Source organism: Castanea sativa, chromosome 3 (assembly GCF_040712315.1).
Source record: "Castanea sativa cultivar Marrone di Chiusa Pesio chromosome 3, ASM4071231v1".
Lineage (NCBI taxonomy): Eukaryota > Viridiplantae > Streptophyta > Magnoliopsida > Fagales > Fagaceae > Castanea > Castanea sativa.
The window spans coordinates 56,605,445-56,677,533 of record NC_134015.1 but is presented as its reverse complement, the minus strand read 5'-3'; the positions used below and the strand labels follow the sequence as shown (position 1 = coordinate 56,677,533).

At 34.1% G+C, this 72,089-nt stretch overlaps 6 protein-coding genes and 1 non-coding gene across 8 annotated transcripts; 5 read left to right on the top strand and 2 right to left on the bottom strand.

The window, feature by feature from the left end:
* Window positions 1–18,148: 18,148 nt before the first annotated feature.
* On the bottom strand, window positions 18,149–21,676 carry LOC142628049 (putative inactive purple acid phosphatase 2). The gene is made up of 2 exons (XM_075801992.1): window positions 20,888–21,676; window positions 18,149–19,777 (listed from the first exon to the last, which is right to left on the bottom strand). The coding sequence occupies exons 1-2, from the start codon at window positions 21,587–21,589 to the stop codon at window positions 18,503–18,505; spliced, it is 1,977 nt and encodes a 658-aa protein (XP_075658107.1). The 5' UTR covers window positions 21,590–21,676; the 3' UTR covers window positions 18,149–18,502.
* Window positions 21,677–39,076: 17,400 nt separating this feature from the next.
* LOC142629905 (uncharacterized) lies at window positions 39,077–43,277 on the top strand. The gene is made up of 11 exons (XM_075803954.1): window positions 39,077–39,364; window positions 39,452–39,599; window positions 39,737–39,808; window positions 40,564–40,635; window positions 40,999–41,070; window positions 41,182–41,325; window positions 41,412–41,492; window positions 41,603–41,674; window positions 41,824–41,895; window positions 42,859–42,930; window positions 43,028–43,277. The coding sequence occupies exons 1-11, from the start codon at window positions 39,265–39,267 to the stop codon at window positions 43,116–43,118; spliced, it is 996 nt and encodes a 331-aa protein (XP_075660069.1). The 5' UTR covers window positions 39,077–39,264; the 3' UTR covers window positions 43,119–43,277.
* A 1,434-nt stretch (window positions 43,278–44,711) lies between these two features.
* On the top strand, window positions 44,712–44,785 carry TRNAT-AGU (transfer RNA threonine (anticodon AGU)). Its single transcript has one exon. It is a non-coding gene; the product is annotated as a tRNA-Thr (tRNA).
* A 1,346-nt stretch (window positions 44,786–46,131) lies between these two features.
* Window positions 46,132–48,941, top strand: LOC142629459 (uncharacterized). 2 transcript variants are annotated; one of them, XM_075803453.1, is made up of 7 exons: window positions 46,168–46,314; window positions 47,229–47,323; window positions 47,404–47,664; window positions 47,755–47,886; window positions 47,968–48,163; window positions 48,386–48,467; window positions 48,543–48,941. In XM_075803453.1, exons 1-7 carry the CDS (start codon window positions 46,289–46,291, stop codon window positions 48,732–48,734), a joined length of 984 nt encoding a protein of 327 aa, XP_075659568.1. In that variant the 5' UTR covers window positions 46,168–46,288; the 3' UTR covers window positions 48,735–48,941. The 2 variants fall into 2 exon arrangements, with proteins under 2 accessions (XP_075659567.1, XP_075659568.1); XM_075803452.1 differs by having other exon boundaries at window positions 46,132–46,314; window positions 47,755–48,163.
* Window positions 48,942–49,652: 711 nt separating this feature from the next.
* Window positions 49,653–50,959, bottom strand: LOC142629458 (uncharacterized). The gene has a single exon (XM_075803451.1). It carries the CDS (start codon window positions 50,807–50,809, stop codon window positions 50,009–50,011), a length of 801 nt encoding a protein of 266 aa, XP_075659566.1. The 5' UTR covers window positions 50,810–50,959; the 3' UTR covers window positions 49,653–50,008.
* Window positions 50,960–56,475: 5,516 nt separating this feature from the next.
* LOC142627840 (nodulin-related protein 1-like) lies at window positions 56,476–57,327 on the top strand. Its single transcript, XM_075801735.1, has one exon. It carries the CDS (start codon window positions 56,600–56,602, stop codon window positions 57,104–57,106), a length of 507 nt encoding a protein of 168 aa, XP_075657850.1. The 5' UTR covers window positions 56,476–56,599; the 3' UTR covers window positions 57,107–57,327.
* Window positions 57,328–61,087: 3,760 nt separating this feature from the next.
* On the top strand, window positions 61,088–62,100 carry LOC142627839 (nodulin-related protein 2-like). The gene has a single exon (XM_075801734.1). The coding sequence runs from the start codon at window positions 61,372–61,374 to the stop codon at window positions 61,846–61,848; it is 477 nt and encodes a 158-aa protein (XP_075657849.1). The 5' UTR covers window positions 61,088–61,371; the 3' UTR covers window positions 61,849–62,100.
* The last annotated feature ends 9,989 nt before the right edge of the window (window positions 62,101–72,089 follow it).

Sequence of the window (72,089 nt, the reverse complement as noted above, 5' to 3'; positions counted from 1 at the left end):
ATTTGGTCTGTGACTTTTTAATTAATTGCATATTTCTTCTATTATATACAGTATCTATTTATTGTGTTTGTCTATCACATCTATTTGTGTTATTGCTTATATTTAGATCTATATGTTTTTCCTTTTGCTTTATCACAAAAGTAAATTGTTAAAATATATCCAATAATCTTAAAGCAAATTTATATATTTTAATTTATTTTTGTGATTTATTGTGAAAGGAATTTTGTGGTCGTTGAAAAACACTAAATCGGTAGTTGCATATACTTTACGCAAAACTTGGAAAAACCGGAGTTGTGTTTACCGCTGCATAAATATCCATTTGTTTATATTATAAATTAATTCATGATCTTGAAAAGTTGATTTCGTGTTTGACTATGCTAGTGATATTTATTTTTCAAGGCTATTCATCTTCTTTTAATATTATAAAATTAAGGTGATCTTGCTTTTTGATAAAATTGATTTGTGTCTGACATTTGGGGTTTGACTATTCAATATCTATACATCTTCTTTATTTATATTATATAATATTAGGATATTTGTCTCTTTGAATTTTTGATTGACTAGGCATAGTGTAGAGTCATGTGTGTAGATTGTATGATTGATGTTTGCTTTGTATCTGCAATCTCTTGTCTCTTTTTCTGTGTTAGCATCATTGTATTCAATTTCTTGTGTATTATATAAAAGCTGGAAAAAACTGGTTTGAGTTTATTGGTTATTGCAAAAGGGATTCCGTGTTTGTTCGTACTGTGTGCTCTGTTCTGCAATTTGGTATTTTAAATATTAGTTGGATACAATATTATATATGCTTATCACCTTATAGTGATTCATGTGGCTCTATAACCTCCTTTCTTGTGCTGGCTATGTATTATCTATTCTACAAAGTGATTGTCAAACTTTAATTTGTCTTTAGTGCAGTTTTTTTTTTTTTTTTTTCTTTTGACTTTTGATTGTGTTTCTTTGATACGGTGTAGAATACTTTTATCTTTATATATCTTTCGTATATTCTGACATTACACAGTGACTAGTTGGTTTCTTATATAATATATGTTTATTTTGCTTTATGCTGTATTTGTTTGGAGGTGAAATAGGGTGGATGAAAAATTATGGAGAGAAAATGAAAAGGAAAACTTTTTGTGGGTGTTTGGTTCAAGGGAGTGAAGGGAAACAAATTGGTGGGGCTCAGGTATTTTCTCCCCTAGCCCACCAAAATGTTCTCTCCAAAATGAAGAGAAAACAGAGTGGAAGGAATTTAACAAGTAAATGACAAAAATGCTCATGTGCAAGTGTACATGGGCTTGTCCAATGACTCCAATCCGTTGCTCTTTTTTTCTTTTTCTTTTTTTTTTTTCTTTTTTTGGTTTGGACGTTGCCTCTTACTTCTTCTTCTTTTTCCTTTTTTCTTTTGATTCCTTGAGCAGGCTTCATCCAGTTTCTCTTCTTCCTCTTCTTTTTCTTTTTTTCTTTTTTTCTTTTTTTCTTTCTTTTGTGATTTTTTTTTAGATGTGATTTTTTTTCCTAATAAATTTGGGTGATTTCTTTTTTTTTTTTTTGTCACTTTTTTGCTTTAATAGAGCATCATTTTTTAACAAGAGTACATGAATAAATTTACACAAACATATTTTTTCCATCCTTCCACTGTTCCACTCCCAGCCAAACAAAAAAGAGGGAAATTAAAATATTTTTTATTCTCTCACTTTTCCACCCTCCCACCATTTTTTATCCTCCAATATTTCCACTCCTCTAACCAAATGGACCCTTAAAGTAATACTTGAACACAGTGTAGTGTCAATTTTTTCTAGATTGTTGTGTAATATAAAACAATGCTTCAGTTGGATTTTGAGAATTCAATCTGTTTGAGTTTTATTTTGAGAGAAATGTCAAATGAAATTGTGCCTGTTGCTGCCCCTATTACTCTTCTTGTTAATCATGGAGAAAAGCTAGAAAAATTCAATGGTACTGAGTTTAAGAGTGTTGGAAAAATTAGTTTTGTATCTCATACAAAACACATAGCGGAAGCAACAAACAATGATCTATTTCATTGATGATTGATAAGGTGCATTATGTAAATTTCAGAATTTAAGAACAAGATAGCGTACCTTGATGTGATGAAATACAAAACCAAAGATTGAAGTACTCGTGAATACTTTCAATCTTCACTCCAATTCCACTTTACGCCTAAGATGTGTGGTCTCTTAATCAGTTTTCAAAGGGAAAACGAAAGTGTGTCTCACTTTCACATACACACCATTTCTTATTTCACTAATAAAAATTTTGTATTTTTCTCCTTTTATAACTAACTGATTATCTAATTAGGCTGGCCTATTGGGTCTTTCTAATTGGGCTTTAGTGTGTGGCTTGGAGTGGGACCAAAAGAGACCAATAAGACACTAGCTCTAATGGGCTTTGGGCTTTTCCGTCAACTCTTGACAAGTCCAACGTTACCATTAATTATATTTAATACCACTATATAAATATAATTGCACTCTAGGCCTTATTAATAAATTATATCCTAAGACTTTATTATACATGCAACCCCTTCATAAAATATTCGTAGTAACACAAAGTCATGAATGTAGACTGCCACTTTGTAAATTACTACATCTTATCCTCGAGTACCCAGTTTAATCCATCAAAGTTATTCATTATATATTTATGAAATTCAATTTCTAAAATATATACTTTTGTAATTTGTTACCAAAGTGGTTAGGCCTAACTCTCTGAATAACTGAACCTATTAAACTTATCTCAAGGGAATATTTTATATCTCCATCAAGAGACTATGAATTCCATCTTGAGAATATATGTTCCATTAACACTAAATGTGGTTGCCCAACATACTGAGGTTTTGACCGTTACTTTAGATCTCATTCCTAATATATCAAAGTAACCTACACCTCATGATCAGGTCCATTATTCTCACAGGATTAAGAGTTCATGCAAATAGAAGTCGTGAGATTTATTATTCATTTGACAATCGTTAAGAGAATAATAAATCTCACAACGGTCCAGTTCAATATGTCTTAACTCTTAAAACATATCAACATATCAACTAGAAGTTTCCACTTCCATGATCAAGACAAATCATCTTAGTTGATACGTTATAGTCTTCGCAGATAAAATGCCCAATCTCATCACTGACTACGAACTAAAATTCTGAGTTTACAAAGAACTTGTGACTTATATCTTCTGTAACTAAATCACATAAATCACATACTATGCATCTCATGGACTATATGATAATGTCCCAATATCCATGTTACCATTATTTTAGATAACAATAAAACAACTTTATTAATCACAATATTAAGTCATACATCATGTCATACATAATATCATACATAGTATCGTACAATAGGATTTAAAGGCACTAATCCTAACAAAGAGATGGCAATAAAAAATGTTGTTCTATCTCACAACATTGGATTTGGCAAAATTCTTGTATTAATGCTCCAAAACTCAAGGAAAATGAGACAGATAAGTAAGTGTTGCTGTTGTAGAAGCATGGAAACATGCTAACTTCCTCTGCAAAAACTATATTCTGAATGGATTGGACAACACATTGTATAATGTGTATAGTTCAATCAAGACAGCAAAAGAATTATGAGATTCCTTGGATAAGAAATACAAAACAGAAGATGCTGGAACTAAAAAGTTCATTGTAGGCAAACTTCTGGATTATAAAATGGTGGATTCCAAAACTGTGCTTAGTCAAGTGCAAGTGCTACAGTTAATCTTACATGAAATACATGCTAAGGGTATGTCTGTATGATAAGCCAAGAATATATTGATCCCTTGTGATAAATTAACCGATTAATTAGCCAAATTAATTAATTAATTCAATTAACGTGCAAAACGCATGGTGGCATAAATAAATCACCAACTAAGTTAATATGCAGTGGAAAATAAAGTTGACACAGTGATTTGTTTACGAATGGGGAAAATCTCCAAGGCAAAAACTTCACTAGGTGATTTTAAGGTCACCACTCCTGAGAATACACTATTATCACAACAAGTAGTTACAAGTAAAGAAATCTCAATACCTTATACCAACTTACAGTTGAATCCTTACTCCAATACACAATTGAACTTGTTTTGTAGTAATAATCTCTCATTCTCAATGCATGGCTCCCAATACATAACTAACCAATCGATGCGCGGATCCCAGTACGCGGCTTACTCACCAAGGAACTTGAGAAAGATGTTGGTTGCAAAGTTCTTTAGTCCATCAACACGATGAAGATTACGAAGCTCCTTGGTCACAAAACCCAACGGCGTACAAACGCAGTAGCTTCTTCAATAGAAAGATGAACTATGACAAATTTTGTCTTCGGTCACAATTTGCATGAACAAAACTTTACTCTACACTCGCGCAACCTTTGACGGCCCTTAAAATAATCCTTATATATGTTTAAGGTTGTGAGAAAAGAAAGCCTAAATATGTACACACAGATTGAAGTGAAATTAGATCTGAAAAATTGATTTTTATAAATCTCGATAGATAGGGTATCTATTGAGAAGCTGTTGAGCATTGGGCTAAAGCAGCCTTTTAAACCTTGCTAGATGCTATCTATTGAGCTAGCTATCAAGTTTTAAAATCCAACACTTATTCACTTGTTTCTTGGACAGATTTGCATGGCTTCGATTCTTGGACTTGAACTCCTATTCATTGAAGTATTAAACACATCCTAGATCTACTCAATTACAAGTAAAATGCGTTTGGTCAAAGGATTAGTCAATTCTAAATGACATATGTTCCTAACATCATTCACATATGTCCTAACACTGTAAGTGAATCATTTCAAGTGGCTACTATCATTGAGAAACTGCCTCCATCTTGGAAAGATTTCAAAAATTATCTGAAGCATAAGTGCAAGGAAATGCGGCTAGAAGACTTGATCGTAAGATTGGGAATTGAGGAAGACAATCATTCTTCAGAAAAAGCCGTAGGGAATCACTACATGGAATCTAAAGCAAACATTGTGGAGCATGATAAGAATAAGAGGAATTACTCTAGTGAAAGTTCGAATTAAGGTACTAGTGGGGGTAACTTTACAAAGTTCAATGGAAAATGTTATGTGTGTGGCAAGATGGGGCATCGTGCTAAGGACTGTCATAAGCGTAAAGATCAAGGGACCAAGAAAGGCTTTGAAGCCAACATTACTGAAGTGGGAAATCTTTCTAAAGATGTGAATGATATAGACCTTTCTGAAGTGAACTTGGTAGGAGGAGATACTAAGGAATGGTGGATGGACACTGGGTCTACTCGCTATGTATGTTTAGCCTGGAATTTGTTTTCTTCATACTATCCTATGGATAATGGAGAAGAAATATTCATGGGGAATTGATAGGCCAAAAATGTATTAACCTTTTGTGATAAATTAACCAATTAATTAGCCAAGTGAATTAATTAGGTTCAATTACATGCAATGAGCATGGTAGCACAAACAAATCACCAAATAACTAAATATGCAACGAAAATTAAATGACATGGTGATTTGTTTACGAATGGAGAAAATTTACATGGCAAAAATCTCACCAGGTGATTTTAAGGTCACCATTCCCGAGATTCCACTATTATCAAAACAAGTGGTTACAAGTAAATGAATCTCAGTACCTTATACCAACCTACAGTTGAACCCTTACCCCAATACCCAATTAGACTTGTTCTGTAGTGACAATCTCTCCTTGTACTGAACAGCTCCTAGTACGTGACTAACCAAAAGATACGTGGATCCCAGTATGCGACTTTATCACCAACTTGAGAAGGATGTTGGTTGCAAAATTCTTCAATTCATCACACGACGAAAATCATGAAGTTGCTTGGTCGCAAAACCCTATGGTGTACATACACAGCAACTTCTTCAAGAACTAGGGCAAACTAGGTTTCTGGTCACACTTGTGGAATTATGCTCTTGACTCTGCAACCTGATACGACCCTTAAAATAATCATTATATATGTTTAGGATTGTGAGAAAAGAAAGCTCAAACACATACTCACAAATTGGATGAAAAACAGCCCTGAAAAACTGAGTTTCATAAACCTCGATAGATAGCCATCTATCAAGCTAACTGTTGAGCTACGGGCTTCAGCAGCTTTTAAACCTCGATATATACTAGCTGTCGAGATTTAAAATCTAGCACTTCTTCACTTGATTCTTGGACAAACTTGCATGGCTTTAACACTTGAACTTGAATCCTAGTTTCTTAAAGTATTAAACACATCCTAGATCTACCCAAATACAAGTAAAGTGTGTTTTATCAAAGGATTAGCCAATACATAAAATGTTGACATATGTTCCTAATATCAAATCACATATGTCCTTAACGGGAATTCCTCATCCTCTAAGGTTGTAGGAAAAGGAAAGGTAATATTAAAGATGACTTCAGGCAAGAAACTTACTTTGAATGATGTGCTGCATGTGCCAGATATTCGTAAGAATCTTGTTTCTTGCTCACTGTTGAGTAAGAATGGTTTCAAATTGGTCATTGAATCTGACAAGTTTGTACTCACAAAGAATGGTATGTAGGTGGGAAAGGGTTATATGAGTGATGGGCTATTCAAAATTAATATAAAGTGAATCTAGAATATTGCAAGTGTGGATTTGGTTTGTAATATATATATAGCTTGTAGTTTATGTACTTTTGTATTGTAAAAGTTTATATATATAAAGCTTCAGGAGGCTTATATGTGTTTAATGTTAGACATCTAGAATTACTTTATTATTATTTTGACTTCTCTTTAACTGTGTATATGATTTTTTACACTTTTCTTTTTGAGTACTTTTTGAAAAAGTTGTTTGGCCTATTACCAAAGGAAAAGAAAACTAAATGGCCTAGATATATAAAGTGACAGGCTAGACTAGTCAGATCTTTTAATATGCTTAAGTTAGCCATGTAAACTTGTAATATAAATCAAAGCTAGTAATTTACATATATTACTTTAACCTTTTATGGATGTGATGAACTGGATTGGCCATTATTTATTCACTGTTTTGTGAAATAGTTTCTTTGCAATAACTATTTGTTGACTTAATGTTATATTATGCTTTTAATGAACGTATGTGATTATGATCATTGATAACATTGAGTGGAATTGAAATGGTTCTACAAAATGGTGATGTGTAGAGTGAATGGTGCAATCCATTTGGACAAAACAAAGGAGGAATGAAAGAAATATGTAACTAGTTGCCTCAAAGAAAATATGTAAGACACTATGAATTATGGAAAGGTAAAATAACTTTTTTATAATTCTTTAAATGTGGGGGTGTCTTCTTAAAAAGGTGGTAGGATCAAAACTTATGTGAAGGCTGATTTAAAGAGGTTTTGTTTGAGATACAAAACAATGACATAAAATATGCTACCTATTTCTAAATGTGTAATTACCAACTAAGTGTCTTGGTAGTACACATAGTTATGGTAGGTCTTGACATATTCGTTAGAGACATATTACCATGAGGCAGTTGCTCTCAAATGAAAGTTGTTCCAAATTATAAAAACGGATCCGTAATCAATTTTTTGAGTAGAGAGCAAGTAAATTGCTCATCGAGGGGAATGAGGTTAAAGCCTATGACATAAAAGTCTCCGGGATGGCAACCCAACTTAGTTGACTAGAGATCCTAAGATCTAGGTTCAAAGGGACAACTGAATCATGGAGACTAGTTTTTATCACTACGGAGATTACATCTCCCACCCGTTCCTATGATGAAATAGTAATGCTTGTAAGCGATGTTCAGGGTAAACTTTGCTTTTAATGATTTTTATATCTTGGAATTCCAAGTGAGGTATAACAGGATACTCTTAATAAGAATCACCTATATAAGTGTGAAGTGGGCCGCTTCCATGAGAGTTTCAAGGCTAAATTCTCTAAAGCACTTCATGAATCTGTTTAGGGCCGAAATGAACACAACTATATGAACGAAATATGTTTGAAAATGAGCTGTGTGAATTCTATTGTCTTGGTATACACAAACGACTGATAGTTCAAAAACATAGTGTTCACTGATTAGCTAGTATATCTGATAGTATTTCACAAAGGAAGGTTCAAAGCCAAAAGCCACTTCTCCCGATACAGTAACTTTTCTTCTACTCTCTCTGTGTCTGCATCATCATTTTCATTGTATTTATCAATTTCTATTCATGTGGGGGATTGTTGGAAAAATAGCATGGAGTAAATAAGAAATTGATATTGTCTATGTTCACTTGAAGATGTTATTAAAAGTGGCAAAAATCCTAAGTCCCACATAGGAAAGGAAAGAGATAATATATGAGTTTATATGCTCATGTGTTGGACATTGGGTTGGCCTTTTGGCATATGTGGACTGGGCCTACTTGTCCAAATAATAATATTTTATTATTTTAATTTTTGAGTCAGTTAGTCTGTGCACAGCAGTTATTACTGAAACAAAGTGTCTGTTTAGTAACATATAAATTTTCATAGTCCCTCATTCATAAAAACCACTTTTTTCAGAAAACTCTTCCAGTGAGAATATTTTTGTGCATTTCATTTTGTGTCAAAGAGAGAGAAAGAGACATTGAGTAGTTCGTAGAGCAAGACCTTGGGAGGCAGATGTTCGTGAGTCTCAAAGCACCACAGTGATTATGTGAGGGGAAAAATCTGCTTTAAGGAAATTGTGTCAAACACAAGACTTGATCTGAATCGTTCATCCTTCACGCATTTGGTTTGTGAGTTTTTAATTATTTGCAGATTTCTTCTTATATATACAATATCTATTTATTGTGTTTGTCTATCATATCTATTTGTGTTATTGCTTATATTTAGATCTGTATATTGTTCCTTTTGCATTATCACAAAAAAAAATTGTTGAAATATATCCAACATATCAATCATTCCATTTCCAAATATATGTGGGCTAACAAATGAGTTAACAGGAAAAATCATGTTAGAAACCCAGGAATGGTGGAGGATAGGAAGGCTAGGTAGAGAGAGGGATATGTGGGTGGTATTAGGATCATTCTAAGTTCATCTTATAGGTTGTCTCTGGGTGGGTCAAGTCCGTGAAGGAGTGTGTGTCTATGGGTGTCATTTTTTGGGAGTAGAGAGTCTAGGTTTGGGATTTAAGAGAAGTGGTGAAAAGTCTATACTGGAGAAGAGTTCGAGAAATGAGCATTGACAGTATTTGATTCTTGGTTGCTGTTGGGATGCCAAGAAAATGAAATTTTTTTTATTGGTGGATGAGTTAATCTTTGGTTTAATTTTTTTTTTTTTTTTTTGGATGTGTTTTTTTCAAAGGAAAATTTGCAAGAAAGATGAGAAAGTGTGAAAGAAAAAGTAGATTGAAGCATGTGTTTACATGTTCACTAGGTTTTTTTGTTTGATTTTTTTAATATTAAATTTAGGCCACATGGGAATCCAAGTGTTAATCTATGTGTTAAGAAAATTATATTTTATTTTGACTGTTATTGAGGTCTAAAATATCACAAGTTTTATGTTGAGGCCTAAAACATTACAAATATTGAAATCTAAAACCCAAGGGGGGCCTCAAAGAAAGGCAAGGTCCAATCCGCCAATCAAGGCCCACTTAAAATAAGCAAGAGGAGACCCAATGTGCCTTGGGCCAAGCACCGTGGCACGAGGCTTGGGCCTACAGCTTTGTGGGCCTGAGGCCTTACCCCATACAAGAGGTTGAGCCAGGGACCGCACCATAGGGTCGAAGACAAAGGCCCAAAGGGCTCGGGGATCCTGTACCATACATTAGCCCCCCCTTGATTCGTGTCCAGCTACCGAGAACGAATCAAGGATGCCAAGAGTCGGAAACTCCTCGGGGAGTTTAATAGTCAATTGCTGAACGGATGGGACATTCCTTAATGCGCTCTTAAAAGGCGAGTTGTGCCAGACTGTCAGATCCAGCCATCATCATAACCTGACGGTTCATGAACCAAGGCGACGTGCATGGCAGTTACGAAAAGAATTCGTAAAGTTTTCCAGCCCTTCATTTTTATTAATTGCTTTTAACCCCTTCTGGACCCTATAAATAGTTTCCTCTAATTTTGCCCATCACATTTTACATCCTCTCTTCCTTAAATTCCTTCTCTACCGAGCATACCTCTCCAGTGCGCATATTCTCCAGCCTAGATCATCGTCTTCTAGAGCCCCCAATAAGTTTTCTTTACTCTTGCCTATTCTTTTAGTTTTTCCTCACTCCATAGTTTAGGAATAGGTTATTCTCATCTTCTTGCACCTACGGCTACCTTGGCTAACTTTAGAGAAGCCTATGGCGTCCTTGGGGATGTCAATATCGCCTATTGTCACGAGGGCGATATCGCTCTGGCGAGGGGCTCTGGCCCAAATGTAGTGTTTTTCCCCTTGATGGCTATACTAGAGGGTGGGGTTAGGTTTCTCGTAGACCCTCTCATTGTAGGTACCCTTAGGTTCTATGGCCTATGTCCCGGCCAACTCCCCCCCAATTTTTACCGAGTGGTGAGTTGTGTCAGTAGATTGAATCAAATATTTGGTCTACAACTAAATCATCATAATATCAATTTTATGTATAGTTTGTGCGGCAACATTAAGACCGATTACTATTTAAAAATTAGGGATGTATAGGTATAGTTTATTTCATGCCTTCCTGACTCCAACAGAAACTCAGCGGGAGAATTCGTCCAGGTGAGCGGCAATTGGCTTGCCGATAAGCTCCCTTGTCCACTTTCACCGCGTGATGTTGGTCGGTACCGAGTACTTTTACTTGTTTTAAAATTTGATACTTTTGCTCGGTTCACTTATGTAGGTACTAACCAGCCCTTTTATTAATTCATTGCAGAAGGGAAAATATTTAAACCGGACCTTAGAGTCGTGCACATGAGGGACCTCAGCTTTGTACTAAGGTTAGAGATCTTTGTGCACACGGACAGACAGCTCCAAGCATCCCATCTAATACTCGGTTGCAACCCCATGTACTCTACCTGGCAGCCATTCAGCCAAGCTTTGCTAGTGGACAGCCCACTTTTGTCATATATCGAGGTTCAACACGCCAATTTTCTTCCGCCCTCCTTGATAATTGGTGAACCTCGGGACCTCGGCCCCCAATATACTACAGCAAAGGATCTTGCACCCATGAGGGACGAATCGGTTGAACATATGTCTCAAAGCCATAAAGTCCATGTTCCGGTTGAAAAGCCCGAGGCTCAAGCCCGAGCAGCCGAGCCTAATCAAGACACAAATATGGTGACCAAGCGAAAAATGATCGTTGACCAATTCTTGCCCGGCACTCATCCTACAGCTCAGCCTCAACAGCCTCAAGGCAAAGTCCGGACTCCTCCTCCTCCCCTTACTGGTTGTGCCAAAAAGAAGCAGCGGGTTGCCGATCAACTGACCAGGATTCCAAGTGGTGCTCCTTCGAAGACCCCTCCCCCAAATATCGAGCTAGATCACTATATGGGAGCCAGCAGGTGATTTTTGGTCAACTCCCCAGATTGGCACTGACGTGGCATCCTCGTCTCAGCCCGAGGTGAGTTGGCAGCCCACCTTTAAACTTGGGGACGAGCCTTTGTCAGCATCCGCCAGCCTACGGACCTGGGCCCAAGGCCAAGGGGGATGGGTGGCCCAAAGCTTGGTGCACGGCCTCCAATTGCCCGAAGACGTTCACTTCTTCTCGGAAGGGACCGAGGAATCGCTTGCTAGGTGGTTATAGTGGCACACCATAGCGGTAATTTTATATCTCACTTTCACATTTATTTTAATGCATGCGTATTCTTTTGATCTTCATACTGACCACTAGTGCAATATTAGGCCGTGCAACTGACCTATGTCCTCGATGAGAGGCTGAAGGAGCTCGCTGAGGATGCTGAACGAGAGCAGGCCCTGAAGGATGTCACTGCTGCCACTGCAAAGGAAAAGGGCAAAGTTGTTGAGGCCACTGAAGAGAAGGCTTAGTCTTCGGAGAAAGCCCGGTTAGTAGCGGAGAGAAAATTGCCCCAGGCGGAGGACAAGCTGGGGAAGGTAGAGCTTAAATTGGTGGAGGCTGCTAGCTTAAACCTGGCCTAAGCTGGCGCAATAGCTGATTTGAAGGCGGCCGTTGAAGAATTCTGCGAGGATAAGTGGTACGACGAGGGCTTCACAGATGCTAAGAATTCTATGAAGCCTATTTTCCACCGAGCCCGGGTCTCATGGGTTTGGGGAGGGGTGGCTGGCAGCCCTTCAGGCAATGGGAGTGCCCAAAGATTCCCCTCTGAGGAATCCAAAGCAGATCCCATACCCGGCTCCCACTCCGCCCGTTAGAGTCACGCTGGTGCTGTTGACGAAGAAGATACCCCCAATATGAGGGAGCTGGTCCAAGCGATTCACACCCATGTGGAGACCGTTGATCTCAAGGTCACTAGCAACCTTAACGCGGCTAAAGACGCATAAGTGCAGCAACCACCAACCAAGGACGTTCCAAATCGGCAAGCCGGTGATGCAGTCCATCTTCCGCCCACCGATCCATTTGTTTGATAGTTACGCTTCTAGCCTGCTTCTATTTTTTATCCGTGTTTATTTTTCTCTTTTATTTTGCTCGGTTTGCCTAAAGTCATCGGGCTGTGGTGACAGAAAAATTATTTGACTGTTATTTTCCTAAGTTTTATTTTCCTACAGTCACTGAGTTGTGGTGACAAAACATTGGTTTAATTTTTATTCGTTTGCTTTATTTGATCCGAATACGGTGACCGAACATTTGTTTTAGTTAGATTTATGAATGACTGCCTCATTGCTATTAAGTTGTTCGTTTGCCTCTGATCGATGATTAAAACTACTCATCTGTTTCTAATAGGCTATATCTTTACATGCATAATGACCGGGACCAGTCTGGAAGAGGTTGTTTATACCTTAGGAGTTGACTCTCTAATAATGAGAATTGAATTTGATGTATGCTGACTTAGTGAAGATGAACGTTCGGTGATTGAGCTTAGTCGAGGATAGAGTTTTCCTTCGTTAGGAGAATTTAGTGTAAGTTTCTTACCTCCCCAATGATCAAGGCTTGACCTAGGAGATTAGCTTTTGTTCTTATAACGATTAAGTGTAAGGTTTTCTCTCATCCAGTAATGAGGTTTATGTCTTTAGATAAAATCTGAAATTAGGTTTCCACCTGTCCGGTGATGGAGATTGAATCGAGAACAGGTTTCCTTCCTTAAATAAGATTTAAAATTAGGTTTCCACCTGGCCGGTGATGGAGATCGAACTGGGAATAGGTTTCTGTCCTTAAATAAAATTTGAGATTAGGTTTCCATCTGTCCAGTGATGGAGATTGAACCGGGAACAAATTTCTGTCCTTAGATAAAATTTGAATATATGGTTTCCACCTATCCGGTGATGGAGATTGAAACGGGAACAGGTTTTTGTCCTTAGATAAAATTTGAAATTAGGTTTCCATCTGTCTAGTGATGGAGATCGAACCAGGAACAAGTTTTTGTCCTTAGATAAAATTTGAAATTAGGTTTCCACCTGTCTGGTGATAGAGATCGAACCGGGAATAGGTTTCTGTTCTTAGATAAAAATTGAAATTAGGTTTCCATCTATCTAGTGATGGAGATCGAACCAGGAACAGGTTTTGAAATTAGGTTTCCATCTATCTAGTGATGGAGATCGAACCAGGAACAAGTTTCTGTCCTTAGATAAAATTTGAAATTAGGTTTCCACCTGTCTGGTGATGGAGATTGAACCGGGAACAGGTTTCTGTCCTTAGATAAAATTTGAATATTAGGTTTTCACCTGTCTTGTGATGGAGATTGAACTGAGAACAGGTTTCTGTCATTATGATAATTAGCCTCAGTTCCCCTTGCGTTCGTTGACCGGGGCTAATGAATTAACAAACAATGGAATTATAGGTATAGATACACCTGCATGGATAAACATCACCTTCGTATTAATTAATAATATGCACATACAACATTATCTAAATCGATGCCCCCACGTACTGATAATCAGTGGTAAAATTTCTTTAGATTGTGGGCATTCCATGGCCGAAGAAGTGGTCTTTCGTCCAAATCTTCTAGATAATACGCCCCTGCGCCCGTAATGGCGATGACTCTATATAGTCCCTCCCAAGTCAGCGCTAACTTCCCTGCGTTGACATCTTGCATATTCCCTACTACCTTCTGAAGTACCAGATCTCCTGCTCCAAATTCCCTTTTCCTCACATCCTTGTTGTATCTTCGAGCAAGTTTTTGTTAATATTTTGCCAGCCGTATAGTCACCAATTCTCAACGCTCTTCCAACAAGTTCAACTGCTTCAGCATTAATCCCAAATTCTTGATGGGGTCAAATTCCGAAACCCAGGCACTACACAAGTTTATCTCTGCCGGTATAACTGCTTCCGCTCCGTATGCTTGAGAGAACGGAGTTTCCCCCGTGGACCTCCTCGGAGTTGTTCGGTATGCCCGTAGAACATTAGGTAACTCCTCCACCCACCTGCCCTTAGCACCTTCTAATCTCTTCTTCAACCCGCCCACGATGGCCTTGTTAGTAGTCTCGGCTTGGCCATTGCTCTATGGATATGCCGGAGTGGAATACTGGTTTGTGATGCCGAGACTGCCACAGAACTCGCGGAAAGCTCTGCAATCAAATTACAACTTGTTGTCTGACACTAGGGATTTTGGTACACCGAATCTCGTCACTATGTTTCTCCATACAAACTTCTTAACATCTACATCCCGGATATTCGCCAACGCCTCTGTCTTCGCCCACTTGGTGAAATAATCTACAGCTACTAAAACAAATCTTCGGTTCCCTATAGCTCGAGGGAATGGACCAACGATATCTAGCTCCCACTACGCAAAGGGCCAAGGGCTACTAATGGGATTTAAGCTCCTTGCCAGTTGGTGGATCAACGGGGCGTGCTTCTGACACCGCTCACATCTCCGTGCATACTCGGTAGCATCCTTTTGCATTCGAGGCCACCAAAACTCCTGAGTCATTGCTCGATGTGCTAACAAACATCCCCCCACATGACTGCCGCACACTCCTTCATGAAGCTCGGCAAGGAGTTCTTCAATCTTGTTGGGGTGCAAACATTGTAGGTAGGGTCCGTCAAACGATCTTCGATACAGCTTACGATCAACTAACATTGCATTCATTGTCTTAGTTAGTCATTGGCCAACTTATTGTGTCACTATCATTTCGATCACTCTAATCTAAAGTATCATTACTTGCAATTAACAATACAACTTTTGACTTATAATCATGGTTTTAAAAACCGAAATGAACTAATTGATTTGATAGTGAACTAGCTAGTAGTTTAGTTTGATCATGTAGAAAAATAAAAAATGTTAATAGAAAAAAAAAGTAAGAACAACCAGGAACTGCCGGTTCAACCAGAAAAATCCGGAACTGTAACAGTTAAACTAGTTCAGAAGTAAATAAAGAATAATGCTTGCCATGGGTGTTGGAATTTTGCCATTGTTGTTTGATCTTATCGTTTGGATGCGTGCGATGCTTCTGCGACCTGAAGCTTCTGTAAAGGCATAGTGGGAATGTCGTGTAGATGGGTGGTTTGATCTCGTTATGTGGAGCGTGTGTGCTTGTGTAGTTCTGCGTTTACCACTCTACTGCCATGTACTTCTTTTTCCCTTTATTTTTTTAAGAGAAAGAACTAAGAAAGACTGAAAGAAACGTGAGTTGAGAGAAGGAAAAGAAAGTTGAATTTTGTTAAAATGTGCCCTAAGGGCATTTTAAGAGTGTGGTTTGCATTTTAGCCTTATTTTTATATATTCAAAAAAAAAAAAAAACACTTTGCATTTTAAGTAATTTTGCATCTAATTAGAATCACTTTAAATTTGAATAAATTTCTACAAGAAAAGCCTATCAATCCTTAATAATAATTATTTTTTGAATTTTATAATTTTAAAATTATTAATTAAATGAATAATGACATCACCAGCTTGACCATTAGTTGGACCCTAATCGGATTAAAACACTGACAACCAATTCTCTTTCTAGTTGTTCGTCCAGTCTGGTTTTTAAAACCATGCTTATAATTGATAGAAATGTGTATAATTACAAATTACAAATGTCATTAACTAGAAAATAGAAACCCAATTAACCCTTTTTAAATTAGCAATTAAGAACTTAAAAAAAATTACCTGATAATAATACCTGGTTCCTTTCTTCAAATTCTTCATAATCCCATCATGAATCCAACCTGGGTCTCTCCACCCAACACTCATATTTGCCGGAGCCTCACACAGGTTCTCCCTCTCATACCTCTCCACATGTGTCACCGCCATATCATCAAGCATATCCTCCCTCTCCCCGTACCTCACTTGCCTCTCCTCACGATCCTTAGTCACAAACATCACTCTCATCTCATCCTCATTCTCTGAAAACCCCAAATGGTTGGGGTTATTGAGAGAGAGACTTTTGATTGGGTTGATGGGTTAAAGAGAGAAATGATTGTTGTTATGAAGAGAACAGAATATGTGATTTTGTTTGTGAGAGAATTCTTCATATTAGGACATTCAAGACGGTGAAAGAATGAAGATGGAGAAGGTGGAATTATTGTTTTGTTTGTAGAGAATTGGATTTGAGGTTTACTTTGGAATGAATGAATAATTAGGCATATTCTTTTCAACATTCTAATGTCATGTTGACATTGGTTTATTAATATGTTAAATTTTAATCCCGGATTTTTTTAGCTTAATGATGATTATGACTTCAACTGGAGTTTTCCTCTTATCTCTTCCTGTCATTATGCAAGTCATCAAGTGATATATGAATTTAATTTATTGATAGGTAATTTGCACCTGTATCCCGAATGTTAGGTTCGGATTTAAGTCCATCTATCAGTGTTCTATGATAAGGCGTTTGTTAAGTGCGAACTAAATTCAAAATAAACATCATTTTCTCATTCAAAACTAGATTTTATTATTATTATTTTTTTTTTTATAGACAAAGGTATCCAAATCTCTTTGAATATCTGACTATTCTCTCGTTTTGAACCTTAATTATTAAAGGCATGTCATATACTATTTTGACTAGCTCTACAATTTACACTCTTAAAAGATTGGGATAATTTTGACTTTACTCCATGAGGTTTCAAATTTGGATTCATAAAACTACGTTATTTTGAGTTATGGCACTTAATCTACATTGTTTTAGTAAAAAATCAATTTTTAATTAACCTTGGTCTCTTAATTATTTTTTGTCACTTGAGGTGAATCTAAAGATAATGTTACTAGCTCAAAGTGAATGTCTAACTTCAACGACTAGGGAATGAATTCTGAAAACTCCTAACGTAATAAGACTTTTTGAGAAATACACTAGTTAGCAATGAGAATGAGAAATCCTAAATGACTAAGTTATGAACCTAGGTTACCAAAGCCTAAGTTAATAGAACTAAATCGAAGTGAATTACCTCAAAGTACAGTATTCCAGAGCAAATCATCTAAAATTAAAGTAAATGGCAAAAAATGTAAAGGATTTTAGGTCTACTTAACTAAAACTAATACTAAATTGCTTCAAAATAAACAGGAAATTAGATAACTTAAATTAACTACTAATCATTGCATCAAGCTTGAATACTTGATTGAAATAAGAACACAAGTACAAGGAAATAAAGTTACAAGCAGATGATGTTCTACAAGCCTAAATGACTACTTGAATGCCTACAAACTACTTATCTCCAAAGAAATTAATACATATTATCTCAAATGTGCTCAGGTTTGTGCTGTGGTTGTGCTCGGTGTTTTTTTCTTGTAGCATAAACCCCCTATTGAAGAAGCAAGAATTGCATCCAAAATTCTCCTACCATTCAATTTACAATGATAGGGAAAAATAATTGGAAGGCACTACAAGAAGAATAACTGGATTTTGGGTGAGAGGAGGATGATGTTCAAAGAGTAATCCTACATTATCTTAGCAAAAGAAAAGGAAAAGGTATAAAAAAAAAAATAATAACAAAAATAAACAATATAAAAGAAGGATTTGAACACACAGATTCTGGGATTTTCTCCATTAAGGATACTGCAGTTTGCTCATGTGAGTTATCCTGAAAATGAGGGTAATCAACCTTTTATCTCACAGTATAAGATCTTGAATTCAGGGGAGTTACCACAGTTGCTCAACTAGAGATGCTCATCTCCAAAATTAAAATAGTAAGTCTTTTCTAAACAGTAGAGTACTCAAAAGAACTAAGCAACAGAAATGTGACAGTACCTCCAATGGCACAAAATGGTAAGATCAGATCATATTCATGCATCAATAATACATGCCGTGACAATTGCAAATTTATTTGACTAGTACATGACTTTCAACTATATGAAGCCCTTTAGGGCTTTATACAAAGTGTTAAATAACACAAATTACATAAGGAAAATTGCATATTTACAACGACAAAAGTTATAGAAGCATTTATGTGGTAGATATTATCCCACCCTCCTAGCTTCGGTGTCCATCCAAACAGTAGGGAGAACATCAATTCACAACACAACTTTGATGCCTAATTGCAGTTACATTTTAAATACAGATGAACCAGATTTTGGAAACTAACCAATATGCTTCAACGCAATTTCAAGTTCAAACATCGTCTGTCTTCACGGGAGTCCAGCTATTTTTTGGAGTAGCCTCTTTTCGGGAACGGGAAATGAAACCAAGAACATAGCCTATAAAAGCCCCAAGTAATAATACACTCGCTCCCTTAACCAACAATGAAAATTCGGACTCTTCCGCCTCACCCCTGGCTCCAGCACCATCAACAGCACTATCCCCACCGCCACTGAGAACTTGTCCAGATGCTAGAATCTCCACCATATCATGCACTTCTCCATCATGGTTCCCTACATAAGAAAGCTGAAGCTTCTCCTTTGTAGCAACCAATCTAGTGTACCCAAACTCACCCCCACGGTACAAAGAGCGTTTAGCTTGTGGGAAGATCGGATCATTTGGGTGGTCAGGTCTAGGCTCCCAGATGGGTTGCCAGTCTTGTCCTGCCATCCCAATAACAATATGGACTGGAAATGCCTCCCAATCCTCCCCCTCCAGGCCCATGCTTCCACAAGTAAAGTTATTTACTGGACAAAACCTCTCATATCTATGAACATGACCCCACAATGCAAGGGTGACCTTGTTTTTCACAAACAAAGGTTCCAAGTGCTCAAGCATCCTCTCCCTCAATGGGGCATCCCTATTTTCATTGCTTGTCGTATACATCGGCCGGTGCCCTTGGACTACCACAAAAGGAGTGTTGTTCCTGTTAACCGACTCCAAATCATGCTTTAAAAAGTTATATTGGTTGCTCCCTTTAAGGAAATTGGTCTCAGTTGACATGTATACAAAATGTACTGCCCCCATATCAAATGAATAGTAAAGGTTCCTAGTGGCTGGGGCTCGGGTTCCAGTTGCCTCTGAAGAGTTTCCAGGCATTTTGAACTTAAGGCTGTAGGGTACGCCACATTCACCACCCCCATCCTTTCCATAACTTCCCACAGACCAATCAGGTCTCCAAGGCTGTGAAGGCCAGTTGTACTCATGATTACCAATGCATACGTGGTATGCTACTTTGGATGCAACAGGTTCAATCTGAGTAAAAAAATGATCCCACAACCATGAATATCCTCTTGCATAGCTGATGTCCCCAATATGTGAGATAAACGCTGGCTTGTCACCCAAAGCCTCAATATCACGGAGTATCCACTTCATGGTTGCTATGCTTTCGTCTTGTGTACGGAGAAAGGTAGAGTATGGTGTTGCAGTTCCCATGTCACCAAACAGGAAAGCTATTGTTTCATCAGAGTCCTCATTCCTTGACACAAAGCTGCGAGTTGAACTCCAACCTCCAGCATCACTTCCAACCTGTCATTGATAACATTATTGTTTTCTCAGACCATACAATGAAAACAACAACCAAGCCTTAGTCACACAATTTTGGGGTCGACTAATTTATGATAAAGTGACTCAAGTTTAAATAATTTTTAAACTTACTCTAGATGTCTTATTTTTTTGGGCTCAGGGCCAGCTATGTACAAAATATATGGCATTAAGAACAAACACAGCCATTGTTATATTCAAACCATGCAATGTAGTGCAAAATATTTTTCTCATATGAGTTCACTTTATCAAGTTTATCATACAACTAATTAGATATTATATACACAAAAACAAATAATCGAGCCAGTAGTTTATAAAAACACTTTTTGTAACAATGAATCACCATGAAATCTATATACACTCTAACTAATACATTCATCAGATGCTTTTCTTAGACATGATCATGCAAATGAGATTCAATGATTACAAGGTCACATGGAAGAAAATGTTATAATAAAATCCAAATTATTATGAAATATGAATTGAATAATAGTACAATTGCAACAAAACAAGCCTTACAAACTAATGTGTCTAAGTCTAACTTTTCAACACAAAACAAAAAAGAGTGATTCTACACCTACTGCATAATTTACTGCATAATTTTTTTTTCCTGCATAATATTAGAAACAATTACTCCTTTTTAAATACAAAACAAAAAAGTAATTCATAAATGGGCGGAACTTTGGTACAAATTAGGATTTCCAATTGAATTCAACCACATAGCCGTATTAACCCCTACAACAAAAGTAATGTTATCTTTCCCAAAGACAATTAAATTCGACTCAATGAACAATCGATCAGCATTTTCTATTTGTTTATTAGCTCTTGCTACTTCCACCTATTAAAACAAAAGCCATTTATTCATTATGTTGTTGGTAACTTGATGTGACACCAATCACATTCATTGTCACATCAGTCTGTAAGTCAATTTTGTTTCGTTTATAACAAAATTGATACTAGCTTTTGGTCAAGTTATCGAGTCCCTACCATTTCGATCAATCTAAAGTATCAAATTTTGCAATTAACAATGCTCCAAAATTACAAATTACAAATATCAAATTACTAAACTAAAAACCCAATTAAACAAAAAATTACCTGATAATAATACCTGACTCCTTTCTTCAAATTCTTCATAACCCCATCATGAATCCAACCCGGGTCTCTCCACCCGACACTCGAATTCGCCGGCTCCTCGCACATGTGCTCTCTCTCATACCTCTCCACACGTGCCACCGCCACGCGGTCCAGCTTACCCTCTCTCACCCCATACCTCACTAGCCTCTCCTCGCGATCCCCCGTCAAGAACATCACTCTCATCTCATCCGCATTCTCCGTGAACACCAGATGGATCTGCTCCGGCACCCGACCCGACCCGAACCCGACTTCCGCAGACTTGGCCAACAGATGGGCCGTGCCCGGCAGCGGATTGTTATCGTGGTCGTGTTTTTTCGGGTTGATTTCGGACTCGACCCATCGGAAGATCCGGAGGGAGTAGTTGGATCGGAGGTTGATGAGAGGGAGGGAAATGGAGCCCGACCCGGATTGCCACGTGGCGGAGGAGTTGAGGAACACGTAGCCGATGAAGTTCTCGTGATCGGAGTCCGGGGGAGAGTAGATGCCGAGCCAGTCGAGCTTGGACGGTTCGGCGATTCCGGACCATTGGATTCGGATCGGGTCGCCCGATTTAGCTAAAACGGTTGGGGTTATAGAGAGAGAGACTTTGGATTGGGTTGATGGGTTAAAGAGAGAAATGATTGTTGTGATGAAGAGAATGAAAGGTGTGAGAGAATTCTTCATTTTTTTTTTTTGGGGATTTTTTCAAGTTGGTGAAGAATGAAAAGAAAGAGAAGGTGAGGGTTTTTGTTCCTCTGTTTATTTATGTAGAATTGGATTTTGGGGTTTGCTTTGAATTGAATAAATAATTAGGCATATTCTTTTTTCAATATTCTAATGTCACATTGACGTTTGTTTCTTAATTTTTTAAAATTTAATCCCAGATTTTTTTTTTAGCTTAATGATGATTAAGATTTTTATATTGAAATAGTCTCTTACCACGCACAAGGCTTATATTTTTTTTTGAGGTAAGAGTTAATAATTTGCATTTATTACAATTTAGAATTATTTTTTAAAAAAACAAATAAAAATGATAAATTTTAGAAATAAATAGTAGATATAATTTTTTTTATGGTATGTAATTTCTTTTTTTAATATAAACGGAAAAAAATCATAAATTTTAAGAGTTTTCTTTTTGAATTCAAAATTAAACTTGTTATATTACATTTATAACCTTATTTCTAAATGAAATTTGTTATTTAACATTTATAATCCTATTTCATTAATGAGGGTATTTTTGAATTATATAAAAATCCAGTTCAAAGAAGATAATCATTCTATATATATAATATAGAAGTATAGATAGTGAAGTGTTAATTAAGCTCAAAACAACCTTATTTTCTCATTCAAAATAATGTCATTTTGACCTCCTATTAAAGGCATGACATATATGGTATTATTTTGACTAAATCTACCGTTTGTACTTTAAGGATTAGGATAATTTTCATTTTATCTCATAAAGTTTCAAATTTTAAATCTATAAATTTGTTGTTTTAAGTCAATGTGGCATCTAACTTACATCTATTATATTTTTTAACTACATAAAAGTCCAATTCAAAGAAGAAAATCATCTTATATATAGTACAAAAGTATAGATGATGAGGTGTTTGTTAAGCCTTAATTAAGCTCAAAACAAATTTATTTTCTCATTCAAAATAATGCCATTTTGACCCCTATTAAAGGCATGTCATACTGTATTATTTTGACTAAATCTACCGTTTGTACTTTTTAAAGTTTAGGACAATTTTCACCTTATCTTATAAAGTTTCAAATTTTAGATCTATAAAATTATGTTGTTTTTAAGTTTAGGCAACATTTGTTTCTCAAAAAAAAAAAAAAAGTTTAGGCAACATATAACTTACATCTTATTATGGTGCATGGGTGGAAGGGTTTAAATCCAAACAATACGTAAATTTGGGGGTGTAATATGGACCCAAACTTTGAAACTTTAAGGAATAAAAAAGCAAAATTATCCTAAACTTTAAAGATGAAAATTCACTTTACTCTAATTTATTTGATTACTTAAAAAAAATGACATGATCATCTATGTGGGGAGAAAATAGACCCTGATGGGGATGTGGGCCTTTGGGCCATGCTAAGGAAGGCCGACCTGCTCTTGGGTTTAGAACTTGTTAATACTACGGGTTGGCCCATACGCCGAGGATCCGGGGGTCCAGCCGAGGATGAATTTCCCTTCGGACGGACACTGGAGAACCCGGGACTTCATGGTAAAGGTTAGGGAACGACACGGTTAAGACCAATGGTTAAAGGGGGTGAACCCTTGAATGTCCTAGAAGCATCGATGTTAGAGAAATACCGAAGATAAATGCTGCCACCTCCACATTAAAGACCCTGCACCTACCACCCTGGCCGCATTAATGGGGAGGTGACACCTGAATAGTGGAAGGGAAACTTCTGGGTACTATTCAAAGGCACTGAGAAAAGAAATATCTGGGTTAAGGGGGAGTTGGGGCAACACGTGTACAAAGGATCAAAAAGGGGAGTATTTAAGGAAAAACCTAGAACAGGAATGGGGGGTCCCTTTTTTGTAACCAAAAAAAAAGAAAAAAAGAAAAAAGAGAAAGAGATAATATAAACAGCTCTCGACTTATGTCCGAGGAGGTTGATTTATAATATTCCTTGTTGTTTTCAAGTGTTTGCAATCTTTGGCTTGTCATTTAATCCTCAAACACTTCTAACCTGGGTTTCAAGCCCACACTTTACAAATTCATATTGTTTAAGGCTCATTGGGCCTGAGCTCGTAACTGTTTTTGGGGCCAGGTGCAATTGTGCACTTACAATCTAGTTTTTCTAAAAATAAAAACATGATTATCTAGTTAAAGTTAAAATATATTTGTATAAAATTTAAAATATTAGATTTGGAATCACCTATTTTATACTATATATAAGAGATTTCTTCTCTTTCAATTGGACTTTTATCTGGTTCAAAAATGCTCTTATTAAGAAGGGTAACTTCATTTAGAAATAAAGTCATAAATGTCAAATAACAAATTTCATTTTGAATTCAAAAAGAGAATTCCTAAAATTTAGGGTTTTTTGTCCCTTTACGTTGAGAAATTATTAGGTCCACTAGAATGACTGTTGATGTGGTCCACCTAGACCTCCCAACCAATAAAATGTTGTTATGTATGCAAATGTGAATTCATCTGGTAATTTTTATTTTTTATTCCTTGTGTAGATTAGGAAACTCACACATATATTTGCATAGGTGACATTATCTTATTGGTCAGGAAGAACCACATCAGCAGTCCTCCCGATGTGCATAATAATTTATCCTTTGCATCTAAAAAAGAAATTACAATTACTACTTTTCTAAAGTTTATCATTTTTATTTGTTTGAAATTTTTTTAAAAAAAATTAAATTATAATAGATGCAAATTATTAACCTTTACTAAAAAAAATCTATTTATTAATTAAAATAGTTTAATAAGAATGTTAATTTCCTTCTATCTCTTCCTAAAAATGATGTCATTATTCAAGTCATCAAGCTATGTATATGAATATTTTAAAAAAAAAAAATTTATTGACTAGTAACTTGCACCCTTAAAGTTTGAGATAATTTTGATTTTATTAGCTAAAATTTCAAATGTTGGATCTACATTCTAAATATTATGTATCTATTTGTTAGTCCATTGTGATGAGGTGTATGTTAGTCCATGAACCCCAGATGGATCTGCTCCAACACCCGGCCCGACCCGAACCCAACTTCCACCGACTTCGCCAACAAATGGGTCGTGCCTGACAATGGATTGTGATCATTGTCGTGTTTTTTCAAGTTGACTTCGGATTTGACCCATCGAAAGAGCCAGAGGGAGTAGTTGGATCGAAGGTTGATGAAAGGAAGGGAAATGGAGCCCAACTTGGATTGCCACACGGCAGAGGAGTTGAGGAACACGTAGCCGATGAAGTTCTCGTGATCGAAGTCTAGGGGAGAGTAGATGCTGAGCCAATTGAGCTTGGACGGTGAGGCAATTCCAAACCATTGGATTCGAACCGGGTCACCCGATTTGGCTAAAACGGTTGGGGTTATTGAGAGAGAGATTTTGGATTGGGTTGATGGGTTAAAGAAAGAAATGATTGTTGTGATGAAGAGAATGAAAGGTGTAAGAGAATTCTTCATTTTTTTTTTTTTGGGATTTTTCAAGTCAGTGAAGAATGAAGAGAAAGAGAAGTTGAAGTTTTTTTTTGCTCTATTTATTTATGCAGAATTGGATTTTTGTGTTTGCTTTGAATTGAATAAATAATTAGGCATATTCTTTTTTCATTATTCTAATGTCACATTGACGTTTGTTTCTTAATTATTTAAAATTTAATCCCAAATTTTTATTTTATTTTTGCTTAACGATGATTAAGGCCTTGTTTGGGTGGAAAAATGCCATCACTTATCATCTTATAACTCATTTCCTATCACTTAAAAATCCCCAAAAATCACCTAAACCCAATTTGGCACCTAAATCGGGTAATGTTTTAAAATCCAAAAACTCAAAAATATGGGACCCACACTCTAACCTAGGCTACCGGTGCTCTGAGAACCCCTTTACTACCCCGCTTACCCAAAACCCAACTTTAGCAAACCTTCCTCTTCACTTCCCTTCTGTGCCTCAACACAAAATGTCCTATACTCAATCTTCACCCAACTATAATGACACCAATGATGATGGATGGGCTTTCTTCCTCCCTCCTCGTCCTTGAAACCAAGGGTTTTCAGCTTATCTTGCCATCATCCTTTGCCGGTCTGAGCTGCGGCCGCCACGGGTTGGATAAGGTTAGATGGCTCGCTAGACATGGCTGGGCTGTGGGGATTTATGTGAAGATGGGGCTATGCTGAGGAAGTGAAGAAAGATGGGAGTGCAATGATGTGGCTATGCAGATGGGGCTGTAGTCATGGAAGCAAATGCTCATTAGAGTCGTTGGTGGGGAGTACAAAAAGGAGCAATGGATTTGACTCTTCTTTGATAGTGGGGCCCGCTAATGTAAGGGTATTAACAAAATTGTCACTCATTACTCTGTTTTTGTAACTCAAAAATACCTAAAACTCATTTTTGTTTTCAATAACTCATTACCCAATTTGGTGAGAATTGAATGATGGAAACAAAACTCCAAAACCCATCCAAACAAGCACATTCTCTGTGGGACCCACTTATTTTGGGTGATGAGTGATGGAAACCCACAAATCCAAACAACCCCTAAGATTTTAATATTTGAAACTAGGCAATGAGGTTTTTTTTTTTTTGGTCTAATGTAAGTAACATTATGAATTAAGGAAACCGAAAATTCAAAAAAAATAAAAATAAAACAAACCAATGAGTCATAATAAAGTAAAAAAAAAAAAAAGTTGGAACGTGGTTTTGAGGAAAATATAAAGTGGATTGAGATTTTTTTTTTTTTTTAAATTTTTGGATAAGTTTGTTTTGAAGACATGGATTAATAAGAAAGTATCTTATTTTTTAGACATTTTACGTGGAGTTGGAGATATATTTTTACCAGGTTGTCCTCAAGTGTTATCCTTAATAAACTTATGGTTTATAAGTATTTTTGAACCATATAAAAGTTCAATCCAAAAACGAGAATCCTCTTATAGATAGTATAGATGATAAGGTGTTTGTTAAGTGTTAATTAAGCTCAAAACAACTTTATTTTCTCATTCAAAATAATGTCATTTTGACCCCCTATTAAAGGCATGTCATATATCTAGTATTATTTTGACTAAATCTACCATTTGTACTTTTTAAAGTTTAGGAAAATTTTCATCTTATCTCGTTTCAAATTCTAGATCTATAAAATTATGTTATTTTAAGTTGAGGTGACATTTAACTTGCATCTTAACATTGTGCATGGGCGAAAGGGTTTAAATCCAAACAATACATAAATTTTGGGGTGTAATAACAAAATCAAAATTACCCATACTTTAAAGGTGAAAATTCACTTTACTCTAATTTATTCAATTACTTAAACAAATCACATGATCACCTGGTTAAAGTTAAAGAATATTTGTATAAAATTTAAAATATTAAATTTGGAATCATATTTAATATAATCATATAGGAGACAATGATCTATTTCTTAATTAAAATAATTTGATAAGAACATTTATTTCCTTTTATCTCTTCCTGACTATGATGTCATTATTCAAGTCATCAAGCTATGTATATGAATATTTTTTAAAAATTAATTTATTGACTAGTAATTTGCACCCTTAAAGTTTGAGATAATTTTGATTTTATCTTCTAAAGTTTCAAATTTTAGATTTGCATTCTTCATGTTATGTATCTATTTGTTAGACCATTGTGATGAGGTGTTTGTTAAGAGCTAACTAAGCTTAAAACAATGTAATTTTCTCATTCAAAACAACCTCATTTTGGTTTCTATTAAATGCATGCCATATATTATTGTGACTAAATTTATAATTTACACCCTTCAAGTTTTGAGTAATTTTGATTTCACCTTATAAAATTTCAAATTTTGGATTCATACAACTATGTTGTTTTGGGTCAAGGTGGCACTTATAAACACCTCATCACAATGCATGGACAAAGGGGCTTAAGTCCAAATAATATATAATGTTATGGACATAATATAAGAGTTCAAATTCAGTAAGGACAGGGTGTAAGACTCATATTTTACACCATCTAATAAGAAATTGCCACATCAGCATTTTATTTAGAATTCAATACATCCTACCACATCTAATAACATCTCAATAAACTCCTACTTTGGTTGGATTTATATATGAGTATTAGAATTGATTGGGTGAGGTTATGCTTATTCTTAAATATGTGATAAAATGATATAAATTTAAGGGATTAAAGGGGTAAAATATGAGTTTTATACCACGTCCTTACAGAATTTAATCTTATAATATAAATTCATAATTTAAAACTTCAGAGAATAAAATCAAAATTATCCTAAACCTTAAAAGGTGAAAATTCACTTTACTCTCGTTTATTCAATTACAGAATTACTTAAACAAATCACACGATCGTCTAGTTAAAGTTAAAGAATATTTGTTTAAAATTTAAAATATTAGATTTGGAGTCATATTTAATATAATTACATAGGAATTAGGAAACAAAAGATCTATTTCTTAATTAAAATAAATTAATAAGAACATTAATTTTGGACCGATGGTTAAGGATTGCAAACCATAATTTGCGGAAAAAAATAATAATTTATTTTTAAATTTCAGAAGGCATGCCTTATCCCCAAAAATAATTAAGAGGTTGTGTAACACTTTGGAAGTCGTGATCTAATCAAATTTTACAAATGTCAATCCCTTAAATTGCCAATTTAGTCCCCTAATTAAGAGGTTGTGTAACACTTTGAATCATTAATCCTTTTTTTTTATCTTCCTGAAAAAAATTATTAATATTTAATTCTTTAAACATTATGTTTTGTGTGTTAGTTTAGTTCATGTATCTTAAATATAAATGCCAATTTAGTCCACTGAACAGTTCTAATTTGAATCATTAATCCTTTTTCCTTTTTGAAAGAATCATTAATACTTTAGACATTATGTTTTGTGTGATAGTTTAGTTCATGTATCTTATATATAAATGCCAATTTAGTCCACTGAACATTTCTAATTTGAAACATTAATCCTTTTTCCTTTTGCCTTTTTGAAAGAATTATTAATACTTTAATTAGACATTATGTTTTGTGTGTTAGTTGTGTTTTGTGTGTTAGTTGTGTTCATGTTTCTTATATATATAATATAAATGCAATTTAGTCCACTAAACATTTCTAATTTGAATCATTAATCCTTTTCTTCTGGTAGAAAGAATTGTTAATACTTTAGACATTATGTATTGCATGTGAGTTTAGTTCATGTACATTATCATAAGTATTATTTTTCTAAGTTAATTTCCTTAACATTATGGCTGGTTTTGGATAGCAACGCGTTTGCGTTGAAGTTGGCATCTGCGTTTTTTCTGTAGATCTCGTACACTATTCACGAGACCCACAAGTACAGAATTCAGCAAATATAACTTTAAAACTGGGTCCCACGGCACTATTCACACATTTGAAAATTATTTTGCTATAGTATTTTCAGTAATAAGTTTTCAATTTTCAACAATAAGTGATATCCAAACAGACCCTATGTTTTGGAGTTGAAAAAAAAAAAACTTAATGGATTCACCATTAAAGAATAGAATAAAATGGAATATGTTATTCTTTTTCTTAGAATGTTTAAGAGTTTATAAAAAAATTAATAAATATATATATACACACACACTAGCCTCTGAGCACACACTCATGCGTGTACTCAGAGGTTTTTCTATTTTTTTAGGTAAAAATTAATAATTTATATCCATTATAACTTAAAAATATATTTTTTTATTTTTCAAACAAATAAAAATGATAAACTTTAGAAATAAGCAGTAAATGTAATTTCTTTTTTGAATATGAAGGAAAAAAATCCTAAATTTTAGGAATATATTTTAGGAAAAAATGATAAACTTTAGAGACCAATAACTATAATTTCTTTTTTGCATCCATTATAACTTATAAATGTATTTATTTTTTGAATTTAAAATGAAATTTGTTATTTGATATTTATGACCATATATTTAAATGAAGTTACTCTTTATTAATAATGGTATTTTTAAACAACATAAAAGTCCAGTTGAGTAAAGATACATACATACATACATACATACATATATATATTCAATTTTATTATTATACTTTATACCCTTCATTTTCCCGCCCTCAAAATATAGGATAAATTGACCTTTCACCTCATTTCGTAACAGGAGGGAACAACAAGCTGTCGATAGCTCTATCCCCTTGCATCCGTACCAACGAATTGATGAAACTCAAACTTGCATCCATAGCAATGAATTGAGCAAAGGCGAAGCAAACTTGGATAAGTTAAAAAATGCAGCAACCGTTAATATGTTTATATAAACATTAATAGAAAAGAATAACATAATATATATCTTATGCATAAATAAATAAATATTCAATGAAATTCTTGTCCTCTTACATTAGAGATTTAAAAAAAAAAAAAAATTGATACTAACCTCTCTAAGGGAAATGTCAATTACTCCTCCGAATTTCACAGTTCACTCCCTCGATGTTTTGATTTATGTGTCAAATATCCTCTTATGACCATTTATGCGTCATTACAAAATTGCATCAAAACACATAATTTTCAAATTATATTATCATCAATAATAATCTCAAAATAATACTCGATAACTATACGGGTTATATGATTAGGAAAATCAAGAAAAATAAAAATCATACAAAAATAAGAATAAGTTTTTGATAATTTTTTTCCAAATCTTAAGAAAAGTTTGGGTAATTTATATATAACCCCAAATATAAACTTTCTTGTGGGCCCAAAAATTCTAACCAAAATTTTCTTAGTTACAAAATTTCTTTAGAGAGGGTAGGTATTGGAGGGTAATGCATTCTATCAATCCATTTCATGTCTGCATCTAGAGTCCACTTGATAGCAACTCCTACATGACACAATGTAGTGATGTACCTTTCTAATTCTTTCTTCTTCCTCCTATTCTTATCTTCTTGCTGGTCTTAATTATCTGAAGAAAAATCTTCTGCTTGTAGAGCACAGTATTAATTATTAGTGGCATGCTATAGCTATTGTTATTATTATGTTATTCCTATGAAAAGTGTAAGTACCTCCTAATAAGTCTTGGGCCATGCCCTACACACACATATATACGTGACTCATGTGATGAGAGGCAGTAATTGCTGACTACCCCCAATGGCTCTTAACGGTGTCCCCCCAATTTTCTTGGCAATAATATTCATTCATGAGTCTCTTGCTTTGCATTAAAACTCTCTCTCACTACTATCACTATCTTCCATATTACTCTCTCTTTTCTCTTCCTAATAACCCTTTCCCACAATCACAAAAATAATCCCATCATATCTCTCTTTGAAGCCATGATGAAGAGCTCTCCCTCTTCAACCACAAGCTCCTTTTTTCTTTTCTTGAGGCTTCTGATATTGGTCATCATAGTTTTCCTTCTCTTTGTGACTTCAACCTCTGGTCTCTCCAACCCAACCATGCATGAAACCTCTTCAAGAAACTCTCACAACCATCACCACCACCATCTTTACCCTCGCATCCATTCTTGTGGCTCTCTTTCCCATGAAAGGTCACGTTCTTTGTGCATTAAACTTCAAAGAAACCACCAGCATCAAACTCTCCCACCACCTCCACCACCACCCTCAGAGCTTGATGAGATTGACCCAAGATACGGTGTGGAGAAGAGACTAGTCCCCTCTGGACCAAACCCTCTTCACAACTGAGAGCAAAACCATCGCCTTATTGACCTACCTTCTGTTTCTTTCTTCTAATTCAGCCATCTAGCTTCCTCTATATAACTAGTAAATTTTCAAGGTTTGAGTGATAATCCAATGGTTCGAAACTAAACCATATAATTTCTTTTTGGTTTTCACCATTTCTTTGCATCTTCTATGATGTGAGCCCTTTTCTTCTTTCCCTATATATATACCCAAGATAAGGTTTCTTGGTTTCACTTTCTTTTTTTTTCTTTTTTTGGGTGGTGATGATTCACTGATTCAGTACTCTTCTATTGTAGACGATGTTGCTATTTCCATTATTGTTTTTGACTCTTTTTGTGTCCTCCTGTGGAAAAAGGCAAAAACAAGCATGGAAATGGTCTACCTTTTGTTGTATTTAGTGTGACTGCAGTTTGGGAGAGGTGGAAAATTCAAAAGAAACCCATGAGCTTCATTAATTTGGAGGTGTCATTAGCTAGCTGGGAGATGCCAAATTCAATGGACTCGTCAACTCTTTTCTGAGGGTAAAATGGACTTTTTCAAAGTACCATTTTTGGTTTGCTTCAAATTTATTTTATATATTCATGTACAGTTTATGTTTAAATCTATGAATATGACAAGGTTGAGATTTTCCTTGATGTTGCCCTTTTTTACTTCCTTGTTTCCTTCTTTCTAATTTCTTGGGTAAAAGTTGTATAAGTAGTCTTGCTACTAGTTCCAAAATCCAAATCTAAATTCATTGCAACCAGTGGAATTGTGCTTTATGTGTCATGTGGAGCAATTTTCCTCATGTGAGTCTTGGGAGTGCTTACTACACAAATCACTTCCCAATGTACATAAAAGCATTGAGTTTTGAACTGGGAAAGGTCGTGAATCTCAGGGCATATCTGATTGTCAACGACAACAAGCGTAGTGGGGCATAATGTATTGCAGAGAAAGTTGCAATTGCTTTTCTATTCTCGTGACAACTTTCAAGTATAATGTAGATCATGTTCTAAACAGAAACCAGCAATATTGGCAAATGGCCAATGGGAGCACCAAAGAAATCAGTGCGTTTGGAAGAAACTAGATACACTCTTATGTTTATGGGGGATAATCAAGCTGTTAATTATAGAATCAAGCCAAGAGTTTTGTAACAATTATTAACAATTTTTTTCAAATAAAAAAAAAAACAATTTATTTTATATATATTAAATTATCAAGTTCTTAATTAGTACTATTTGTTTATGCTAATTTGGTTCAAGTCATGAATACTCTTGTAGTATCCTTGTGCGTGTGTATGCACGCAAACGCGTTCTAACAATGGCATCTAGAGCTCTCCTTCCCATTAGTTTACTCCTCTAAACAATTAAATTATGTGCGCATGTGCATGCACACTAATGGTATCTAGAGCTCACTTTCTTATTAGTTTACTCTAGACAATTAAACCATAGAAAATTAGGGAATTCTTCAAACAAACAAGAAAAAACAAAATTATATATTCTTGCACACTCTATATTATAGTGTATGTATTTTTATGGAGATATATCAAAGCACACACCAATAAAGAAAATAGAAAAAGATATTATTTAGCCATTTTTTGGGATAGCATTAAAAATTAAGTATTATACCTGGGGCAATGCATGACTTGATTAAGAATCAAAGACCATAATAGATTATGATATAATTAAAAATAAATAATGAAAGTCCTTTCCAATTCTTCAAACTTTTGATAATTATTATTATTATTATTTTTTTGGAAAACTTTTGATGATAATTAAGTTTAATTTGGAGTAGTCTGTTAATATCTTTCAGGACTTTGTCGATAAGATTCACCTAAAGTGAACTATATAATAATTGTAATTTACGTATAAAAGTATTCGCATTAGTCTAGAAAAATTTTAATTTAAAATTGTAGTAAAATTTTAATTTAAAATTGTAGTCAAATTTTAATTGCATTGAACTTTCTATTATTTCCTTACTAGTATGTAACCCATGCTACCGCACGGGAATAGATATAATTTAATAAAACAATAGAAATAAATATATTGCATTTTATTATTTAAGTGATACTGTTGGTTTTGTTATTTATTTATTTATTTATTAATCATGAGTTTAGTCATGTTTAAAAGACTTAGTTTATTCATGTTTAATAAAACTTAGTATTATGTAATTTTTTAACAAATATTTTTATCAAACAAAATTCTAATGAAAGAATGCTATATAGATATATATATTCAAGGTTGATTCATACACGGTTCATATAACTATGATTAAGTTGTTTTATCACAAACCAATTTTAACAAAATATTTTAATCAATTAAATATGAATCTCATAACGTGCATCTTATAACAATATATAACAATAGAATAACATGAATCTCATAAAAAAAAATTATCAATTAAAAATCACTAAAATTATGAGCATAAAACGTAAAGACAAACAAATAGGATAAGTACTAATTCCTTAAAAGAAAACTTACAGTGAGTTAAGAAAACTACACAAATAATCTTTGATATTTGAAGAATTATGAGATTACAACTTCCTTTTGAAATTGGATAAAGACTCGTGCTGATAACGTGTTATGAAAAAGAAAAGAAACATGCAATATTAATAATAGGAAAACAAAAAAATTTTATAATTAAACAATAAAAATTATTGACAAAAAGGAAAGAAAGTATAGGCAGATGAAAGACAATAAACATACAACATCAATCATAGGAAAACCATAAAATTATATAATTAAACAATAAAAAATTTACACAAAAAGGAACGACAATATAGGAAGATGAAAGAAAGCAGTAATCAAACCTTAGGAATGGTTAGAATTCGTTTTGCAGAGCATAAACCAGGACTATGAAAATTGTAAAGACAAATACAATCGGAAAATCTGGAGAACCTCTTCTAATATAAGATACAAAAATACTCAAATATGTGCATCATTGATACCGAGAGATTCTTTTGAAATTCCATGTGGAAAAGGGAGGTGAACCTCAAAATACGTGGGTGTGGAAAAGGGAGGTGAACCTAAAATACACGGGTGTGGAAAAAAAGAAAAAGAAAAAAAGAAGCACATCGGAATTACAAATTAGACTTCAAGTTCATATTTACATTGACACGTGACACAACAATAGATTAGAATTCTAATTTAGAATTCCAATTGGAGTTTCTTTCTGCTTCACCTATTATATATATATAGATTTCCATTTTAATATTCTTTTTATTCAATTTTTTTTCTCTCCAAAATAATAATTTTTTAATCACTTCTTCACTCTTGGTTAGCCCTTATTATCATTCTTCTCTGCCACCAACAAATCACAAAAACAACATAAACTCAAATAGTAAATAAAATCATTCCAAGACTTACACACAAACCCACTTAACTCACCATCACAACTCACATAAACTCAAATAGATTTAAAACCATTCAAGACTCCCACAATCTAATGAAATCACTAATCATTGCCCCATACTCCACGATTCTGGCCACCTACCACCAATTACTCCCACCCAATTCTTCAAACTTTTGATAATTAAGTTTTTTCTTCTTTTCTTTTTTTGAAAACTTTTGATGATAATTAAGTTTAATTTGGAGTAGTCTGTTAATATCTTTCAGGACTTTGTCGATAAGATTCACCTAAAGTGAACTATATAATAATTGTAATTTATGTATAAAAGTATTCGCATTAGTCTAGAAAAATTTTAATTTAAAATTGTAGTCAAATTTTAATTGCATTGAACTTTCTATTATTTCCCTATTTCCATTTTAATATTCTTTTTATTCAATTTTTTTTTCTCTCCAAAATAATAATTTTTTAATCACTTCTTCACTCTTGGTCAGCCCTTACTATCATTCTTCTCTGCCACGTACCAACAAATCACAATTCACAAAAACAACATAAACTCAAATAGTAAATAAAATCATTCCAAGACTTACACACAAACCCACTTAACTCACCATCACAACTCACATAAACTCAAATAGAATTTAAAACCATTCAAGACTCTCACAATCCAATGAAATCACTAATCATTGCCCCATACTCGACGATTCTGGCCACCTACTACCAATTACTCCGACCCAAAATCCAAACTTAGATCACCCCAACCACTTCATACCATTATTGGCTAAAGCCAAAATCCAAGCACACCACATAAACTCACATAAACTCCAAGACTTACACACAAACCCACTTAACTCACCATCAAACTCACATAAACTCAAATAGAATTTAAAACCATTCAAGACTCCCACAATCCAATGAAATCACTAATCATTGCCCCATACTCGACGATTCTGGCCACCTACTACCAATTACTCCGACCCAAAATCCAAACTTAGATCACCCCAACCACTTCATACCATTATTGGCTAAAGCCAAAATCCAATCACACCACATAAGAACATCTCTAGCAGTTTCTTCAAATTTTTGTACTATTTGGAGTATGAATAGTAACTTTATCTTTTACCTACTTATTTTTTCAAATACACTTTCTAACAGACTTTCTACATTTTTTCTATCCCATTAAAATATTATTTCATCATTCTTTCTTTATTCTTTTTTTAATCTTCCTTCATCCATTAATAATGGTTATATATTTTCAAATTCTCAACATCTATATTTTTAATCTTCCAACGGAAATATTTTTAAATTTTCCAATAATGTTTTTTTAACAAATATCATTGAGCACTTGTTGAGATATGAGATCATCTAATTTTAATAAGAAGTGTCACATTTACAACATTTTTGCAATAATTTCACAAAAAAATTATATGTGGTAAGTTATTACTAGTTTTAATTCCAACTCACCATTGAAAGTATTTTTTTTACTCATCAATATTAACTAATAACAATCCGTCACTTACAATTTATTGTGAAAATATTGTGGTAACATTTCTCAATTTTGATTTCTTATTCTTCATTTTATTTTCCTTTTTCTCTTTATTTTTTTCATCCATACGTTTTTTCTTCTTCTTCTCTTTCCTTTTTCTCTTGTTTTTTCTCCTCCACCACGTATACCCACTCTCCTCTTTATCTTCAACTTTTTCACTTTTGTTTTTGCTTTTCTACTTCACTCCAGAACACCAAGTAGCTCTCTCTCTTTCTCTTTCTCCTCTCTATCTTCACTTTTGTTCTTGTTTTTCTACTTCTTGTACTCCTGACAGTACATAGTTAATTTCTCACCACATACCTCTTGCATAATTTTACTACTCCACGGACCATCACAAACCAAAGTTCATAATATGAAAAATCTCATTTGAGAGAGAGAGAGAGAGAGCTGGTGGAGAACAAAAACCATATGGGTCTCTCTCTTTTCTTTTTCTTTTTTTGGTTTATGAGAAAAATTGTTTTTGTGTTTGGATTGTATGTTGCGTTTTGTAGCCGTTGAGATATAGAAGAGAGAAAGAGAGTGAGGAAGAAAGAGAAATGGAGGAAAGAGGAAAAAATCATTTTTTATTCAACTAGGTGATTATTTTAAAGGATAATAATATTTAGAGTTGCTACAGTAATTGCTACAGTGCTCTCTTCTTCAAGAGAGCTACAGTAGCAACTCTAAAAATAAATTTAGCATTAGAGAGGCTGTTGGAGGCTGTTTTTTGTGTGTTTACCCTCCAAAATTGGCTTCAGAGAGCCTATTGGAGATGCTCTAAGGCAATATCACTAACCTTAATGGACAAACCTAATCATCCTAAACCTTTCTTAACCATCATGGTTATACCATTGTTTACTATAGGGCCCTTTTTAGGACAGTTCACTAGACCAAGCTTGATATGAATCCTGGGTCACTAAAGAAGGCCTGGAATGTGTTTCAGTGTTGGGTGAACTGGGTTCAGCTCACTGCGACCTAATAGAGCCGTTGAATGAATCGACTTGTGCACAAGTTAAATGAACTCCAAAAAAAAAATAAACCGAACAATATATATATATATATATATATATATAGGATTGGGTTCAAGTTACACTTGGTGTAACTCTAAGCAATGTTACACCACTCAACATTTTTTAATTAGATGCGAATATTGACAAATCCACCGTTAGATTACATTATCTTCGTATATTCTTCATGCTTGCAAAATTTCAACGTTATCAAAGATTAATATCCATGTCATCAATAAATTGTTAAAATTCAAATTTTTGTAGTTTAAAATAACGTATAAAATATGAGTTTATTGATCAAATGGTAAATAGCATCCGATTGATATGAAAATTGGCATGCATGTTAAGATCATATAGAACATGTAATTCAACGGTTAGATTTTCAAAATATTAATTCAATAATAAGTTATTGGGTGGTGTAATATTGCTTAGAGTTATACCAGATGTAACTTGAACTCAATCTATATATATATGGGCTTAGCATGGCAGCGAATAGAAAAGATATGAACAATTAACTAGAATGAACAGTAATAGGTGCAAAGTACTTTAGAGGCTTTATTAATTAAGTCAAGTATTAGAAATACATTTAGTCCTATATTGTAAGGATACTCAATAACCCTTAAAGGTCACAAACTTAGTTAATCCCTTCTGGATTCACAAGACTTGTGAAATTTGAGTCTCTTGGATCCAAGTGGCCCCTTAAGTGTTACTAAAGTACCTATTACAATGTTTCTTTCTCGCTCAATGAACTCGACTTAAATCCTGAAAGATCTCTTTTGTATCTTTTTAGTCTCTTTGCATGTCTAATGTCTGCCCTTGCATCTTTCCCTTGCTTTCCTTTTATACTACTCTTGAGAGGTCTTGAATTACTGTTTTCTCCCCCTTGTTTTCTTGGTAATGAGATTTATCTCATTTGTTTGAAACATTGATGACTGCTTCTTTCCTCATTTTCTCTTACTTTATCTTTCTAGGAAATCATGTCTAAAAGCATCATGGTTGGCCTTCTACTTGTAGAAGCCATCTCTTTGGGATAGGTCAAATCCTTCTGTGAGGTCAACGAGACAAGAAATTCTTTCAAGGCTTAAAATGGACATTTCGAAGGGCCTAGAACCTTGATGTTGACCCTTCCTTGATGGACCTCTTCCTGGAAATGGTATAGACTCTCCTTTGTGATGGGTGAACTTTGGAAAGCATTTGAACACCCTTCCTCTCATTGCATGTCCCCTTCTCTGATCGAGGTCTCTTAGTTCCTTCACGCTAGTCTTTGGTCTTGAGGGTATTACATGTCCCTTTCACCTTTCTCTAACTCCTAGGAATTTGATCTTAACGGGTCATCCAACATTTTCTTTCCTCCTTTCTTCCTTTAGGGGAGTGGATGACCCTCTCTCAAGCTAATCTCGGGTTATCTGCTCCCTTTTTGAGATTTTCATGTCATGGACATTACTTTCCCAATGACCCATTTCTCAGGGCGTGGATGATCCGTTCTTAGGCTAATTTTGGCTGATCCACTCCCTTCTTTGGGCTTTCTTTCCTTTTCTCATTTTTCTTTGGACTTCCTCCCCCCTTCTCTTACTTTGCTAGGCCTTTAGGTCTTTTCAAGGCATGTGACTCTTCCTCAATTCTGTGGACTGGGCTTCTCTTTTTCTAAGGCCCACGTCCTTCTTCACCTCTATGGGCTGGGTCCTCAACATTAACCATGCCAAATCCAATCATCGTCAACCATAGCCCATACCGTTAAAGAGGCTACATTAATACCCAATTGTTGTTACAACTTTAATCAACTACAACCAAAGACCAATGATGATGTGATTTGAACTAGCTATTTTATTCTATGACAAGAGAATTTATTTGTCAATAAAACGAATTGAAACCCAAGACAAAAAATTAATAGTAGAAGGACCAAATTCATAATATAAAAAAAAAAAGATGGAAAAAAAAAGAAAAAAAAAAAAGAGAGGAAAGTTCCACCGACTGCAAGCATTATTACCTTCCTTCCATTTTCGTGTTATTCTTAGATTTAGAAGTGACTTTAAAAAGCTATAAATTATTAATAAAATCTCTCTCTCTCTCTCTCTCTCTCTCTCTAAACTGGTAAACTCAAACTAAACTAGCATTGATAAACTGAAAGATCTATGACTCTAACTTCAAAATTCCACTCCTTATTTTCATAGATTACATTACCTACGTACATAGATCTGAAAATGGCGCTACCGCGTCTTTCATTCTTCGCATGCTCTCTCTTTCTCTCTCTCATTCTCATTTCCTCTCCTCTCGCTCTCTCCAAAACCCTCAAACGCGACGGTACGGTTTTCACTCTCAAACCAACCATTCATTTCAGATCCGATTAGATCCAAATCTCACTCTCTCTCTGTTTGTTTTTGGCTGCAGTGAAAGCTTTGAACGAAATCAAGGCGTCGCTAGGGTGGAGAGTGGTGTACGCCTGGGTTGGAGACGATCCATGTGGAGACGGAGATCTGCCGCCGTGGTCCGGCGTCACTTGCTCCACACAAGGCGATTATAGAGTCGTCACCGAATTGTATATTGATTCTTTCTTTGTCTCTTTTTTGGAATTTCCACAATTTGATGAATTTTTTTTTTTATTCGAATTTTTTAGAATGTGATTGTGTAATTAGGAGCTTGTTTTTGAGCTAAATTGGATTCAATTTTTTGCAGAGAAGTTTACGCGGTTTCGATCGTTGGACCTTTCCCTACTGCTGTGACTAATCTCTTGGATCTCACTAGGCTGTAAGTTCCTTTATCTGTGTGTTGAACGAAATGTGTATTTTTGTTTATTTGGTTTTGGAGTAATTGGATTTTTCAGTTGCTTTGGATGAATTAGATTTAAGTGTTAGTGAGCAGATTTTAATGTGAAAACACTGATGTAAAACAATTTTGGTTGTAGTGAAAGTAATGAGTTGGATTTAGTAATGTAGTTTGAGATGAACCTATACCGTGTCGATTGTTTTCCATGTATATACTAGTCGATTGTTTTTCATATATATATATGAGTGCAAAAGAAAGAGGGAGAGAGAGTAAAGAGACAGATGAAGAAGTAAAACAACTAGGAAGCACGGACACTTCATTTAGGGTGCCCTACCCATGTTGTACACGTGTCGTACCTTCCATTTTATGTCATAATTTTTCAGCTCATGTCACTGTGTTGTACCCGTGTCCATGTCCGTGTCCGTGATTGTAAAACAATACTAGTAGAATTAGTTAAAAAAGGACTTGTTTAACTAAGGATGTGACAAAGGGTATGGTTTTGGATACGATAGAGGAATGCTTGTGAACGACCTCAATTAGTCTAACCTCATAGTTTTGGGACTAAGGCTTTATTGTTGTTGTTGTTGTTGTTGTACATTTTGTCATTGGAGGTTGTTTGATGGGTGTAGCCAAAAGATCATCTTCCTCTTGTTAGAAATATATAGATGGGATTCAGATTTGTTTATTTATTTGGTTTCTTCAAAGGTTTATGATGTTTATGATTGTTCACATGACAGGGATCTCCATAATAACAAGTTGACTGGCCCAATTCCTCCTCAGATCGGACGGTTGAAGCGTCTTAAAATACTGTACAGTCCTCTACACTTTTTAAGATCGCGATTAGCGTTTCTGATGTTGTTTTTGATACGCACGTATCGTATTTGTCATGTTTTCGTAATAGTTTTCCTGCTTAAGTTTCCATAGTCAGAATGTGATTTTGTTTAATGTCCCTTGATCGTGGATGAATATAACAAGAGATTTTCGAGTGACTTGTGCTAGTAGCAGCTGTTAATTTTTGGATAACAGATGCCCCCCCCCCCCTTTCCTTTTTTTCCATCCCCAAATAAAAGCTCAATTACTTGTTTCAGTTAATGTTTTGATTTTTCAAAGCTTTGGTTGGTTGACCTGATCTTTTGCATTCTATGTTGATCTTTTTTTCTTTTTTTTCTTAGTAACTTGAGGTGGAATAAACTACAAGATACCATACCTCCTGAAATTGGTGAACTGAAGAGTCTAACTCATTTGTGAGTAACTTAACTTTCATATGACCAAGAAATTAAGTTTGTGGAGTTTCTGTTCATACTTTTTTTTTTTCCTATTTAGAGTTAATATGTCATTTGTAATAACTTGCACAGATATCTGAGCTTCAATAGTTTCAAGGGTGAAATCCCTAGGGAGCTTGCGAACCTTGCAGAGCTTCGGTATCTCTATCTACAAGAGAATCGTCTTATTGGGAGAATTCCTGCAGAATTGGGAACTCTTCGAAATCTTCGGCACCTGTAACAATTCATATCCTCTTCAGCTGTCTTGTTTTAGGGGTGCATCTCCATTGTACTGCTAACATGTTCAATTTATTTTGACATAGGGATGTTGGTAACAATCATTTGGTGGGTACCATAAGGGAACTCATACGCATTGAGGGATGCTTTCCAGCTCTTCGCAACCTGTGAGTTAATTCAATTGGTGAATTTAAAAATATTTTGCTTTTATTTTGCAACTATGGGCTTCAGTAATATGATAACTTTTAATAATTCTCTATGTGAATCTGATATGTAGTTATCTAAATAATAACTATTTAACGGGAGGAATACCAGCACAACTTGCCAATTTGACCAACTTGGAAATCTTGTAAGTATTGCTTCTCTCCCTCCCTCCCTGCGTGTGTGTGCGTGTGTGTGGTTGATAAGAGCGTTGCTCATCATTGTAAACCATATTTTAGAATATTATCTTAGCTATTTGTATGAGGTTCTGATTGTTGATTATTTTGGTTCTCACAGTTACCTCTCCTACAATAAAATTTCTGGATCTGTACCAACTGGACTTGCTAATATTCCTAAATTGATCTACTTGTGAGTTCTCTTTCAAAACTTTTATTGCTATATTTGATTGGTTATTGTTAAGGGGTTGACTTTCATAGAGATGGGAGTATGAAGGACCTATTGCCCTTTTTGGTTGTAAAAACACATTGGCAGCCTGGGGCCCTGGTTGCTTCTCTCTCTCTCTGTGTGTGGTAAATGGTTAGGTTGTTTAAGAGATTAGATTGGATTAATTAGTGTTTTTCTGACTTGATTAACTTGACCCGGGACCTATGTATAAGGTTATATATTCTTCTTATAAATGAAAAAAATAGATGAATCTTTTTATCTTTAAATTTGATTTTGCATTTTTCATTTCTGCCTTGCTGGTGATGCATCATTTTAGCCAGAATTAACCTTTTGACATAATGTTCTTATGATTTATATAAATGTTGTTTTATGTTTTGTAGTATTCAGTTTGTTATTATTTTCACCTGCTTGCTATTGGCAACCAAGGCAATGTATTATTGGACAAGAATGATAATAATTAAATTTAATGGGAATGTCTGCCACTTCAGTCCGTTCAGAATTATCCACACCAATCTTCCTAACTTTGTGTCTTGGTTGCTGCCTTCATTAGGATATGAAACCTTCACTTCAGTACCATTACATGCATTGTTTAGATGATTCATTAATCCATTATGTGGCTTTAATGCCCAATTCTTAAAGTTTGTGGAATATGACTTTAGATACTAATCTTTTGCCTTTCTAAATGTGGAAAATCAAGATGCATTTTGAAGACTTTCCATGGCTTGTTTTAGCTACACAGAACTTGCATTTCTGTCCTAGCATGCATCTTTTAGTTGGCAATTAATGGAATGCATTTTCTTTCTTCATTTAAATATTTTATATTTTTTTTGGATACATGCGTCGTTGGATTATGTTTTCATTATTGATGTATATGGACTGGAAATTGTCCTGCTATATACTCTAAAGGATTCCTTGATTCAATCTCAGGTACTTGGATCACAACCAGTTGACAGGGAGAATTGACTCTGAATTCTATAAACACCCTTTCTTGAAAGAATTGTGAGTTTTCTTTACCACTCAGATCTAGGAAAGTCATCAATTCCTGAGCTTGAGCATTGAATTGGGTATTCTATTGTTAATTAATTGTTTTTGACAGGTATATTGAGGGTAATTCATTCAAGCAAGGCGTAAAGCCAATAGGTGTCCACAAAGTCCTCGAGGTTTCTGACACCGAGTTCCTCGTTTAGTTAATGAATCAACTTATTCTTTACTAGATTAGATACTGTAATTGTATATTGCCAAAGCAAAGGGTTTATGTACTTCTCTGGGAAATAGTTAATTTTGTCCGTCTCTTATTGTCATTAAGGAACTTAAGTTTATCATTGATGATTACTCATTCTGCTGGCTGGGGAGTTGTTTATGATGTAAGTAATTTAATTTCATAGTTGCACTTCAATTAGGATTTGATGGTAATTTTTGAATCATTGCATGAGGATGTAGTGATATACATAAGAGGATGGAAAATTGTTTTGAAATGTTGTAATAACAAAATCTATTCTTTTAAGGAGTTAGCTATAGATTCTCAACAGACTAATTAGTTTTGTTATAGCTGTGATTTAAAAAATGCACAACCGACTCTTGTTAGAGGTTGTTGCCATGTTTAGCAATGAAACTCCCCCAAAATAAATATGAAGAGTATTAAAATTAGGGTTAGTTACTCCTAAACTATTAGGTCATTTCAACCTCCCTCAACTATAAAAGTGAGTAATAACTAATGTTCCTCATTATTGATTGCCAATCTATCTCCGAAACTATCGGGCTAATAATCTCACTCCTTAAATTGCCATATATCCAGAAATCACCGCAATTTTTTTTAAGAGAACGTCAACAAAGAATGATCTTGCCATGTCAACCTCATACACTTTTTGGTACCCAAAATCATGGCTATTCGTGACACGGCTTATACCAGGAATTTCATTAGAGTTATCTTCATGCTTTCATATCAACAAATGCGAACAGTAATGGTCAATCAAGGTATCCCCAAAAAGAATATAAAAAATAATAATAACTAATTTAAAACTATATCCGAGATCTAACTTCCTTGTACAATACACTTTCAGCTTCAACCCAGTGGGGTTGGATGAGCGGTTGGGCACTCAGTTTTAAAGTGGTTGTCTTGGGCACTCAATAATAACTAATTTAAAACTATATCCGAGATCTAACTTCCCTATACAATTAACTTTCAGCTTCAACCCAGTGGGGTTGGATGAGCGGTTGGACACTCAATTTTAAAGTGGTTGTCTTGGACACTCAATAATAACTAATTTAAAACTATATCTGAGATCTAACTTCCTTATAGAATAAACTTTCAGCTTTAACCCAGTGGGGTTGGATGAGTGGTTGGGCACTCAGTTTTAAAGTGATTGTCTTGGGTTTGACTGGGAGCTTTTGAGTTCAAGCTCGGGCACCAACATTTTAAAAAAAACTCCATTGGTCAGCGATTTATTCCAGTATAGGCTCATTTGTCATGAACAGTAATTAGTCTCTTGTTGAAAAAAAAAAAAAAATCAGCTTTGCACACAAGGCATGGCATAATTAACAATATAATATGTCATTATTTTCAAGTTCATATCATTTTCCAAACCTAACTCCACTTACAGTTGAAAAGCCCCGGAAATGTTGAAGATAATATGCCCACTTTGCTAGATTCGTACAGTTACTATAAATATAAAATCACTTTCTCTTCCCAATTTTGTTCTCCAACAGACTAAAATAAAATAAAATAGTGCAGGTTAGATTATAATATTATATAAGAAGTTAGGCATACCCCTGGCAAAGATGCTTTCGTAGCTCAGTTGGTTAGAGCACCCGTTTAGTAAGCGGGAGGTCTTGAGTTCGACTCTCAACGAAAGCATGTTTTTTTTGCTTATTATAAACAGTTTTGAGAAGCCGAAAGTGGCAATGATTCCAATGAATAATGCTCAACCAAACCATGCACTTAACGAATACACATCTAATTCTCAAATGTTCTCTCATCTTTTCACTCAGGCACTTTGTACCTCTACTAAAAGTAACAAAAAAAAAAAAAAAAAGATTAGTTTTACTGTGTAGAACACAGATTTTTCATTTTTGAGCCTGAAATCAATAAGCCTAACTACTTTTTTTTTTTTTAAATTCTTTTATTTACAACCATTAAGGTTACAAGTTGTGAATAACAGGTAATAAAGTAGTATTAGTAAAGTGCAAATGTGAAAATCAATAACAACTCCCAACTTTGAATAGATTGTGAAAAATGTTATATCTGTTGCATTTATGTGATTTGGGTTGATTAGAGTTATGAGATATATATATGAAACTAAGAGCAAGCTGGTCATTTTCAAGCTGGTTCTGGTCTCTATTTCTACAGTTTACTGTTTCCACAACCAGTTGGTGCAAAATGTTAATAAATTCTTTATCTTCACTCTCCACATGTAATCAGTTCTCACATTTGTATTTTTAATTACTAAGTCCACTAGTGAAGGGAGGAGACAAAAGGTTTTGTATGCCTAGCTTCTGCTGCTTCTTTTGTAAAGGTTAAAAGTAAAACTATTGAAAAGATTTGATTCTGAACATATCTCTATATTGGAAATGAAAGAACCAATCAACTTAAAGGTTATTAGCATATGCCCAACTTCCTTAAAAATATTTTTTTGGAGCTTCCAATTCAACCAAAAAAAGAATCAGCAAAAAGGTTTAGCTATACCATGAATTATCCAGTAATTTTAGTTTTTTCTTTCTTTCTTTTAATTCTTTTAAAATTCACTACAATGATGTCTATTTTTGGTGTCCTTTAATTACCAACCTGTCTTTGCGGGAGCAGGGGAACAATCTAATCTAGCTAAAGCTTTTATATATGCATGTTGTCTCCATAACTTTCATTTTTGAATGGAAATTAAGGTTACTTTTTATCAAAGTTTTCAGACCATGAATGTCTAATATAACTGCTCATTTGGGAACTGAGGCCACGACACAGAATCAGATTTGTTTTCGCAACGATTGGACAGTCCTGATTGGTGGAGTAGATTACATGCTATGCATATTTGTAACAACAATCATGTAAGTTTTCACATTGAAAGGTAAAAAAAAATGAGGATAAGGGTAAAGACCATATATTAACGGCTTTCCACATTGAAAGTTAAGCATCAAGGATAAGAAACAATACTTTTCTTCACTCAAAAGGTCATTGAGATTCAAAACCAAGCGTGACATGCAAGCATTCCCAACTTTGCTTGCCTACCTGCACTAATGGCACAGCCTAAGACCAACCTTCACAAGCATCTCTCTCTTTTAGCATGCTTCTCCTTCAAATAAACCCCAAAGCCATGGATTGCAAATCATCGCTGAAGCAGAAGTTCCAGAACAGGCTTTCTCTTAAACCATGGATTCTTTGGTCAAACAACTAAGGTAACTCTGGTTCTTAACTATGAAATACTTTTAACAGTTTATGTAGATATAGCCGAAAGGCTTGTTGCACGTGCACGTTTTACATCTTTAAGAGTTTTGTAGCTTAATGACATTACTTGATTCTTCTAGTAAGGAGAACTGAGGTTCAAATCCCCATTCCATTTACTATAGGGGGAAAAAAAATTGCAAGCCTTGCGTCTCTATGTATATGCCAACACACAAAGGGAAAAAAAAAACATCATTGCCTTTACATTTTTAAGACATGATTCTTTGGAATTTATCACCATATAGGAAATTAAGATTATTTATAAATATGTTGAGCTGCTGTTAAAATTTTTAAGAACTGAATTCCAGAAGATGTTGAGATATTTTTAATCACCATATAGGCAAGTGAGATTATTTGAAATTATGTTGAGAAGCTTTTGAAATTTTTAAGAAATAAATTCTTGAAGATATATGAGATATTCTAAAAATCCGCTCATATGGATTTCTACCTTCTGAATTATCACAAATGTAACTCTCTCACCATCATCATCACTCATTTGGGTTTATAATAAATGTTACAATTTATGATAGTTAAATAATTTTTCTATAAGTTTTGTCCTAATGAAAGGGAAGATTTGGACTAATGCCCTTTACTTCCTGACGCGTGGTCTTTATCTAATTATGTTACCCCTTATCCGATTATGCTATTGAATTTGGCAGCATTTTTTTGCTGTAAGCTTATTTGCATAAAGGTAAAATAAAAAGTGACTTAAAACAAATAAACCAGCTTGTTTATCAGAAGCTAGGTTATTTGCTCAAAGTCACCTTTATCTCCTTTTTAAACAAATAAGCTAGCCAAATGCACGTAATTCTCATTAGTTGTGTAGGTTGAAAAGCTTCAAATGTAAATAAGTAACCACTTCTATTAGGGGGAGATTTTCTGGCACACAACGCCAACAGACAGAAGAGGCTGGCAGCATCAGGGATGGAAGAATACCACCTCAACATACTCAAAGTTTCAAAGGTAAAATAAATATATATATGATGAAGGGTGACATATATGGATGAGGCAACAATCAGAAACCTTACTGGTGTGTTTTACAGAAAAGAAGAAATCTCAGAACTGGTTCCAGAGACAGTTCAACCGGCAAATGAGTCAGGATTATGATTCAAGCAACATGCTAGACCATGCAACTGCAGTGGCAGCTGCTACATTTGCCATCGCCACACTTGAAGAACCAGGCATCCCAGATCAGAAAAAGACAACTGAACGCCCTGAAACCTCTTTTATCAGAGGCAAGAGCAAAAAGGAGGATACAACACGTTCAGCGCTAGAACCTGGTAGAGCATCCAAGCGATTCTCAGGTAAAGATGCAAGGCATGAGAACTGCCGATTATCTATGAGTACCTGATCATATTATTTCAAACAAAAGTTTATGAGATGGTTTTTATTAGGTGAAACTTCAATGAGACTTCCTGAAGGCAAAGATACCAAGGTGCCAGAAACTGCTGCAGCAACTGGAAAGACACCCCAAAAGCAAAAGTCCATAGGGCCTGCCCCTTCAATGAAAAAGTCTCCATCTTTTGGTGAGCACTTGAAAAAAACTGACAGTATACAACCTGAAACTGCAGCACCAAAACCTGATCTGCCTGCCACCATTAATCTAGGAATGCCACCAACTGAAACTCAAAGGCAGAGTTCAATGAGAGCTGAAATCCCACCAAATGAAACTCGAAGGCAGAGTTCAATGAGAGCTGAAATCCCACCAACTGACTCCAAAGGGCAGAGTCCAATGAGATTTAGAGCAGAAGGAACAGATGCAGAAGCTTGGGAGAAAGCTGAGTTGGCTAAGATAAAAGAACGGTACTTATTCACTTTGAGAGTGGTCTACTGAACTATAAAATTTAAAGCCAAAGTGAATATGAAACAAATCATCCTGAGTTATCAAGATTGTATGGTAGACATGACATCCAAGCAAAAAATAAAAATAAAAATAAAAAATAAAATTATGTGCTGAAATTTTTGCTGCAATGCCTATATGTTAGAAGCAATAAAAAATATGAACACTAACAGAAAGAGTTTCAGGTACGAGAAGATGAATTCCACAATACTTTCCTGGGAGGAAAAGAAGAAAGCAAAAGCCAGACGCCGACTAGATCATACAGAGGTTTTTCTTCATTATCTTTTCATTAGTTAATTCAAAAAGAATAAATAGGGTCTGATAATCTCTTCTTGGATGCAGAGTGAAGTGGAACGAAGAAGACTAAAAGCTTTAGAAAAATTTCGCACTGAGATGGAATATATTAACCAGGTTTCAGGAGGAGCAAAAGCGCAGGCAGAAGAAAGGCGAAAGAATGAAGAGTTAAAGGCAAAAGAAAAGGCAAACATAATTAGAACTACAGGGAAAGTTCCTAAGACATGTCTCTGCTTATAAATTTGACCAGTTTACCTGGTTTTTCAGGGACAAAGGCAATCTTTGAAGTTCTACAAATGTAATTATTTATTTCAAAATTTCTTAACTAACTCAAAGTGGCAATTGTAATACACTGGAAACTTCTTTATAAGATTGGTCATTCCATATCAAAGAGTCACCTCTAGGAGTTGAAGTAATATACTGCATCTATTAATTACACAGATTCTAATTTACTAATCCATGATTACAGCATTATGTCATTCATGGACAACAAAAAATCTCTAGTGATGTCGAGATTCTTGAAAATATCTTTTTTCTAACAACTATTAAAAGGAATTTTTTTTTTCTTATTTAGTACCAAATTCATGCAACCATGATTATTAGTCAAGCTTTTAACAAAATTAAAGGATATCTATACAAAATAGAGGTCATCTAGAGATAGAAAATCTTATAAAAAGCTTCCCTATATAAAGCATCATATGCACTCTCCCAAAATACTTGTATGTATTTTAAAAAGAAAATAAAAATATGAATCCATATAGATCAATAGCTGCCGAGAGCTATCATAGGCAATGATTAACAACCACTGCTGGCCTAGTGTATGGCAAAAGAAGAACATTACTCTCATATCTGAGATGCTTCAGCACCCACACCAATAATTAATTCCATTTTCAGGACAAGATCAAAGCAAATTGAAGAAAAATGATCACCCAGAGACTCTTGTGTAGTTTAGTTGTATACAAACAACAATAGGAGAATATCAATATGCTACACTTCAAAAGACCTTTTCCTTTTCTTTCTCTATTTTTTAAATGTTGTTCTTGGAACAGAGTCTGATTTTAACAGAAAGTTGGTCCATTTGTCTAGCAGATTAAAGATTGAAAAACAGTCATTTAAGCTTGCATTAAACCAAGACTATACTCAAAGAAGTAACAAAAATTTCAGAAATCAACAGATTCACCACCAGAAGCACACTTGGGAAATATATTTTTATGCACATTCAAGTTCATAACAATTGGTTCTCCACTTCTATTGAACAGTGGTATTTAATCACTGACAACTGAAACTCAAAACTTACAAATTCAATACAAAACCATGCCTCTTAGAAGCTTTCTACAGCATCACAAAACCATAGGACAATCTGAATAGCCTCACAACATTGAACTGTCAAACTGCCAGAAAGTGGAGTAGTAGACTGACCAGTTTCAGATGCAAAGCAGTGGGGTGATTTTAGAAAAGAAAAGTTGCCAGTACAAGTTTTTCAGGGTTTACTGAGGCAAGTAACCAACTACATCTCATGTGGTTATTTCTCTTACCAGCCTCTCCAAAGTAGGGTATGCGAAATACAATACCAAGAAAGATGGGATAGCAAACACAACTGTGAGTATGAAGTAGATGGCCAAAATGACTGCACAGCCAGGTACTACAGAAAAGGCAATCAGAAGAAATATGATGACCAAAGGGAACTTGGATGTAAAGTGAATGAAGAAATCCAGAGATTTATGAAGGGAAAATTGGCGTCTCTCCACATTACTACTACCATTATCATTGCCAGACCCTAGATGTCCAGGGCAATGAGGAGGGGCCCTTCTAGGGTTACCATTGGTAGCTTGATTTCCAAGAGCAGAATTGCATCTTGGAGACATCATTGATTGATTTTCCGCACCGGAAAAAGCAGACTTTGACCGATCACCATTCAAGCTCTCAACCATCCATAGAAGAAAGAAGTTCTTGCGAGGGAACTTTAAATTTCCATTGCAAACCAGCCGGAATGACATCAAGTGGCACCATGGACAGGAAACAAAGTATGGAATCTTAATTTGTTGAGTAGGGAATTTCAAGACAGCCAATTGAAGCCCTAGGACACAATTCTTGCAGAGAGTGTGACCACACCATAAGACATAGGGCACATTCTCAACAATGTTGAAAGATTCCCAGCATATTGGGCATTCCAGTCCTTCGTCTCGGCTAGCATTCGAACACACCTCATCATCTGAGCAGTCTTGAGAAGCTCGACTTGACTCTACCAAGTTTTTCCCTGAGTTTTTCTTCAGTCCAATACTTGCAATGGCATTTGAGGCAAATTTCCACATCATGACGGAAGAAAAAGGTCTGATTAGATAAGAGCTTTAACTGCTACAATTGCAGAGTTGGACATTCTCCTGTGAAAGAACCACTATGCCATGAACTTTAGCCTCAAAGATTTCTCCTCCAGGTTAAATTATAAACAGCTCATGTTGCTCACATCAAACCTGTAAACATAGTCCATATTTAAAAAGTCAATAGCCTTCTATGTAATGTGATAGTAAACAAAGTCTAAAAACAAGGACACATAGAGATACAAATAAAACTTTCAGTTGCAAAAAAAAACGAGATAAGCTACATTTTCATTTGTTCCAAAGTGAATTGAATCATCAACTACATACTCCTACAAGTGCAAGTTTCAACTTAGTTAAGGGGGATTTATAGCAAGTGTGGCATAAAATGTGAATGACACAAGAGTCTGCCCAAAAAAACAGTGATGTGAATGACAAGTAGAAAAATCCTTGGCTCTAATTTTTGAATATTCTTTTATATGCAAATTTCACAACCCGTTTCACATGGCATATTTAGATGCAAACAAATAAAATTAAAAGACCCCATCATAAAAACCGGATTACTCTTAATAGAATTACAACTTATTGTTCATCTAACCGCTAAACTGTTTACCACAAGTTTACAGAAAAACAATCCTAATTCAATAATTGGCCACAGATACATAGACAAACATATACCAAACACATTTTGACCTTTTTTTTTCCAACCCCTGCTACACAAACAAAACAACTAATACAAAAACTCTCTTAAGGAATTACATGCCGCCTGATAACACACGACTTTGAGTTTCCTCATCAATCCATATAAGAGCTTAATTTTTTTTTTCCCTATAAGTAAAGAATTTCCCTTTCATTATACACGCATATATATTATACACACACACTAACATCAACTAACATAACTTAGGGGCCCTGTTTGCTAAGAGATTTCTAGTCACATTGCTTGAGCGGGTGAAAAAAAGTGCGTAAAAGTACGTGAAATGTTTGTTTAAACACCGAAAACTATTGATTAATAACAGCAACAAATGGGGCCTTAATGAGTGAGATATGATGAACACAAATTTTTATCTTTCTACTAATTGTATTGGTAATCACACACGCATCCTTATATATCTAAACAATGACACTAAACAAAACTCGACCAAACACAAATTTGAATCTTTTAATTGGTAATTACAATTCACCTTATATATATATATATCAAAATTCAAATTCTCCCTTATTTCCTTGATTTCATAATCACACTCACATACTTATATAATTCAGGAATCAGAAATTAGAATCGTGAAAAAGAGAATTGAAGGGAAAGGGGGAAAGTGAAATTCCATGGAAATTGGGAAAAACAGAATCTTTGTTTTCGTTTTGGTTACCTTTGTTCTCGGTTTGTGTGGGAATTTGGAGTGGGATTTGGAATTGGATTTGGAAAAAGGAAGGATCGGCTCCTTCCATATCTCTCTGGTTCTGTGTTCTGGTTCTGGTTCTGGTTCTGGTGTTCTCTCTGGGATTTCGAAACCGAACCCGATAAACGGTGTTGTGGTGTGGGAGTGCGCACAATGTTGCAGAAACGGTGTCGTGCCGATTTATAGTTCCTCTGCCAGTTGGGAATTTCTGTTTTTACAGAGAAATTCAAGGTTTTCAGTCAAAAATGAATTGTATTAGTATAACTATTAAAATAATAAAATTACGGTTTTGCCAAGATACCCCCAACCAAGATTCAAAGGAGGAATCCCATATAAATAATAATAATAATAATGAAAAAAGAAAAAAAGAAGAAGAAGAAGAAGATTCAAAGGAGGATTTTTTCCCCATGTCGACAGTTACTAATTAAAACAATCCTTTCACATAGGACGGACAGGTCGACATTTGCGGGGTCTATCATGTATTGGTGGAGAAATTATTAGGTCTACTAAAAGGATTGCTAATATGACATTTCTAATCAATAAGATTATGTTATCTATGTAAATGTGTGATGGAGTGAAGTTAATCCCATATTAGTGGAGAGATTATTATTAGGTTTATTGGGAGGATTGCTAACATAGTCTTTCTAATCAATGAGACTCATGTAATTTATGCAAATGTTTGACTAAGTTTCTTAATCAGTATAAAAAATAAAAAATAAAAAAATATCAGGTGATGTCACATTTGCATAAGTAATAGTATTTTATTGATTGGAGGTCAAGAAGGTCCACCTCCAATCAAGATAAAAAGGAGGATATTTTTTTTTGGGTTAATGGTTACTAATTACAACACTCGTTTCATGTAGGATGGACGGGTCCACGTTTGTGGGGGTCTACCACATATTAGAAGAGAAATTTTTAGGTTCATTGGGAGGATTGTTGACGTGATCTTCCCAATTAATGAGACCATGTCATTTATGTAAATGTGTGAGTGAGTTTCTTAATCATTATAAGGAATAAAAAATAAAAAATTATCAGATGATGTCATATTTGCATAAATAATAGTATTTTATTAGTTAAGAGGTCAAGGAAGACCATGTTAGCAATCCTCCCAATAAACATAATAATTTCTCATATTAAAGAGGAATATTGTGTGCAATTATTATAGGATAAAGTATAGTTAATATCCTTAAGGGTTTGACTACTACTAAGTAGGCTTAAGACTTTTTAAAATTGACTAACTTGGCCCTTTAACCTAGCTTTTTCTCTACACCGTTGTTTATTAGTCAAATTTGAAAAGTTTTGGGTTTGACGGGCTTTAATCCAACCTCAAGAGTGTGAAAGTCTTTAGATATAAAAAAAAAAAAAAATTGGTAGAAATTTTTTTTAAATATGCTAATGTGATAGATTATTAGTGGTAGATTAAATAGCAATGTCAATTGTAGGCCCAAATAAAAATGAGTAAATACTTGTCAATTCAACTCTTGTGGAATTTTTTGTTTATGTAGCATTATTCTATAAAAAAACAATACCAACTCAGATTGATAATTTTTTTGAGAACTTAGTCATGTAGCCATATAGGTGGTTCGTAGAGATTGTAAATTAGGTGGCTCCTACATTGGAGATGGTATTAAAGTATAGTTAATATCTTTAAGGGTTTGACTACTACTAAGTAGGCTTAAGACTTATTAAAATTGACTAACTTGGCCCTTAAATCTAGCTTTTCCTCTAAACCGTTGTTTATTGGTCAATTTTGAAAAGTTTTGGACTTGATGGGCATTAATCCAAACCTCAAGAGTGTGAAAGTCTTTAGATATAAATAATAATAAAAATTGGTAGAATTTTTTTTAAAAAATATTCTAATGTGACAGATTATTAGTGGTAAATTAAATAGCAATGTCAATTGTAGGCCCAAATAAAAATGAGTAAATACTTGTCAATTCAACTCTGGTAGACTTTTTTTTTTGTAGCATTATTCTATAGAAAACAATACCAACTCAGAATGATTATTTTTTTTAAGAACTTAGTCATGTAGCCATATAGGTGGTTCATAGAGATTGTAAATTAGGTGGCTCCTACATCGGAGATGGTATTGCGTGTAATGTTTACATGATATATCTCTCTTACATGGTGGTGGTTCACGTATTTATGGGATCCATCCACCAGCAAAAGGAGGGGGTCATAGGGCCTTGACTTTTAAAAATTCCCTCACCTCCTTGTAATTTTTATAGAAAAATATATTTAAAATAAATTTACTAATTGGCACCCTATTTTTTTAACTCTGCCATTGAATTTATATTATATACAAATAAATTTTTATAAAACTGTTACACAAAATAATAAATCCATTCATGCATTTGTGCTAAAAGCTTTTGGCAATGACTAAAAAACTTTGTGTATGAGGGAAACTTCCGTATATAAAAAAAATACTATAAATGTAAACCATTTTTCTTGAATTAATAAAATTTTAAGTCAACTTGAATTAAAAAAAAAAAACTCTCAATAAATCATCACAAGGCAAACTATCATTATCTAGCCTAGCCCAAGCTTGTAAGCTAAATAAAAATACTTAACCAATTAAACTACTAGAAATCCAAAGTTGATAATGCTTTAATTTAAGCAACTTCAACTGAAACTCTTTTAAATATTTAGAATGAAGACCTTCATAATCAAATTCCCCTTATCTCATTATATTTATTGAATTATCAAAAAAAAAAAAAAAACTTAATTGAACTCTCAAGTCTTATAGTCCCGTAGATTTGAAGACATTATTGAGTTGTTGAAACATAAGTTAGGGTAATTCCAAATTTTCCTACTTATCAAAAAAAAATTCCAATATTAATTTTATAAATTGATACATTTACTTTTAAACATCAATCAAAATAATTAACAAAATGTGTTTTATAGAAAAATTTATGGGAGCTTTAAAATTTCTCATATTGAAACCAACGTTTTCAAAGATATATAATATTTCTCACAGTTGTTTTGTTGATATGATGTATTATGATTGATGCATAATAAAAGTGGCATCAGTAAAGAGATTTTTTTTTTTTTGTCGGATATATGCATAATTTTTATTATACATAGATTATGGTTGTTTGGAAATACAATCTTGTTAGAAACATTGCAAAATTTATTGAGTTTTTCACATCTTACTCATATTTGAGATAATTCTTGATTGGATCTATTACAATACAAAAACATATGAATGGTGTGCAAAAGCTTATGATCAAGAATAAATATTTCATTTTCTCAACAAAAAAAAAAGAATAAATATTTCATTAGCTCAACTGGTAAAGTCTCTAATGGTTGTATAAAAGATCTGAGGTTCAATCCCCGCCTATACCAAAAACTAATTGGTGTTTTGGTTTGATGATAAAAAGTTATCATTAGAAACGGAAGCAACATGTTAAAACTCTCTAAAAAAAAAGAATAAATATTTCAACACAATGTACTAATTGAATAATAACAATTGTCGGTTGGTATGGTGGCACCCATGTCCTTGGATTAAAGGGCACCCCTATCCACCAAGGGTGGGTAGCTCTCAATATCAAATTGATAAATAATAATAATAATAAATGTCCCAAGGAGCACATGTTAAAGATATAACAAATGCTGAAATATGAGTTGTAGTGTACATTTTTCAATGAAAAAAAACACTTGTTAATAATTGGGAGGTGCGGAGGTTACTCTATAAGTATAGAAACTTGTGGGGTGTGAAGGGTAAGGGTTGGAGTTCATGTTTTTAGAATGGAGTTCTACATATATTTACACTTAAATTAGGCTAGAGTATAATTTTATCTTGTATAAAAAAAAAGTATAATTTGATTTAAATTTTCAAAAATATTATTTAATAAAGCACTTAAAAAAACCTTATGTAATACCAACATTCGTTTTTTTTAAAAAAATGCTCGCAATTTTTTTTTCATAATTTCATAAGATCTTAGATATGTGCAGGTTGTGCAAAAAAAAAAAAAAATCTAGTAACACAAATTATTATACAATTTTTTACCACAAATTTGAGTGGTGAAGAAAAAGTGTAGATCCATACGTAGGGATAGCAAATTACTCCTAACCTATCACGTCGTAATTGTGATGAAAAATTGTAAAATAATTTATGGTCCAAGAATCACGGAACAAATATTATTGATTAGGCTATCACAGACAAAGTGGGTCAGTTAGGAAACGTGTGACCCACGTGGATCAAACGAGTGAAGCTGCGAAGGAACACGCCAACCACATATAGTTGAAAAGAAAAAGCTTCCTCGAGTTGCAACCTACCTTTTCTATCCACCAACAGAAAGAGGTCAAGTCTTCGTTATCTTCTTTATCTCTAAGTCCAACCACTACAGCCAAAACCTCTTCAATTCATTCAGATTCTACCAATCAAGCAATGGACTTTCTTTCAGATCTTCAAAAGAAAGCCAAGAGTTCTTCTGGCAGTCACCAGCCTGAAAAGCATGAGCAACACCAAAACCAAAACCAGCACCAAAACCAACACCAACACCACCAGCCATCAAACTCTGAGCTCATGGCCAGTGCCAAGTATTTAGCTGGGGCAGCCCAATCCACTTTTAGCCATGAAACTGACAAGCTTGACAAGGCCAGGGTAGCTGCAGCAGCTGGTGATCTTTTGGCAGCTGCCTCTAGCTATGGAAAGTTGGAAGAAAAGAGCTTTGGCAAGTATGTGGAACAGGCTGAGACTTATCTCCACCAATATGGCCACTCCTCCTCCCAATCCCATTCCTCCACCACCACCACCACCAGCCACTCCTCCTCCCATTCCACCACCACACACTCAAAACCACACTCTGCTGATGGTGGTCATGAAAGTGAAGGCCATTCTGAAAGTGGGTATGGGGATTACTTCAAGATGGCTCAAGGTTTCTTGAAGAAATAAGCATTTGAATTCCAATTTCCCCAACTGCTTATGCTTTGTAATTTCTTCAATTTGCTGTATTTGTATCTTGTGTTGAATGATCTATAATCTGGTTTGTTCTGTATTTGTGCTTTGTGGGTTTAATTTAGCTTTTAGATTGTATAAAGTGGCTGAAGCAGATCTAGATCAAGTCTGTCAATAAATTATTAATTAAGAATAAATTTTGTGCAATGTGCTATAAACACTGATTCCAATTTCCCAACTGCTTATGCTTTGCAATTTCTTTAATTTGGTGCATCTTTAATTTCATAACACCTTTTTCTTTTTTGGGTCTTTTGTGTTGTATGTTCTATAATCTGTTTGATCTGTATTTGTGCTTTGTGGGTTAATTTATCCTTTTTAGATTGTATAAAGTAGCTGAAGCAGATTTAGATCAACTCTGTTAATAAATTATTAATTAAGAATAAAATTTGTGCAATGTGCTATAGCTTATAGCCTAGGACATGTATCCAGTAATAAAATTTGTGCAATGTGAAATTTATGGAAATTGAAAACAGAGTCTTTAGTTTGTGTGGGAATTTGGTGTGGGTCCATGGGATTTGGAATTGGAAGAAAAACAAAGGATAAGCTCTTTCCATCTCTCGTTCTCGTTCTCTGGATTTCTAACCGATAAATGGTGTAGGCACAATATTGCAGAAATGGTGTGGTTGGGAATTTCTGTTAGGTGAAAATACCATGTTGGTCCCTCAGTTTATCTATTGTGCGTCCTTAGTCCGGTCATCAATTTCAAACAGCATATTATTTAAACAATTCAGTCCCTTGGTCTGATCTGGTAGCATACAATGAAAAGTCTTAGTTAATAACTAGTATATTATGATTTGTGCCCAATACTTGTAAATAAAAAAAAGTAGTTTTGAAATCAATCTAAGAGAGAACAACCATTTGACAGTTTTATAGCCCTTGTTGAAAAACGAATACCAAATGGAATTTACGACTTGGGAAGTTAAAAACGGGTAAGGCAAATATCAAATAAATTCAAAGAAAGCATATCCATTGAGACCTTTGTGGACGTGACAGTTCGTTTGCCGCTCCTCTGTGTGTGTAGAGAGGGAAAATTCCCGACATATCACAAGCTGACACATCATACTACCAAGTCCACAAGATATAGCCAATTACAAGGCGCCACGTACTGCTGCTAGGTTTTGCTATCACTATTCGGATTCCAATAGAAATTTGCCAAGTGTCATTGAAATAAAGGCATGAAACTGCATCAGCATGTGTAAGCGATGACACAAGCAGCCCTGCACGTGTAAGCGATGACATAAGCAGACCAATCAAGCTGTGACAAGTGTCACCAATCAGACTCCGCCACATGTCGCTCACCTACCCCTAAACTCCTATAAATAGAAGCCTTCCTAAGACATTTAGGAGGACACAGACACAGAGAAGGAAGAAGATATCTTGAGTTCAGAAATCCAGAAGCTCTGCCAGAATCAAACCCCAAAGCCTTCAAGAATTTCAAGAACTTCAACCTCGAATACAGACAACATTCGAAGCAAAATCATCCAAACTACTCGTCCAGATCTCAAAGTTCACTGGAATCAAGCTCAAAAGCCTCCAGAAACCTTAACAAACCATAAATCAACGAAGCTCTACGGAATCAAGCCTCTAAAGCACCGAAGAACTTCCACCACAAACCTTCAAACACGAAGAACACGAAGAACACACGAAGAACACGAAGAACAAAGAATTTCTAACAAGCTCATAGCTAGAGATTCATTGTAATTCCGTTTCAAAGATCTTTGATCCATTCCTCAGCCAAATTGAAGAATATCTTATGTTCAAATCAAAATCACATTACCACAATTCCAATCAATAAATCTTTCAAGGAGATCGAATCAGAGGACCACTTTTTTGTAATTACAGAGAATTGTACCACACATTTATCAATACAAATTCGCATTTGTAAAACTATTTTACTTGTTTGATTTATTTCGAACTAAGAAATTTAGTCGTCTACAATGTGTTCCATCTCAATCGTGTATGATTTTATTTTTAAAAAGTAGTCAACTACGAAGGTCTTCTGGATTTGGGTTTAAATTGGGGAAAAGAAGTGAGTTTGGATTTTAAATACATGTGTGATTTTTTAATAAAAATAAGTTGCCACGGGAAAAAATAATTGTCATGTCAATGTTTCGTTAGACATAGAAGCAAGAATTTAACGGAAGTTAATAGAATGACCAATAACGCTCATTTTTTAAACATCAAGAACTAATAGCGCTCACTCGAAATTTAAGGAACCAAAATATAGACAAATTTTAGGGACCAACATTGTATTTTCGTCCTTCTGTTTTTACAAAGAAATTCAAGATTTCAGTCAAAAGGATGACTATTTTTTTTTTTCTTGTAACAATTACTAATTACAACACTCCTTTCATATAGGATGGATGGATCCATGTTTATAGGGTCTACCCTATATATAAGTGAGGGATATTTGTGCAATTATTATAGGGCAAAATCGACTAATTGGCTCATAAATCTAACTTGGTCCATAAATCGTTAATTATTGGTCAATTTTGAAAAGTTTTGGATCTCGGGTGTTAACTGTATTTTACCCATTATTATTATATAAAAGAGAAAGTCTATAGACATGAAAGTTTTAATATAAAAAATTCAAATATGCTAATGTGGTAGATTATTAGTGGTAAATTAAAAAGTGACATTAATTGTGGACTCAAATAAAAATTGGTAAAAATTTGTCAATTCAACTATTGTAGAATTTTTTATATACATAGCAATACTTTATAAAAATACCGACTCAGAATGGGGATGTTTTGAGACCTTAGTATAGTAGCCATTTACGTGGTTTGTAAAGATTGTGAATAAGGTGGCTCATGCGTTGGAGATGGTAATATGTGTAACGTTGACCTGCAATATCTCTTTTACATGGGGGTAATTTGCTTAGTAAGTTTAAATTAGAATGACAATTTACCATCTAAGATTTGTTATGAAAATATTATGAAAAATGTTGTGGATGTGACACTTTTTTTCAGAGTACCTTTATTTTTAGTTGTGATTAGTTCCAATATGATATTTTATTATTTTATTTTGAGATATAAAGAATTAATATTTCAATAATTGTGAAAATATTGTGGCAATTTGTTGTGTTAACATTTTATTATTATTATATAAGCAAGTTCAACGGATGATATTACCACCAAAAAAAGGGAGAAGAAGGCAAGTGTAACTAGGGCTGTCCAGCACCTGCCCGCCTCGACACTCTCCGACCCGATAACCGCCCGATCTAAGCGGTGGTTTGGTCGGCTGCAGGTCACTGGCGTGAAGACTCGATACCATCGGTTCAAGTCCTGGTTTGACTATCGGAGAAACTGAACCAAAGCACATTGATTTGGCATAGAAAGGAAACAAAAAATTTACTAAACCAAAAGACTCTATCACTATCACCACATATAAATGTTTAAAAAAAGAAAAACTGAAATGAAATTTTAAAAAAAGGGGTATGGATAGTGATACGTTTAAAAAAAAAAAATTAAAAAACAAGAGGGCCAGCTCCCTTGAAACGGTGAGTTTATGCTCACCAAAGGCCAAAAATACTGTAGAAATGTCTCTACTCTATATCAAGTTTGGTTTTGTTAAATGGTGACTTTTTGTTTTTTCAAAACAAAGCACATTGATTTGGCATAGAAAGGAAACAAAAACTTTACTAAACCAAACCAAAGCAAGGTAGATATAGACATTGACACTTTTTATATAGTTAATAAAAATATAAATAGATATGAGGTATATAATAACATTTCCTTCTAACATTCTTAAAAAAAAAGTAAAAACCTTAAATAAAAAAAATAAAAATAAAAATGCTAGCAAAACTTTTTCATAACATCATAAGATCTTAGATATGTGGTTGGGATTATGCATAAAGAAAAAAAAAATCTAGTAATAAAAATTATTACACATTTTTTTTTGCTATAATCGTGATAAGTAGCTACTCTCATGTCGTCATATCGGCATAAATGATCACTGACAAAGTGGGCAGTTAGCAAAGGTGTGGCCGGCGTGGATGAAACGAGTGAAGCTGTGAAGAACACGCTAACCATGCGGTCCATGCTGATGAGAAGGAAAAGGCATCACTGAGTGGAACATCATGAGCCGCAACCTCCTTTATATACCCCAACAGACTAGTTCAAATCTTCATTTTCTTCTTATCTCCAGCAACTGTTTACAAAGCAAACCCTCTTCCAATTCATTCAGATTCTCTCACAAACACAATGAACTTTCTTTCAGATCTTCAGAAGAAATCCAACACTTCTTCTGAGACTCGCCTCCCTGAAGAAAAGAATGACCAAAACCAAAACCAACACCACCAACCATCAAACGCTGAGCTCATGGCCAGTGCCAAGGTGTTAGCTGAGGCAGGCCAAACCACTATTAGCCAGGGAGCTGACAAAGTTGACAAGACCAGGGTAGCTGGAGCAGCTGGTGATCTTTTGGAAGCCGCCTCTAGCTATGGAAAGTTGGAACAAACGAGCTATGGCAAGTATGTGGAAAAGGCTGAGACTTATCTCGACCAATATGGCAACCCCTCCTCCAAATCCCAATCCCATTCCACCACCACCACCACCACCACCACCACTGACTCAGAACCACACTCAGCAGCAGGTGGTGGTGATCATGAAATTGAAGGCAATACTGAAAGTGGGGCTGGGGACTACTTGAAGATGGCTCAAGGTTTCTTGAAGAAATGAACAGTTGAATTCCAATTTCCCAACTGCTTATGCTTTGCAGTTGTATCTCTAATATTATGACACCCTTGTTTCTGTGTGTTTCTAACTTTCTATGTGTGTGTGTGTGTGTTTTTTTTTAATCTTGTGTTGTATGTTCTTCAGAATGTTTGTTCTGTGTTTAGCTTTTAAATTGTAATGTGGCTGAAGCAGAGACTTAGATCTACTCTGTCAAGAAATTATTAATTAAGAATAAAATGTGTGCAATTTGCTATAGCTTATAGCCTATAAACCCAATGTGTATCTTTACTCTCAAGCTCTTATCTCAAATTGCAGTGCTGTATTGGATGATCTAGCCTAGGACATGTATCCATTAATTTTTCTCTGTTTTGGAGGGTACATGTACCCTGACTACTTATCTACGAGTGACTACTTATATTCGTGTTGATTCAGGCGTGTGAAATGTTTCACATATATAATGTTCACATTTTCATGTTATATATCTGAATTTTGGATGTGATAGAACGTGGACATGATATGAAATGGTTGGATACTTGGATGTGAAACAATAAAAACTATTTTACAACACATATTGAAATGGTATAATTTGTGTGGTTAATTCTTATATGCTCCTAGAGCACCTAAGTTTTTTTCATTCTTCACACATTAATCACATATTAAAATAAATTTTTAATTATTCTTTGGGAAAATATACAAAATCTCCCACACAGTTTTCCCATAAAACATGTAACTATCCTAACAATTAGTGTAACACTTGATCCTCTGCCGGATATTGATTTACGTGTAAGCCATTAATTGGGTAATACTTAATCCCTAGGAATGATGAGTGTAACAAAACTCTTACTTGATATTTATTTTTGCTAGGCCTTGGTATTGTATTGTGTTATGTGTTTATGTGAAAATGCAGCTCTAATAAACATGGACATGTATCATCACGTGAGTAATTTATAACTTATTTTCACATATGGTGAATAGTTTACACTTACAATAATATAAAGGAGTTTTAGTAAGTCATTCAAAACTTTGGGTGTTTTGTCATTTGTGTTTTATGGAATAAGCAAACATAATTTTGCGGAAAATAAGTAATTAAAAAGAGAGTTTATGGTACACCATGAGAAGTGGAGAAAGAGTGAGCGCATATTTGAAAGTAATCGTTAATTTATCTAGCACACGAGTAAAATCAATTAATTAACATATATATATATATATATATATATATATATATATATATATATATATATATATATATATATTGTGGGGGACAAGGACCCAAATGACTAACAAAACTCATATGGTAGTGGCCTAGGGGAACATAGGCAAATTGTCCTTGGAAGGTATGCACTTAACTCACACTTAGACTGCCCAACTATAACTGATGAGGATGCTGAGGATATTTGCCTAACCTCAGATGGCCACTCCTCCTCCCAATCCCATTCCATAACCACACACTCAAAACCACACTCTGCTGGTGGTGGTCATGAAAGTGAAGGCCATTCTGAAAGTGGGTATGGGGATTACTTCCAGATGGCTCAAGGTTTCTTGAAGAAATAAGCATTTAAATTCCAATTTCCCAACTGTTTATGCTTTGTAGTTTCTTCAATTTGGTGTATCTTTAATTTCATAACCACCTTGTTTCTGTGTTTTTTTTTTGTGGGTCTTTTGTGTTGAAATGTTCTATAATCTGTTTGTTCTATGTTTGTGCTTTGTGGGTTTAATTTAGCTATTAGATTGTATAAAGTGGCCAAAGCAGATTTAGATCAACTATGTCAATAAATTATTAATTAAGAAGAAAAATTTGTGCAATGTGCTATAAACATTGTTTCCAATTTCCCAACTGCTTATGCTTTGCAATTTCTTTAATTTGGTGCATCTTTAATTTCATAACACCTTTTTTTTGGGGTCTTTTGTGTTGTATGTTCTATAATCTGTTTGATCTGTATTTGTGCTTTGTGGGTTAATTTATCCTTTTTAGATTGTATAAAGTGGCTGAAGCAGATTTAGATAAACTCTGTCAATAAATTATGAATTAAGAATAAAATTTGTGCAATGTGCTAATAGCTTATAGCCTAGGACATGTATCCAGTAATAAAATTTGTGCATTGTGAAATTTATGGAAGTTGAAAACAGAGTCTTTAGTTTGTGTGGGAATTTGGTGTGGGTCCATGGAATTTGGAATTGGAAGAAAAACGAAGGCTCAGCTCTTTCCATCTCTCTTTCCATCTCTCGTTCTCTGGATTTCGAATTGATAAATGGTGTACGCACAATATTGCAAAAATGGTGTGGCTGGGAATTTCTATTAGGTGAAAATACAATGTTGGTCCTTAAGCTTGTCTATTGTGTGTCTTTGACCTGTTCATCAATTTCAAACAGCATATTTTTCAAACAATTCAGTCCCTTGATCTGATCTGGTAGCATACAATGGAAAGTCTTCATTCATAGCTATATTATGATTTATGCCCAATACTTGTAAAGGGGAACATAATTAAAAAAAAGAAAGTAGTTTTGAAATCAATCTAAGAGAGAAAAACCATTTGGCAGTTTTATAGCCCTCATTGAAAAAATGAATACCAAATGGAATTTATCACTTGGGAAGCTAAAAACAGTAAGGCAAATACCAAATAAATCAAAGAGAGCACATCCACTGAGACCTTTGTGGACGTGACGGTGCATTTGCCGCTCCTATGTGTGTTCCATCTCAATCGTGTATGATTTCATTTTGAAAAGGTAGTCAGTTAAAAAGGTCTTCCGGATTTGGGTTTAAATTGGGGAAAAGAAGCGAGTTTGGATTTTAATTACATGTGTGATTTTTCATAAAAAATAAGTTGTCACAGGGGAAAAAATAAGTGTCATGTCAATGTTCCGTTAAACACATAAGCAAGAATTTAAAGGAAGTTAATGGAAGGACCAATAATACTCATTTTTTAAACTTCAAGAACTAATAGCGCTCACTCGAAACTTAAGAGACCAAAAGATAAACAAATTTCAGGGACCAACATTGTATTTTCATCTTTATGTTTTTACAGAGAAATTCAAGGTTTCAATTAAAAGGATGACTATTTTTTTTCTTATAATGGTTACTAATTACAACACTCCTTTCATATAGGATAGACGGGTCCACGTTTGTAGGGTCTACCCTATATATATGTGAGGGATATTTTGTGCAATTATTATGGGGTAAAATCGACTAATTGGCTCATAAATCTAACTTGATCCCTAAATCGTTAATTATTGGTCAATTTTGAAAAGTTTTGGATCTCGGGTGTTAACTATATTTTACCCATTATTATTATATAAAAGAGAAAGTCTATAGACATGAAAATTTTAATATATAAAAAAAGTGCAAATATGCTAATATGACAGATTATTAGTGGTAAATTAAAAAGTGACATTAATTGTGGACCCAAATAAAAATTAGTAAAAACTTGTCAATTCAATTATTGTAAATTTTTTTGTATTTGTAGCATTACTCTATAAAAATATCAACTCTGAATAGGGATGTTTTGAGACCTTAGTATAGTAGTTGTGAGGACAAAAGGTCCAGGGCATGTTCTTGGGCCTTGTGCCTGACCCAAGCGTATTTACTTGTCCGAGGAGGGTTTGGTAGTAATAACAATATCAAACTTAAAAACCCACGAGCAAATTGGTGCGAGAGAAGCTGGTGGAAATAGTCCGAAGAGGGGTGTCTCCTCGGCTAAGTGAAGTGAAGGTCATATGATACGCCATGGTGATTAAAAGGATATTCTAGAAGGTCTTATGGATGAAGATATGTTTCACAAGGCTATAGAGAGGAAAAACGGATGGGAAATATCTTAGAGAAAGCTGCTACCATCGTATTAAAGGCTCTGCACCTACCTCTCTGGCCACATTAATGAGGAAGTGACATCTGAACAGTGGTGATCAGCCTTACAGCTATTGTTTGAAAACTTCAGGAGGGTGGTTGATGGGACAAGTATCTAAATCGGTGATCTGATCCATACATAGAAGATGGAGAGCAAGATGAGGATAATATAAAAGGAAGAGAAAGGCATTCAGGGATGGGGATCGGAGAAAAAAGCGAGAAAACACTATACACACCACCATCCATAATTGTAATCCATTTTAAGAGGGAAAGATAATACAAATCTTCCTTGGCTTGTGTCAGAGGAGAATTTCTGTTACACAAACAGTTCATTGTATGTGATGTGGTGATCTAGCCCATCATTTTTGTTATCCAACATCACTAGAACCTAGATTTCAAGCTTATTCTCTACAGATTTCATTGTATTGGGTTTTTTGAGCCTATCCCTTTCCCACTGTTGGGTTTGGGTGCAAATCGTGACCTTACAATGGCCATTTAGGTGGTTCGTAAACATTGTAAATAAGGTGGCTCATGCGTTGGAGATGGTAATATGTTTAACGTTTACATAAAAAAATCTCTTTTACATAGAGGTAAATCACTTTTTTAAAGCAAAAGTCGGAGGGACTATGGGTTTAAAAATTCACTCATCCCCTTGTAATTTTTATAGAAAAATATATAAAATAAATTTACTAATTGGCACCCCAATTTTTTTATTTTTTTTTTACTCTACCATTGAATTAATCTTATTTAAAAAGAAATTTTTATAGAACTGTTATACAAAATAATAAATCCATTCATGCATTTGTGCTAAAATCTTTTTGCAATGACAAAAAAACATTGAGGATTGGGCAGACTTCCGTATATAAAGAATACTACAAAAGTAAACCATTTTCCATAAATTAATAAAAATTTTAAGCCGACTTGAGTTCAAAAAAAAAACTCTAAATCAATCATCACAAAGGCAAACTATCATTGAAGAACTTAACCAATTAAACTACTAGAAATCCAAAGTTGATAATGTTTTAATTGAAGTAACCTTTAACACTTATATTTTGAATTAAGACCTTCACAATCAAATTACCCCTATCCCATTGTAACTATTGACTAATAAAAAAATAATAATTAATTAAACTCAACCCAACTCTCAAGTCTTATAGTCTTGTAGATTATCAGGTTGTTGTAATGTGAAGGGGTTGAATTTCAAATTTTCCTATATTAATTTTATAAATTGATACGTTTAATTTCAAACATAAAAAAAAAAATTAACAAAAATGTGTTTTATAGAAAAAAACTTTTGGGAGCTTTAAAATTTCTCATATTGAAATCAATATGCTTGATGATGCCAAAAAATCACCAATAAGCTGCACGCACTCTCAAATTGAAACAATACCTACAAAACGAAATGAGAAGACCTAACAGAGAGCACTGATGTGGTGCCGGCCAAAAACCCTTCGAAGGTCAAGTTAGAACTTTTTTACAACCCTAGATTGCCAGAGTTGAGTCAACAATGCGTACCTTGATTTGTGAGGGTTTTATGGTATTTATAGTAGTGTAGGGTTAACATCCGTGCCTTGACCATGAAGTCCTTTTCCTTATAGAATTGGAACTCTTTTCCTTTTACATACCTGCTGAAGTTCTTTTCCTTGTAGGAGTCCTTTGATCAAAGCTAAATGTGTGACGCAAGAATTCTTCTTATACACGTTCGCATCGAGATCAAGCAAAGCCACATCAGACTTAATCATAAAGTGTAAATCCTACTTTAGGGATTCTTGGAACCAATGACTACTGCGTTGTATCTGTCCGTCCACTATGGATCCGAGCTCCTTGGCTGTCAACTATCAATCCGTCACTCTTGTGTCGTCACATGCCACGTAGATCCATCATGTTCATTTTTATTACCCTTCAATGCTCAAAGATATATAATATTTCTCACAGTTGTTTTGTTGATATGATGTATTATGTTTGAGGCATAATAAAAGTGGCATCAGTAGAGATATAGTTTTTTTTGGATACACACACACACACATATATATATGCATCATTTTTCTTATACAAATATTGTGGCTGTTTGGAAATAAAATCTTGTTACAAACATTGCAAAATTTATTGAGTTTTTCACATCTAACTCATATAAAATTTGAGATTATTCTTGATTGGGTCTATTACAATACAAAAACACATGAATGGTGCAAAAGCCAATGATCGAGAGTAAATATTTCAACACAACTTACCAATTAAATTATGAGTCTGAATTTGGTAAACATGGGGTGTAAAACCCATGTTTTACATTATCTAATAAGAGATTGCCACATTATCATTTTACTTAAAATTCAATACATCCTATTATACCTAATAACATTTCAATAAACTCCTAATTTGGTTGGATTTATATATGGGTATTAGAGTTGCTTTGAGTATTGTTGTGCTTATTCTTAAATATGTAATAAGATAATGTGACATGTTGGAATTGGAGAGGTAAAACATGGATTTTACAACACAGCCTTATAGAATTTAATCTAATTAAATAAATGGTCTTGGTAATGAATGCACATGTTAAGGATATAATAAATGCTCAATTATGAGCTGTAAGATTCAGATCATCTAAATTTTCTAGAGTACTCTATCAAATAAATTTCCTTAAATCTTAACCATTCTATAATGATTTAATGGTTTAGATTCTACTATGTCGTCATTCCACTGACAATAATCTTAATTATTTTGTTTGCAACATTATTTTATTATTTTAAGAATATCGTTAGTGGAATGCTGACATAGCAGAATCTAGACCATTAAATCATTAAAGAGTTGTTAGGATTTAAGGAAATTTATTGGTAGAGTACCCTAGGAAATCTAGAGGATCTGAATCCCAAGTTGTAATATACACTTTTCAATAAAGAAAAAATCACTTGTTAATTATTAATGAGTCATGTTAATGGATGCCCTTAGGACAATTGTTAATATACCATTTTAGGAAAGTTTTGATACCACTTTTATGAAAATAGACCAATCTATCAAAAATATTAATTACTTTTTTTCGTAAAATTTTTTCTAAAATGGTTGCCTAAAAAATGCCCTTAATTAATTAGTTTATACGTACGAGTTCACTAGGATTACATATGCTTTTTATGGATATACGTGTATAAGTTAACTTTATTTTTTTAAAAATATATTATTTAATAAAGCACCTAAAAAACCTTAAACATTGCCTTTAGAGCAAATAAAATCTACTATACACTAGTGTGGGTGGCATGTGCTACCTCTTGAAGAAGTATGAAACTATATACATAAAAAAAAATGTCATACAAAGTTAATCTCATTTGTATAAGAATTTTGATACCTATTTTCTAAAGGAGATATCCACTTACTAAAAAATTCTAAGAATGATAACGAATATAATCATCTTCCAACAATAAGCAATTGGGTTTTGCTAAAATCTTGTCACAATATTTAATTTTTCATAATGAATGATGTCATATGCTACAATTAAAACTCTTCATCAAATACCTTCATCCATACCCAATGAAAATTTTGTCATTTATACTTTCTTCTTTATCGTTCTACATGAGTTTAGGTGCAATCTTTAGCTTAATTTGTTTTTAATGAATGCCCATTTTAGGCAAGAAAAGAAAAGAAAAAAAGCATATGTCATCAAATTTTCCATTAGATAAATAATAAATTTTAGAGATTTAAACCTAGAAAATTGATGTTCTCTAAGTAACAAATAAAAAAAAAACCTTATATTACCATTCCAACTTTCTAAGCATTACTACCATCTAAAACTAAAAATACGTGAGTAAATTACTTGATTTTAAAGTTTAAATAAGGAATTGTGAACTACCCTAAACATAAAGAGATGAAAAGTGTTTTAATCCTAAGTTTCTGTTTTTGTTTGTTTGTGTGTGTGTGTGTGTGTGTGTTAAACTATGTGTTTTTACTTAAAATGGTGCAATAAAAAAAATAAAAAAAGTACAAAAATTCAACCCAAGAAAACTGTATGTGAAACAATGAATTTTGGTTCAACAAAAATTGACTGATAAAAAAAAAAATTTCTAAAATCACAAAGAATGATACAACATTTTCATAATACCTTTATAACTTTGATAGATTTTACTTTAACTTGTAAAGAAATTACACCTAAGCAGTTTTGAAAATATTGTGACGACAAAAAGATGTCTTAACATTTTCACAAAAGAAATGCTAAGTCAACAATATTTTCATTACAAATCATAAGTAGCAGGTTGTTATGAGTTGTTATTGGTGGAAAAAAAAATGTAATTTCATTGGTAAGTTTAAATTAGAATAGCAATTTACCACCTAAGATTTGTTATGAAAATATTGTGAAAAATATTTTGGATGTAGCATTTTTTTTCACAATACCTTTATTTGTAGTTGTGATTGGTTCCAATATGATATGATATTATTTTATTTTGACATATAAAGAAATAACACCTCAATAATTGTGAAAGTATTGTTGCAATTTATTGTGTCAATATTTTATTTTTATTATATAAGCAAGTTCAAAGGATGATATTACAACAAAAAAGGGAGAAGAAGACAAGTGTAACCGTGGAGATTGAACAACTCTTAAACCAAAACACTCTATCACTATCACCTCATATAAATATTTTAAAAAGGAAAAACTTAAATGAACAAGAAAACTGGTATGGGTGGTGATATGCTTTAAAAAATAATTAAAAAAAAAAATGAAGGCCAACTCTCTTGAAACGGTGAGTTTATGCTCACCAAAGACCAAAAATGCTGTAGAATGTATCTACTCGACCTATATAAAGTTTTGTTTTGTTAAATCATGACTTTCTGCTTTTTCAAAACAAAGCACATTGATTTGGTTTAGAAAAGAGACAAAAAAAAATTGACTAAACCAAGCCAAAACTCCATAGATAGAGGCATTGACACTTTATATAATAGTGTGGGTTGCACATGCAAGGCACGTGCTGCCCCTTTAATGAGAAAATTAATATAAATTTTTGTTGTTGAAAAAGTATGAAGTCATGTACTTAAATTTAAAATAGCTATTTGAATATTTATTTTACTATGACAATTTCTTAGAACCTATTTACTAAATGTAATATTTCCTATTTAAAAAATGTTACAAAGAATGATAATGAATGTCATCATCATTCCATAATATTTAAATTTTCGCAATGAATGATGATATATGCTATAATTATTTTGAAGATCTTCATCAAATTAAATACTTGCAATTATCTACAATGAAGATTTTGTTATTCATACTTAATTCTTTATCATCTTATTTTATGAGTCTACCTACGGTGTTTAGCTTACTTCTTTTTAATGAACACCATTTTAACCAGGAAAATTTTTTTTTAAAAAGAACAAAATAACAAGAGACATCTGTCATAAAAGTTTCTTTTAGATAAAATAATAAGTCTTGAAGATTTAAACCTAATAAATTAGTGTTCTCTAGTAACAAATAAAATACCATATATCATTATTCTAACTTTCCAAGTATGACTACCAGTATATCACGTAAAATTCAAGATATATGAAGAAATTTTTTGGGACATTAAAATTTAGTAGGAGTATTTTTGACATTGCACAATGGAATATTTTAGAAATTATAAGGAGAAAATTATTCAACTTTAGTTTAGGGGGGAATGAAACTACCCCAAACATAAAGGAGGAAAGTGCTACTTCGTCAATTTGTGTGTGTGTGTGTAAAACAATGTCTTTGTGTGTGTTTTTTTTAACGGGAAACAATGTGTTAAAAAAAAAAATCAACCTAAAAAAACTATACAATGAATTTTGATTCAACAAATTGACTAAACAAAAAAAGAAGTCTAGAAACACAACAAAATATCATGATATTTTTACAATACCTTTATTTCTAGCTATGGTGGGTCCTGGTCTGATTTTTTATTATTTTAATTGTAGAGTAATGTTACGTCCACAATATTTTCATAATAAATCTTAGGTGGTAAATTGTTGCTGGTTTTAAATTGGGCTGGCCACTTTTAACCGTGCATTTTTTTAATAAAAAAATAAAAAGCCAATTGAAGAAAGTTATGCCTAAAACAATGAATTTTGGCTTACCAAATTTTACCAAACAAAAAAGAAGCCTAAGAACACAACAAAATGTCACACAAAAAAGAAGTTTAGGAACACAACAAAATGTCACAACATTTTTGCAATATTTTTTATTTCCAGCTGTGGTAGGTCCCAGTCTGATATTTTATTATTATTTTTTTTTACGTCCATAGCATTTTCACAAAAATCTTGGGTGAAAAATTATTACTAGTTTTGAAATTATGCATTAAAAAAAAGACAACACAAGAAAATTGTGCGTAAAACCGTGAATTTTGGCTCACCCAATTTGATTATATATACTAAAAAAGAAGTTTAAGAATACAACAAAATATTACAATAA

What these genes read in the sequence shown, in the direction of transcription:
- LOC142627839 (XM_075801734.1), top strand. Translation starts at nt 61,372, where the DNA reads ATGAACTTTCTTTCAGATCTTCAGAAGAAATCCAACACTTCTTCTGAG.
- LOC142629459 (XM_075803452.1), top strand. Translation starts at nt 46,289, where the DNA reads ATGGATTCTTTGGTCAAACAACTAAG. An exon ending in ACATACTCAAAGTTTCAAAG is followed by an intron (nt 47,324 to 47,403) that starts GTAAAATAAATA and finishes TGTGTTTTACAG; the next exon opens with AAAAGAAGAAATCTCAGAAC. An exon ending in TTGGCTAAGATAAAAGAACG is followed by an intron (nt 48,164 to 48,385) that starts GTACTTATTCAC and finishes AAAGAGTTTCAG; the next exon opens with GTACGAGAAGATGAATTCCA.
- LOC142628049 (XM_075801992.1), bottom strand. Translation starts at nt 21,589, where the DNA reads ATGAAGAATTCTCTCACACCTTTCATTCTCTTCATCACAACAATCATT. An exon ending in GAGTCAGGTATTATTATCAG is followed by an intron (nt 19,778 to 20,887) that starts GTAATTTTTTGT and finishes TATCAATGACAG; the next exon opens with GTTGGAAGTGATGCTGGAGG.
- LOC142629905 (XM_075803954.1), top strand. Translation starts at nt 39,265, where the DNA reads ATGGCGCTACCGCGTCTTTCATTCTTCGCATGCTCTCTCTTTCTCTCT. An exon ending in CTCTTGGATCTCACTAGGCT is followed by an intron (nt 39,809 to 40,563) that starts GTAAGTTCCTTT and finishes TTCACATGACAG; the next exon opens with GGATCTCCATAATAACAAGT. An exon ending in ATTCCTAAATTGATCTACTT is followed by an intron (nt 41,896 to 42,858) that starts GTGAGTTCTCTT and finishes ATTCAATCTCAG; the next exon opens with GTACTTGGATCACAACCAGT.
- LOC142629458 (XM_075803451.1), bottom strand. Translation starts at nt 50,809, where the DNA reads ATGATGTGGAAATTTGCCTCAAATGCCATTGCAAGTATTGGACTGAAG.
- LOC142627840 (XM_075801735.1), top strand. Translation starts at nt 56,600, where the DNA reads ATGGACTTTCTTTCAGATCTTCAAAAGAAAGCCAAGAGTTCTTCTGGC.